The 60,156-nt window shown below is 42.1% G+C and overlaps 1 protein-coding gene across 2 annotated transcripts; it reads left to right on the forward strand.

Annotated features, from left to right (window-relative positions):
• The first annotated feature begins 12,140 nt into the window (after positions 1-12,140).
• Positions 12,141-47,570, forward strand: LOC123760404 (putative mediator of RNA polymerase II transcription subunit 15). 2 transcript variants are annotated; one of them, XM_069323452.1, is made up of 9 exons: positions 12,141-12,293; positions 13,920-14,030; positions 14,203-14,318; positions 14,984-15,172; positions 16,167-16,438; positions 18,392-18,662; positions 20,384-20,583; positions 24,052-24,294; positions 47,459-47,570. In XM_069323452.1, exons 1-9 carry the CDS (start codon positions 12,201-12,203, stop codon positions 47,464-47,466), a joined length of 1,503 nt encoding a protein of 500 aa, XP_069179553.1. In that variant the 5' UTR covers positions 12,141-12,200; the 3' UTR covers positions 47,467-47,570. The 2 variants fall into 2 exon arrangements, with proteins under 2 accessions (XP_069179553.1, XP_069179519.1); XM_069323418.1 differs by lacking the exon at positions 47,459-47,570 and adding an exon at positions 25,233-26,886.
• The last annotated feature ends 12,586 nt before the right edge of the window (positions 47,571-60,156 follow it).

Genomic DNA, 60,156 nt, shown 5'->3' on the forward strand with positions numbered 1-60,156 from the left:
AGTCACTATAAAAGGCACTTTGCATCTATAGTGAGTCACACAGTTACTAGTCTTGCTGCAAACCCACCCAACTGGGCGGCAGCTTTACAGTCATGTGCTCCACACCCACCCACACCCACCCAACTGGGCGGCAGTTTTACAGTCATGTGCATGCATTACCTACAGTAAGCAAATTTTGGATTCTTCGCTAAGATTTCGGGCAGCATATCATTATGAATGAAGTACTTACACATTTCATTATGCAACTTTAATAAAGTTGTCCTTCAGCCTTTTGTAGTGTTCAGCTACCCTTATCTTCTGTATGTTCCTCACATTACCAGTATACACAAACATTGACATGTAGGGATAGAGACTCTCAGGTAAGTTAGTAATTTAAATGCACAGTAGCAGTCCTAGGCGTTCAATCCCCGATCGCCGTCCAAGTGGTTTGGCACCATTCCTCCCCATCCCATCCCAAATCCTTATCCTGATCCCTTCCCAGTGTTAAATAGTTGTAATATATATATATATATATATATATATATATATATATATATATATATATATATATATATATATATATATATATGCGAACAAGCCTGAATGGTCCCCAGGACATATGCAACTGAAAACTCACACCCCAGAAGTGACTCGAACCCATACTCCCAGAAGCAACGCATCTGGTATGTACAAGACGCCTTAATCCACTTGACCATCACGACCGGACATAATGAGGTGATAGCCGAGGCTATTTGAACCACCCCACCGCCGGCACTCGGATAGTTATCTTGGGCATAGCATTTTACCAAATCACCTCATTCTTTGGGGCAACACGTGAGGAACACAAATGCGAACAAGCCTGAAGCCTCGGCTATCACCTCATTATGTCCGGTCGTGATGGTCAAGTGGATTAAGGCGTCTTGTACATACCAGATGCGTTGCTTCTGGGAGTATGGGTTCGAGTCACTTCTGGGGTGTGAGTTTTCAGTTATATATATATATATATATATATATATATATATATATATATATATATATATATATATTTATATATATATAATTATACCAGTATAATCTAATAATATATACTGGTCTAATAAAATAATTAGACCAGTTAATACTCTCACTCGTTCTGTTAGGATATGTTAGCTTGATAAAACTGACTGTTCATTGTTGAGAAATGTGTTAACAAACAATATATCTGACGTTATCAAGACTGTAGCTTGCTTAGCAAAAGGAACTTTTGGTGTCCAATAGCTGTTGCACACAAGAGGCAACAGCTTCTAGCTCTACAAGCGGCAATATAAAATAGAGAATAGGCGATTGTTTTCACTCATAGTGTAATAAACCCACGGACCCACCCACCCGCTGAAGCCGTAAATACCAAGACATTACTTCCGTTTAAAATTAAGCCGGAATAATCCTCAGGTATGTGGAGGATGAGGGAGGCCTTTGATCAACCGCCGACTTCCTGCCCCGTCGACGGGGCCACCAGCCCTCAGCCAAATTCTTGTGAAACACGTATGTGTGTGTATTAAATATTTTAATTTATTATTTCCAAGATTTAGCTGTTAGCTCTTGGACCCCGCCTTTCTAAGCGTCGGTTGTCTAATGTACCGACTCTCGGCCTCTTTTCCTCCATCATATCTGTAGCGAGTAGATTATCCCAATAATATACTCGCTCCAAATATAGTGTTAATATTCCTGTCAACCTTTGGAGATGAATGAGGTGAGGCGTTGCCCGGGCAACACGGTGAGGTGTTGCCCGAGCAATATAAGCAGCAAGAATAGCAAACATTAACTAGTCTACTTTCAAGTGTGGTCTAGAGCAGACACTTGCGAGAGGGGACTGGTCAAGTCGTATACTGCAATTTCGGATACCGGGCTAGAAACAACTTCGTTCACTGAGAAGTTTGTACATACAAACCATTCCGTTCGTATATGCGCTGGTTTGTGTTCGCTGTTGTTATCATCTGAATAAATACATGGCATTTGTTCATATAATTAGCGCTTCCATTATTAGAATTATTTATCCATTATTAGAACAAGGTGCAAACCATACCCCCTTACAGTTGAAATCTATTTATATACAAGAAGGTACATTGGGTTGCGAGAGTACATAACATATATTAAGAGGTACATTGTAGCAAGATTTGAGATTAAAGGATTTAAGACTAACACGTTTAGAAACAAGGCGCCCCCGAAGGAGGCTATTATTTGTTATGCACCCCATACTCAACCAGTAAGTAGTGGAGCAAAACATAGATTACATAGTCATAAAGTCTTAATCAGACCAATTCAATTCTATTTCTTTCTTTATTATGCACCCCATACCTATCCCGTGGGCGGTGGTGTAAAGGATTACAGAGGCACATAATCGGTTCAGGAACTGAACCCTCTAGTTCGTTTAGCTAAGCAAATAACAATTTGTGACGCTAGTTACAAAATTATTAATATTATATATATACATGTACACTCTCATACATACATGTACATATATATATATATATATATACGTATACATATATACATGCACATACATATCTAATCACCTACACAAATACACACATCAATAATCTTTGTGTCACAAGTGATCAATAAGAGGCTCACAACAGTCACTATACAAGGCACTTTACATCTATGGTGAGTCACACAGTTACTAGTCTTGCTGCACACCCACCCAACTGGGCGGCAGCGCTTTACAGTCATTTGCTCCACACCCATCCAACTGGGCGGCAGCTTTACAGTTATGTGCAGCATTACCTACAGTAAGCAAATTTTGGATACTTCGCTAAGATTTCGAGCAGCACATCATTATGAATGAAGTACTTACACATTTCTTGGACACTATTGATGGTGTTATCCCTAAATTCCGCGATTTTTTCACATTCCATTATATAATGGCGCAAAGTAAGCGAATAGTTCTGCTGACAGAGTTTACATTTAGTCAAATCTACATCAGCAGATGTTACAAACTCCCAGAGGTGGTAATATCTAGCCTAGCAGTGGTAATATCTAGAAGTCTGCTAACATTATTGGATGACCCATAGACGTGCGGTTCTTCCTGCATAATAGAATGATGATAGATGGAGTAACTGGTGTGAATTTCACTTTGCTTCAAGTCTCCGAAATTTAGCTGATGTTCCTGGGATATTGCTGCCCTCAGGCTGCTCAAAGGCAGTCCAAAGTACAGGCCAAGAAAGGGCCCGGGTACAGGCCCAGAAGGGGCCCGGGTACAGGCCCAGAAAGGGCCCGGGTACAGGCCCAGAAGGGGCCCGGGTACAGGCCCAGAAGGGGCCCGGGTACAGGCCCAGAAGGGGCCCGGGTACAGGCCCAGAAGGGGCCCGGGTACAGGCCCAGAAGGGGCCCGGGTACAGGCCCAGAAGGGGCCCGGGTACAGGCCCAGAAAGGGCCCGGGTACAGGCCCAGAAAGGGCCTGGGTACAGGCCCAGAATGGGCCCGGGTACAGGCCCAGAATGGGCCCGGGTACAGGCCCAGAATAGGCCCGGGTACAGACCCAGAAAGGGCCCGGGTACAGACCCAGAAAGGGCCCGGGTACAGGCCCAGAAAGGGCCCGGGTACAGGCCCAGAAAGGGCCCGGGTACAGGCCCAGGTACAGGCCCAGAAAGGGCCCGGGTACAGGCCCAGAAAGGGCCCGGGTACAGGCCCAGAAAGGGCCCGGGTACAGGCCCGGAAAGGGCCCGGGTACAGGCCCGGAAAGGGCCCGGGTACAGGCCCGGAAAGGGCCCGGGTACAGGCCCGGAAAGGGCCCGGGTACAGGCCCAGAAAGGGCCCGGGTACAGGCCCAGAAAGGGCCCGGGTACAGGCCCAGAAAGGGCCCGGGTACAGGCCCAGAAAGGGCCCGGGTACAGGCCCAGAAAGGGCCCGGGTACAGGCCAAGAAAGGGCCCGGGTACCTTTCGGGGCCTGAGGTTATCTTGAGATGATTTCGGGTCTTTAGTGTCCCTGCGGCCCGGTCCTCGACCAGGCCTCCACCCCCAGGAAGCAGCCCGTGACAGCTGACTAACACCCAGGTACCTATTTACTGCTAGGTAACAGGGACATAGGGTGAAAGAAACACTGCCCATTGTTTCTCGCCGGCGCCCGGGATCGAACCCGGGACCACAGGATCACAGTCCAGCGTGCTGTCCGCTCGGCGACCTTGTATATAAATAAATAGATTTCAACTGTAAGGGGGTGTTACGGCCCTCTCGGGATGCAACGGGGTCCTTACTCTGATGTTGTTAGAGGAAGATATAATGTATCCGTTCCCAAGCCAGTAGAGGCTATCAAGGGATGAGATCCGTGACGCAAGTAACTTAAAGGGAGTAGGGAAAGAAAGCTAAGAACTTAATATAATATAATGTCCGTCACCAATAAATAATATATAAAACGGTTACACAAGGGGGGGGGGTATTAACACTATACAAGGGGATTAATCCACAAATTAGTCTCCTTCTGAAGACTCTTGAGCCAGAAGCTAGGTGCTGAGTCCGCGGTGCTTTCTTCGTGGCCTCACGACGTGTCCTCTGAGAATGCCGAGCTTACCCGGGCCACAGGTCAGCCAAAACACAGGTCCACTGGGGGCACCGTCGTGGAGGCCGTCAACCACACGTCCAGCTGGTCTGCTGGCAGGTACTGAGCCACCAAGGCTGGTACGGCCACTCCACGAACGATATAAGGGGAACGCCCTAAACAGGAGCCTCGTGTGACAACCCAAGTCACTCTCCTGTCTTCAGTACCCCAGTGGATGATCGTCTCCAACAGTCGGTCCCGGGTAAATCCTTTCACTGCCACTCTACTGGCAGGCTAACACACCACAGTGTTCTTCCGGGGGGGACGACGTCACAACAGCTGCAGCAAACTTCACAGTATGGAGACTGGCTGCCTCGGGTAGACTGACTCAACCTTCAACACAGCGGTCCCAGGTCGACTCTGTAAACAGGCACGTCATCAATGACTGGGACACACTAAAACACCTTACTTACGGGCTCTGGCACAAACACCTGACGTATCCAGTCCATAGATGGCGCTGTCGTCGGAGCACCACCTCACCAGAGGTCAGGAGCGGCGGTGTTGAGCGCTGAACCAGACTGGAAACTGGTCCTCGAGGCCAGTACACGCTGTCCTCACCAGGTGTCGTCGTCCGTTTGGCGGGGGTTTCGGGAGCTGACCCACAGATGGCGTGTTTGTCACTGCTCCAGGCTCGGACGCTGGATCCGGGTTCGTAACACCTCCCCACCAAAAAGAATTTGGTTTGGGGTTCTATAAAAAGAAACACAAACCAAATTAGTACGACGACACAACTCCAAATGGACACACATGCATTATAATCTGGAATGGTGAGGCTGTCTCGTCCACAGAACTGTCCTACTGGGCAATTCCGGCACAACGGGAACTTGAAGATTGAAGGCGATGTCCTGTCTGGCGTAATCTTCCACGTCTTCCACGTCTCCATTGCGATGGCAAGCAGGGGCATCATCTCACATTTCTCCAGGAAGGATCGGTGTAGACACGATCTGGGGCGACTCGACACTTCCCTGCGTCGTGGCACCGATGATGGCTGATCCCAGACGGTATTTCTAGTACCGGTCCGGTGGTCCTTCAGGGAGACGGGCACCTGGAATACAGGGGTCTGATAATTCAGAGTGATAGCGACAGCGGGTAAAACAGTACTTACAGCATACTCTACTAGGTCCACACCTAGTCCCAACGGGGCTGTTCGTACGTCGCAGATGGCATTCGCTCTGCCACCGTCAGGTCGACCAACGTTCCACATAACGCTGCATTGAGGCTCAGCAGTCACGCGGGGGGTGTCAACCTGTCGGAAACAGTCACTCATATTATCATTTCGCGTACCTCCTGTATCAACCATCACCTTCCAGGTCCCTTCTTCAACTGCAACACCTGCAGTACAAATCGCTAATCCCTGGGACCTCTTCACGATGTTCATGGGAGCCATCATTCGTCGGGTCGTCCACCGGTCCTCACTGAGAGCACAAACGAGAACACATACGAGAATCAAACAAAATACCGATAGGAAACATTTGGTAAGCCGAGGGATAAGTTTCCCGAGCTTGTCATGTCCATAGCCGGCAACATCCACACGCCTGGCTTGGACCGAAGAGGGCACTAGACCTTTTGAACACACCGCACCTACCTCTGACGTCTGGGGAATCTCTGGCTGGTTCACTACACGCTGTAACTTGCCATACCGCAAGCACACATCCGCCTTCGCTCCAGACTCGTTGGTATCCGTGGGTGTCTGCACACAAGGCCTCTCTTCTAGCTCAGGTACTTCTGCCATCGTAACCTCATGTTCCTTGTCGAGAGAAGAATCAGGAGACACTGCTAGATAACTGTCGATCTGCGGGGGAGAGGACAAATTAGACATGTTCAAATCCGGGTCTGTCTTTACCTGGACATTACCATTGCCTGTTACCTCAGACCGTGCTGTTCCGGTAGACTCGTCCGCAACCTTGGGATGATTGGTGCTCCAATCGGTCACCAAGTCGTTGGCTAGTACCACGTCAATCCCAGCCACAGGGAGGGTATCGACTACTGCCAACGCACATGTGCCGCTAAAATAAGGCGAGTCGAGATGTACTGGCACTAAGGGGGCGATGTACTGCGTCCTAGGAAACCCAACCAGGACAACCTCTGGTCTCCCAACCACACTTACTCCCTCGGGTAACGAGCTCTTCACGATCAGGGACTGGGCTGCTCCACTATCTCTGAGCACTACAACTGATCTACCAGTTTGATCACTCGATACATACCCGCCTGAAGTGTGAGGGGAAAACAATCTGGGTTCTTCCTGCGTCGTCGTCGACTGGCTTCCTGCTGGTGATGTTCCACAGCTCATCATCACCACCTCCCTACGTGCACTGCCACCTCTTCTGCCTCGGCACCTAGCAGCTATATGCCCTTTCTGCCCACAAGTCCAGCACACCATGTTCCTCCTCGGACTACGGTGTTTCGGACTACTAGGACTTGTTCGTCGAGGGCTACCTGGGGGAGTCTTCTTAGCACTCTGTGGGACGGGTCTTTCTTCTTCATCATGGGGTCTGTCGAACCGGCGCTGGTAATTCCTTGGGACGTACTTAGCAGATGGCCTACGAGTCAGGATGTACTCTTCAGCCATGGTGGCTGCTGCACTCAAGGTCTCTACCTGCTGTTCCTCTAAGTACGTCTTGAGGTCTCCAGACAAACAATCCTTGAAGTCCTCAAGCAGAATCAGCTGCTCGAGGTCTTCCTTGGTCTCCACCTTCCGAGAGGCACACCATTCTTGGAAAAGTCGCTCCTTGATCGTGGCGAACTCTGTGAAAGTGTGCTCTGAGGTCTTCTTCAGGTTTCTGAACTTTTGCCTATACACCTCAGGTACCAATTGGTACGCCATGAGCACAACCTTCTTCACCTTGTCATAATCGCTGGAGTCGTCAAGGGATAACGTAGAGTAGGCGATTTGGGCCTTCCCAGTCAAGACTGACTGTATCATGATGGCCCAATTCTCCCTTGGCCACTCCAAAGAGGCAGCGACTTTCTCGAAGGCTGCAAAGAATTTTGACACTTCCTTCTCATGGAATTTGGGGACCATTTTGATGTTGCGTACCGGATCGAAGCTACTGGTGTCCGTTGTTTGCCTCCGACCACCGCCTAATCGCAAAACTTCTAGTTCATGTTGTCTCTCTCTCTCCTCTTTGTCTCGTCGTTCTTGTCTGTCTCGTTCCTCTCTTTCTCGTTCTTCCCTCTCTCGTCTCTCTTCTCTTTCTCATTTCTCTTTTTCTCGCTCTTCTCTTCTTTCTTCTCTTTCTAATTCTAAACGCCTCATCGCCAATTCTTTTTCTTTCATCTCCATTTCTTTATCTTTTAATTCTCGTTCCATTTCTAACTTCTTCCATTCAATTTCCCGATTAATTTCTAGGGCATGCATCTTGACTGTTAGGAAGCTGATATTAAGCTCACCTGCATCACTGTCAACGTCACTGCCCTTATCTTCCTTTTCCCTGGAAGCTATGTCTGCACTTTCCTTTGTACTAGGAGTCTCGCCTTCCTGTTTCTCTTCTGCCTTCAGGTGCCGGTGTACCTTGGACAAGATCTCCACACGGGAATCACTGGCACGGATCTTTATCTCCAGGTAGGCGCTCACTAGTACAAACTCTGGTTTACTCAGATATTTTAATCTGGCAAGACAATCTTCTCTGTTCAGAAAAGCCTGAACCTCGTCCAGATCATCGATGGTAGCTTTTTCTGCCATTGTCACAGATGGAACACTTAGCACTTAACACACTGCTTACAAGTTAGCACTTAACGCACCGAGCACTGTTCTACGCCAATATTGCACTTTATCGCACCAAACACTGCACTTGCCAATATTGTACGTAATCACTTCGGGTACCGCACTACCCAATATTGCACCGAGTCCAAGCGAACACTTCGCTCTACAATATTGCACTGAATCACTGAGCACCGCACTACTCAATATTGCACCGAATCACAGCGAACACTTCGCTCTACAATATTGCACTGAATCACTGAGCACCGCACAGGACGTATAACGTCACAATCGTCTCACACAGGGGGAATTATATACAGGGATTACGCCACTTCACCACCCCTGTCAAACATACTTAACAAGGGGACGGATCCCGCTGGGGATGCCAATTATGTTACGGCCCTCTCGGGACGCAACGGGGTCCTTACTCTGATGTTAGAGGAAGATATAATGTATCCGTTCCCAAGCCAGTAGAGGCTATCAAGGGATGAGATCCGTGACGCAAGTAACTTAAAGGGAGTAGGGAAAGAAAGCTAAGAACTTAATATAATATAATGTCCGTCACCAATAAATAATATATAAAACGGTTACACAAGGGGGGGGGGGTATCAACACTATACAAGGGGATTAACCCACAAATTAGTCTCCTTCTGAAGACTCTTGAGCCAGAAGCTAGGTGCTGAGTCCGCGGTGCTTTCTTCGTGGCCTCACGACGTGTCCTCTGAGAATGCCGAGCCTACCCGGGCCACAAGTCAGCCAAAACACAGGTCCACTGGGGGCACCGTCGTGGAGGCCGTCAACCACACGTCCAGCTGGTCTGCTGGCAGGTACTGAGCCACCAAGGCTGGTACGGCCACTCCACTGAACGATATAAGGGGAACGCCCTAAACAGGAGCCTCGTGTGACAACCCAAGTCACTCTCCTGTCTTCAGTACCCCAGTGGATGATCGTCTCCAACAGTCGGTCCCGGGTAAATCCTTTCACTGCCACTCTACTGGCAGGCTAACACACCACAGTGTTCTTCCGGGGGGGACGACGTCACAACAGCTGCAGCAAACTTCACAGTATGGAGACTGGCTGCCTCGGGTAGACTGACTCAACCTTCAACACAGCGGTCCCAGGTCGACTCTGTAAACAGGCACGTCATCAATGACTGGGACACACTAAAACACCTTACTTACGGGCTCTGGCACAAACACCTGACGTATCCAGTCCATAGATGGCGCTGTCGTCGGAGCACCACCTCACCAGAGGTCAGGAGCGGCGGTGTTGAGCGCTGAACCAGACTGGAAACTGGTCCTCGAGGCCAGTACACGCTGTCCTCACCAGATTCAGATTCAGATTCAGATTCAGATGTTTATTCAGGTAAGGTATATACATACAAGTGATGTTACATTAATGGATTGATATATAGATAGAGCTAGTACATACAATGCCTAAAGCCACTATTACGCAATGCGTTTCGGGCAAGAAAAACATTAATATCTAGAACTTAATACTAATTGAGCATAAAGAATAAAAGATGTTGAGAACAAATACAAATAAAGATAAAAAAAAAGGGGGAACATGACTGAAAAAGCAGCACAAATACAATAGGTTGACAAACAGTGTTTATTAAAAAAAAAGAAAAAAAAAAAAGAAAATAACAGACATGGGTTGACAATAGAGGAGTGAGGTAGATTACAGGGAATTTATTAGGTAGTGTTTAGTTTTTATCTTAAACTGGTTGAGAGAGGTACAGTCTTTAACATGGTTGGGAAGGTCATTCCACATTCTGGGCCCCTTGATTTGCAGAGCATTTCTAGTTTGATTAAGACGTACTCTAGGAATATCAAAACTGTATTTATTTCTGGTGTGGTGCTCATGGGTTCTGTTACAACCTTCTATGAAGCTTTTAAGATCAGGATTGGCATTATAGTTTAGCGTTTTATATATGTATAATACACATGAGAGAATGTGCAGTGACTTAATATCTAACATATTAAGAGATTTGAGTAGGGGTACCGAGTGATGTCTGGGGCCAGAGTTGGATATTGTTCTAATAGCGGCTTTGTGTTGGGTAATTAGAGGACGTAAGTGATTTTGGGTAGTAGAACCCCAAGCACAAATACCATAGTTGAGATAAGGATAGATAAGGGAGTAATAGAGAGTCACCAGAGCAGGGCGTGGTACATAATATCTGATCTTAGAAAGAATGCCCACAGTTTTTGAAACTTTTTTTGATATATTTAGAATGTGTCCCTGGAAATTCAGCTTGTGGTCAATGAGAATGCCAAGGAATTTGCCATCTAATTTGTTACAAATTTGGGTATTGTTTATTTTGAGATTTATAAGACTAGAGGATTTATTGCCAAACAGAATATAGAAGGTTTTGTCAATGTTAAGGGTGAGTTTGTTGGCAGTTAGCCAAAGATGGACTTTATTTAGCTCAGTATTTACTGTGGCATTTAGAGCAAGAGGGTCAGGACTGGAGTAAATGAAGGTTGTGTCGTCAGCAAATAGAATTGGTTTGAGGTGTTGGGAGGCATTTGGAAGGTCATTAATGTAGATGAGAAAGAGGAGAGGGCCAAGTATGCTGCCCTGAGGAACACCAATGTTGATGGGTAGGGTGGGAGAAATTGTATTATTCACAGAAACATATTGGAGCCTATCAGTAAGGTAGGACTCGAGGTATTGTAGGGAGTGTCCTCTGACTCCATAATGATGTAATTTAAGAAGAAGGTTTTGGTGGTTGACAGTATCAAAAGCTTTACGCAGGTCCACAAATAACCCAACAGGGAGCTCCTTTTTATCAAGAGCTGTATGAATCGAGTTAAGCATACTAATAAGTGCATCGTTAGTGCTTTTTTTTGGGTCTGAAGCCATATTGGCAAGGGCTAAGTATATTGAGTTTGGCTAGATATGAGTAAAGCTGCTTGTATATAAGTTTTTCAAAAATTTTTGACAAGTTTGGCAGGATTGATATAGGTCTGTAGTTGTTAACATCTGTGGGGTCACCACATTTGTGGACAGGCGTTACTCTCGCTTTTTTTAGAATATCTGGAAAGGTTTGGAGTTCAAGTGACTTGTTGAAGAGCAAAGCAATAGCAGGGGCTAAAGATCTGGAGGCTTTTTTGTAAATTAAAGTTGGTATCTCCTCAAGGGCACCAGACTTGGTTTTAAGGGAAAGGATTATCTCGTTGACGTCAGTGGAGTTAATAGGCTTTAGGTACAGAGACTGAGGATAGTTACCTGTAAGATAGTCCTTAATGTCAGTACTGGAAGATGGAATATCATTTGCAAGGGATGAACCAATGGAAGAGAAGAACCTATTGAACTCAATAGCAGAATCAGAGGCTGAAAGCTGACCATCGTTATTAGACAGGAGAGTCGGTTTGTTATTTAAAGATTTCTTTGATCCCAATATTTGTGAAATTGTGTTCCAAGTTTGTTTAATGTTGCTCTTTATTTGAGTAAATTTATCTTCGTAGTAATTAGTTTTGGCTCGTCTAATTATCTTAGTTAGCAATAATGAGTAATTCTTTGAGAATTCTTTGGAGACAATTCCTAACCTATACTTCTTCTCAAGGTCGTGTTTTTTGTTAATGGATTTCAGTATTCCCTTTGTAAGCCAAGGATGTCGACACCAGGTGTCGTCGTCCGTTTGGCGGGGGTTTCGGGAGCTGACCCACAGATGGCGTGTTTGTAACAGGGGGGTATGGTTTGCACCTTGTTATTCTAATAATGGATAAATAATTCTAATAATGGAAGCGCTAATTATATGAACAAGTGCCATGTATTTATTCAGACGAGATCAACAGCGAACACAAACCACCCCATATACGAACGGAATGGTTTGTATGTACAAACTTCTCAGTGAACGAAGTTGTTTCTAGCCCGGCATCCGAAATTGCAGTTTACGACTTGACCAGTCCCCTAACCATCGGCCCAGTCGCAACAAGACCACCATGGCGGACAGAAGGCGACGGAGAAAACTTGACACAGGTGAAGATTCTGACGAGTCCGAGGATGAGCAGACAGGACCACGGAAGCCCCTTACTGTAAGTACAGTGCCGGCCAGGATAGATTATTATCCATCATGAGGGCGGGGTGATAGAGAGGGCTGAGGAGGCGATGTAGGCGGGGCCGGGGCCAGCACCCCATACACTTCTAATTTAAGACTGACGCATAACATGAGAATGTGTATAATATACGATGGTTTTTAGGCGTGTGTGTGGTGTAGACACTGTGCTGGGGTGTATGTGAGTCTAGGTAAACTGTGCAGCGTCTTAATGACATGTTATACAGCTGACAAGATGTTAGGCTCACTTTCTAACTCTTGACAGGTGTACTGGACGGGGACTGGTCAAGTCGTATACTGCAATTTCGGATACCGGGCTAGAAACAACTTCGTTCACTGAGAAGTTTGTACATACAAACCATTCCGTTCGTATATGCGCTGGTTTGTGTTCGCTGTTGTTCTCGTCTGAATAAATACATGGCACTTGTTCATATAATTAGCGCTTCCATTATTAGAATTATTTATCTATTATTAGAATAACAAGGTGCAAACCATACCCCCTTACAGTTGAAATCTATTTATTTATATACAAGAAGGTACATTGGGTTGCGAGAGTACATAACATATATTAAGAGGTACATTGTAGCAAGATTTGAGATTAAAGGATTTAAGACTAACACATTTAGAAACAAGGCGCCCCCGAAGGAGGCTATTATTTGTTATGCACCCCATACTCAACCAGTAAGTAGTGGAGCAAAACATAGATTACATGGTCATAAAGTCTCAATCAGACCAATTCAATTCAATGTCTTTCTTTATTATGCACCCCATACCCATCCCGTGGGCGGTGGTGTAAAGGATTACAGAGGCACGTAATCGGTTCAGGAACTGAACCCTCTAGTTCGTTTAGCTAAGCAAATAACAATTTGTGACGCTAGTTACAAAATTATTATTATATATACATGTACACACTCATACATACATGTACATATATATATATATATATATATATATATATATATATATATATATATATATATATATATATATATATATATATATATATATATATATACGTATACATACATATCTAATCACCTACACAAATACACACATCAATAATCTTTGTCACAAGTGATCAACAAGAGGCTCACAACAGTCACTATACAAGGCACTTTACATCTATGGTGAGTCACACAGTTACTAGTCTTGCTGCACACCCACCCAACTGGGCGGCAGCTTTAGACACAGCAGATCAGCAAACCAAGTGGTAAAAGTTATGAGGGTGTAAGCACCAGTTTTACCAGGCAGCAGGTGCTCAACTGATCATTAGAAAAAAAGGTGTCCGAGTAGTAATAACTTTGCCAGCATGCATTGTATAACATGATGTACTTAAGAGGAGGCAAACACATTGCAAGTTCTGGTGGGACTTTACCTTTATATAAATAACATTTACACTTTTAATAGTAATTTTACTATGTGGATGGGGATTATTAATTAATAACTCCATATAGATTTTGAATTGTCAGGTCTATTCCAAGCCATAACATTGTTGTGATGAGATTAGATTGACTTGTTTTGTATCTTTTTATTTTGTTAATGATTATCCTGAGAAGTGCATTACAGATCATGCCTCACAATGAGGAATTTTTTCTTGTCTTTCCAGGGAAGTGATGGAGGTGAGTGTGAAACTGCTAATGAGGAAGAGCTTGGGGAAGAGGAGGAGGAGGAAGAGGATGAGCTCATTATAATGCCAGATGGTCTTGTATTAGGGAAGGTGAGAAGCATTTGTATTTCTAAATTACTATTGATCAAAATATTGAAATAATTATATTGTAAATTAGGGTTTGGTGTCAAAAGTTTCACTATCTCCATGTTTTTTAGAATTGCAGTACAGTAATTATGTAGCATGCCAAGGGTTGTGCATTTACAGTGATATGTGATTACAGGACAACAAGCCATTAGATGACGATGAGGATCGGAAAAACCCTCAGTATATCCCCAAGAAAGGAACTTTTTATGAGCATGATGACCGGACCGCTGCCGAAGACGATGTAGAGAAACCGTGAGTGCTGTTTGTGTATTAGTACTGTAGTTTGAATTTATAGTGTGTTTTCTTTGAAATATACCTAATGGTGAATAAATCTTAATGTTTTTTACAATGATGGTGTTATCATCATGCTAGTATCCAAGTTAATGCATGCTTTTGTCAATCATCACATAAGTTGTGAAAGCTTTTGGTAACAATACATTACCAAAGTAAACATTCTTTGAATTGTATGAGTTTACACACACACACACCTTTGCCGGTGGCTGTATGGATAGCACCCTGGACACGTGACCCTGTGGCCCGGGTTCGATTCCCGGTGCTGGCGAGAAACGATGGGCAGAGTTTCTTTCACCCCGATGCCCCTGTTACCTAGCAGTAAATAGTTACCTGGGAGTTAGTCAGCTGTCACGGGCTGCTTCCTGTGGGGGTGTGTGTGTGGGAAAGGAAAAAAAATATATAGTAGTTAGTAACAATTGATTGACAGTTGAGAGGCGGGCCGAAAGAGCAGAGCTCAACCCCTGCAAGCACAACTAGGTGAATACAACTAAGTGAATACACATACACACACATTGTGTGTGTGTATTCTATAATTCTTTTATAATTTTGTATATAACTTTTATTTTTGTATATAAACATGTATTTTTTATAATTTTTTGTGATATTCATAATGTTTGCTACAGGGTTGAAGAACCAGTCGTTAAAAAGGAAGTTGGTAAGAAGAAAGTTTGGAAAGAGGATGATAAGTGGAACCATGACAAATTTAATGAGTTTGACCAATCTCCCAAGTCCCGGGAAGAGATAATGGCTATATATGGTTATGATATACGTAATGAAGGTCCTCCAAAAGCTCATTGTAGAAGGCGTTATGGGTAAGGAAAAAGCATTTTTAGTAAGGGAAGTAAATATGGTGGGAACAATTCTATACCAACAGTGGTACTTCTACGACTTTTATTATTTTCTATTTCAACAAATGATTTCATAATTAAAAAGCATGTATGTTTTGTAGGTGATATACTATAATGCTTTTGTATCGTCCTCGTTCTATGATAAGGAGAAAGGTGTATAGTGTTGTACATGTATATTCATCTCTGCATCTTTCCACGTGAAATTATTTGGGGACTCTATTTTTCAATACAAATTTGACATGTGTGCAAATTAATTTATACAGTAGTTTATAATTACTATATTTAGTTTATACTGTTCTGTAATTCTAGTTTTGTAGCCAATTCAGTTAGTAAGTATTATGATAGTGACAATATTGTTTTATCTTTCTAATCCAGTACATTGGATTTTAAATCAAACCACACACCTATTGGGTTAAAGTATTGTCACTTCAAATTCTTATGGACTGCTCTGTAATTTGCTGAGACATAGATGTACTTGACCAATATTTATAGACTTTAAGAAGATCTAAAGTCCCAAGCCTGTATGTCTTGCCAAGCCTATATGACAAAACCAAGTTAGATACAAATAACATCATCACTTTTATTTTAGAAACAAAAACACCTAGGAGCGTTCATTTGAAATTACATATCTTAAGCTAAAATAAGATTATTGATCAAGGCAAAGTTCAAATTCACTGAACATTAAGATAGCTTCATGACAAGCTAAGTTAATATATAACTTTGTTACTTCATGAATACCAAAGTGATATATAACTTCTCTACAAGCCAAGATCATGTAATTTTACTTAAGGCTATTTTAGCATAGTGGGAAATAATGGTTATTACCAAGTGCTTTGTTCACACCAAAACATTCGTTAATTTAGGGGCACCAGGAAAGATGACCAAATGTAGTGAGAAACTGTTTTGAAGGTACACGATATGAAAGGAGCTTACAATGTTTTTGTAATTATATTGACAGTCGTGGACCAAACAAATATACACGCAATTGGAAGGATTTGGATGCCTACTCCAAGCCTGTTCGTGGTTCCATACGCGGAGGTCCTGGAAGAGGTGGGCCCAGGTCTTTGCATGGCAGCCGAAAAACTCTAGACAACGATGAAGAATTCCCGGTATTGAATTCTCCACAATACAAAAAACACGAAGGTGATAAATATAATGACCTCAACAAGTTTGAATCTCCTGTGACAAGATCAGAAGTGCCAGGAGCAATTGTTGACAATTTGCATACAGGTTAGTTTTGTTTATTTTTTGTTTTGGTCGACAGCATTGTTGACATCTGATTACAACAAAAAATTATACACAGTATTCATATTTTTAATGTTAGGGTTGAATTAATAATATTTTGTATGTCAATACAGTATTTAAGTGCTGGCTTGTATTAAATGTCCCCCCTTTTGGCAGAAGTATTTTGGGATAAATACTTTTTCTTTTTTCCCATAATACCTCTCTTCAGTTCTTTGTTTATATAGTACAGTAATTAGCTATTACAGTTCAAATTCTTAGTCATATCTTTCATATTTTAGTTTTTAATTATTTTTATCCTTCAAATTTTTTGTATTTTATATGGCCTGTAATACTTTATAAACCTAATGAACCATTCCTCATTTATGTATGTACGGAATATTAGTGTAAACATATAACACATTATATAGCACCACTTGTTGTGAGGGGAAACATTGTGATAAATGTTATCGTTGTGATTTAAATCAAATTGATAAAAAATTTGGAAATAGGTACCTGACAGATTTGGAATTTTTGTATTTGATAGAAAAGTATTTCAAGTCTGGAGTGCTTAACTACTTGTGATTAAAGGAAGTGAGACAGATCTATCTCATAAAGCCCTGTCTTCTTGCTATTGTAAGAGGGGTATTTATACCTCTTGATGTTCAAGTACTGTCATTATTGTACCTGTGAGTGGTGGTTGCTTCTGCCACTTCTGGCTCATGTTCATCCCACTTGTTTACCACATTACCTTCATAAGTGTGTTTTGGAGCTGTGTGTTCTGTGTACTGGTCAGAAGTATGTGATGTGTATGCAGGCGATGAGTCACAATAACGTGGCTAAAGTATGATGGTAAGACCACACACTAGAATGTGAAGGGACGATGACGTTTCGGTCCGTCCTGGACCATTCAAGTCGATTGTGACTTGATCACAATCGACTTGAGAATGGTCCAGGACGGACCGAAACGTCGTCGTCCCTTCACATTCTAGTGTGTGGTCTTGTCATCATGTGTGATGTGTAATATTTTGAAGGATTCTTCACCAAAGTTTCCAAATGCCAATTTTTGTTTTGTCTAGTTTCACATATGCTGCTGATGTTATTCTGCTCATATGCTCCTCTAGTGTTAAGGCTAGTTTTGTCAACTCCCTAGTGTTTTTCTATTTTATTTTTATTTTTTGTTATAACTGCCTCACTCATATATTGCACAATACTTTCTTGTTGGTCTTTATTTTTCTTAACCAAACCATATTTCTATTCAATTATCGGGATTAAACTCTGGTTATCATTTGTCTATACCTGCAGCTTGTCTAGTCCTCTTATAGTATTGTGCAGTCCTCTTTTATTTTATTTTATTTTATTTTATTTTTTCCTCTGTCCTTACTCTTCTCATCAGTTTAGTGTCATATGTAAACATTATTGTGTATTCCTCTTCTGGGAAGTCATTTATATACAGCTGGAACAGTGGTCCAGGTACCGAACTCTGCAGGACCCCACTTGACACTTTCCTAAACTACAGAAGTCTTTCCTGTTTGTCAGATACCAATAGAGTAGTTGGACTCTATTCCAGTCCAGTATCTTCATATTTACTACAGCTTCCTTTTCCAACTTGTGGATCAGCCTTTGTTTTTGGAGGGACAGTGTCAATAAGCTTTTGAGAATTTAGGAACATGAAATCGATGTATCCTTCTTTCTCTTCCTTATCTTGGTGATAATAAAAGTCAATCAGGTTCATAAAGCCTTTTTGCCTTTTTTTCTCCCAAAAAACCATGCAGTCTCTCGAGTACAAAGTATTTAGCATTTTACACAAGAGGCATGTAAGGGACACTGATTTGTAATTTATAGCCTCCTGTCTGTCTCCATTCATGAACATGTGAAAATGTACACCACATATTCCTGGCTGGGAATATATTTCTTGATTGCACTTTAGGCAGTTGAAACAACTAGTTGAAATTTTTGCAGGTGATAATGAAAATTATAAACCAGAACAAACGGCACCATTAGCCTCACCACAGCAGCAGTTACCACCGCAGTATCATCAGCAGCAGCAGCAGCAGCAACAACAGCAGCAGCAGCAACAACAACAGCAGCAGCTACACAAGATCTCAGGTTTTAGTCCACAACCCCAAGATGTATGTGCTGATGGCTATGGTGGACGTGGCAGAGGTTACAGAGGTTCTGGTAGAGGTTACAATCGTGGCAGAGGCTATAATCGAGAACGTGAACAACATAGGTAAGAGAAGCATTTTTGTTCAGATATACAACAAAATAGATTCAATCTTATTTTTGGTTTTCCATGTAAAGCATGAAAATAGGACATAGTAATTTATTGGCAGATGACTACTAATCCACTGGTACCTTATTGTAATGTGCTTAGAATAGGATTGGGAATAAAACAGTGTTGCTGAGAAGTTACAGAATTGAATTTATATTATTTATTTGGCTTATAGACAGTACACTATATAGGGTAGGTAAATGAATTGGACAAAGTGACAATTAGCTTTGCCTGCTGCTCTTTTTCCAGCAGAAACCTGGATGAAGTTACTACGACATGGCTTAATAACACTGTAAACAAGTAACAAATTTATTTATTTATTTATTGTCAGTGTTATTTTTTGATTGCTAATGTTCCAAAGTACGGTATTGACAAGGGCAATCATTCGCTTCAAACTTTGTTTTGATCTATGCCTAAGACAGTTTAGGGAAGATGTACAGTACTTGGAAAATAAAATATTGTCTATGCTTGATAATCAGAATCATATGGGGCTTGCCCTCATTCCAGTTACCAAAACTTTCGACTTACTGAACTTCTTACCAGGAATGTAGCAAAGTGAATGACTATTTTTCACAAAAGTTGAATCACTCGTAGCTTTAATGATTGCATAACTTGCTTCCTCTTAACACCTCCACATCAATTGCTGCTGCTACCAGACTATCTTAGCAAAAACAAGACTTGTGTTTCTTTTAAAACAAAAAATTTAGTTAAGAAAATATTTTATTGAGTAGCAAGAGGTAAAATCACATAAGGGAAAATATTTGACTGGGCAGGTTGACAAGATAAGGATCGGTCCACCCTAGGCATGATACCTCGGCCACCATAAGAAAAAAGTTAAATATTATAGCAGAGAAATACACTGTACAATACAGCCTATACATGCCGTTCTTTTTGGGTAGTCACAGAAGGGCAATTGTGGATGGCAGGTGGGTAACCAAAAGTGCATGGGGTGGCTAAGAGTTTCTGGCAGTGTAATTTGCTGCTCAGAAATGTATCAAAAGGTTTTGACAAAGTCTGACACACTGGCCTAAAATACAAGATATCAGAAAGAGGGCTTCCATAGACTGGGTGGCAGGGCTTACCTGGAGCATACCTAGAGAGGATTCGGGGAGTTCTACTCCCCGAGCCCGGCCTGAGGTTGTCTTGTGATAACGGGCTACCTATTGGCCACACCCGGTTCCTCGTCATTCTCTCCTTGCCGCCCATCATCACACCCAGTTCCTCCCTGCTCTCCTTGACCTTCTATCTACCAACACCTCCATTCCTAAGCTACTGTCAGGACTGAATAAGTAAGATATGGTCCTTGCTCCCTGCCAGCTGACACATTTTATCTTTCTTTGGAAAACATGTTTTAGGCATTGTGATCACTATGATTTCTTAGCGAGCACAGTGCCTAAATAATGTAGTATGGTTATTATTCGTTTTGGTGATATTTTATTATCATTAATATTGCAAGGTGAAAATTAATATAATTAATTTGAAATGGTATGTTTTGATAATGTCCCAACATTTCATATACACACTTCTGAACATATCATTTTGTATGTTTAAAATGTTTAACCCTTTTGAAACCATTTGTGTGTAGATGTTCAACTAAATGTTTAATTATATTTTATGCTGCTAATTAATATGGTGTTGACAGTCATGTGCAGGTAACACTGTGGGCATTTTGTCAACAGATATAATGAGGACAGTTGGGGCCAGTATTACCAAGACAATTGTCCCAGTGGCCGTGGTAATTATAGAGGCGGACACCAGCAGCGTTTACCCCAACCACATACTCCCCATACACCCAGAGATATAGAAGAAATAACAGCAATGTTAAAGAACATCAGTATCAGTTCACAAAATAGAAAAGAGCCGTTCAGGAACAAAAATCGTTAGTAATTTTTGTATTCCTTAACAATTGTATATTGGTTGTCAGCTTTTATTTTGTTTTATCAATGTTAATGTTTCACATGTTTTATAATTATTGTCATTTAGTAAATGCTATCTTATGTTAATTAGATATCCTTGATATTTTTCCTCGTAGTTCCTCTTCGATACCTTGAATGTTTTTTCTTATCGGCTAGAAACTTGACATCATTTACGTACTCTATAATGATAGAAGCAAAGTTTGTACAGTATTAAAGTTGAACTCCTTTTGGCTATTTGCAGAACAAATTTAATCTTTAATTTGGAAGAGGCATTCAGGACAGTATCTAAATATTTCATTTAAATAATATTTCATTATTTATTTTTGTTAGTAGGATCATTGTATAAAAATCATGAATATTGTTAGTATAAGAATATTAGACTTTGTTAGGTATAGTGGGCAAAGTGTCTGGCAGGATGATGTGTGTGGAAGAATATAGGAAATAGCTTAAACCACTTTAACCTGATCACCACTTTCTTGTTTGTGTCTGTGGCGAGTGAAATTTAGCTCTAAAGTTGTCAATGAATACTTCCTTAGGTTCGGACAAGTTCAGTTGTGTTCCAGCTTCCACCTGTGTCCTATCCTCTTGCTCTATTTTCTCCAAATTTATAATTGGCTGCCCCTGTTTGCCTTTTCTATTCACCTCGATGTCTTGAATGTAGTTATCATACCTCCTTTGTTCCTTTCTCTTCTGTTGAGTTCCTTGACCCAGTCATCATAGTTTAGCCATTTTAATTCAGGTACAGTACTAGCCATCTTGTAAACCAATGTACTTTTAAAAGTTCCTTTTGAATTTTTCTAATACTAGTCTAATGTAAGCTGCATAAATTTTCTTGAAAGAGTGTGTTATACTGCCAGTGTTCCAGTGTTGTATATCCTCTCTCAGGTCTATTTCTCTTTCAGATTTTTTGTCATTGCCCTTCCTTTATGATGTAGATTTCCTCTGATTTTTTCTCACCTTCATTGTCTTAAGCTTTTTAAGACATTTACAGCCATTTCTTTGCCTGCTCCTGGCATTTGTCAAGGTCTTCCTGCAGCACTATACAGTTCTCATCAGTTTTTTATTTTCCCATTAGCTTTTCATTGTTTGAAAACATTACCATGCATGAATACACTTCCTTGAGTAGGTCATTCACATGGATTAGGAAGAAAAATGAACCCAAGACAGTGCCTTGAGGGACCTTCCATAGCATCTTCCTTGATTTGGCAGTGAGACATAGGTGCTTGACCCCCAACAAGCTCTGTTTGCACCTGGAAGGGTCTTCCCTGCCAAACTGACTGCTAGGAAAGAAACAATATGAAAATTGACTGGCTTTATGACACCCATGTGTTTTCCATGCATAGTGACCCATATACTCATTTCATTTCATTTTTAAGTTAAGTTTATATATGGGCTGTGGTTCCTGGGGACCACAACCCATATATATTAGGTGAGGAGGTAAAGGTAGGATGTGCAGGTTCATAGCGACCTGGCTGAATCGATGCTTCACCCTTATTTTTGGCTAAGGTAAAGCGAGTATTGAAGAATTGGTATCCCTATTGATTCCTGGGATCTAGTTCTGGCCCTCTCATAGTTGTCAATGAGAGGGCCAGAGTTTTGTCTGTTAACACTGAGGTTGTTTTAAGCATCTGTATCTCTCCTCTTTGAACTCGGTGGTGGATTTGTACATTAACAAGTACTGTTTGTTATTTTCAAGGTTGAGATGATTGTTTACACTTGCAGTATAGATAAGTTTAATAGGAAAATGAACAAATGTTGAATGTTGCAGTAAAGGTGTTAAGAGTAAAATATTAATTAAAAAATCTTTTACCAAACTTTTTAGTAAGGCACTTGAGACAAAAACATGTTCATGAGTGGTAACCATTATTTGAAAACAAACAGTACACTTGGCTATAAAGATGCAAACCATATTGTCCTTAGCCTCTGGATGTGACTAGGTAACCCATTCTCCTGTAGATGGTAGTTTTTGTAACTGTGTACCATAGTACAAAGATTGGCATTCTAAGCAATTACATAGTAGAACTTTAGAACTTTGTACTGTTGACTTTATAGTCAGAAAAAATTAAGCTAAAAAAAACAAACTTAAATATTCCTAGGCCTAGTATAGCACACACATACTAGGCCTCATATTGTGTTAGGCCTTGGAAGGTTAGGTTAGTTAATTTGTCTTCGCAACCCAAGTCTGGTTTGTCCAACTTAATAGTGCCGATTTCTACTTTTTAATCTTGTTGTACGTTGGTATATATACTATGGTCCTCATCGTTACTATAAGAACTACCAAAACGGGAGGATGGGCTGGACTAGGTCAGGCAATGCTACTCGCTTCCCCCTGCTATGCATAAGAAAAGTTTGAACATGTAATGTTCTCAAATTGCATCTAAATACAGTACTGTACTCTATAATACCAGAAAAAATATGCAAAAATGGCTCATAATAAGATAACTGTACAGTATATATATAAACATTGGGTTTAGTATTGTGGGTTGCCACCTTATTCCTTTTGGCTCTTAATGTTTTTATTTGTAATAATTTTTTACTGAATCATTGTAATAAAACTTTCTAAGTCAATGTAGCTTTCTTGAGTGTTCACAAATTCACATTTCTGTGGACAACCAGTCTCAAATTTCCACTATCCCCACTATTATCTAGCAGCACTTCTGCATCTACCACGAAGCATGATACAATAGCTAACGTCAGATTGTGATATAACCAGTAACAGTTTTTATTTTTCTTAAGCCACCGGTATATACACTGAAGTCAGATGTTGTGGTTTTTGTTTATTGGTAACCTTTTGGCACATATCCAGGAGCATTTCACTGTGCAGTCTTTCAATGTACTGCATTATGTTGCAGCAGTGGGGATATTTTCCCTCAAGATAATGACATGACTGCCACATAATCAAGATTTTGTGAGCATAGCAAAATGGTTTTGGCATGGGAGCAAATCTTGTATAAATTTTAACTTATTATCATGACAGTGAAAAGCTTAAGGCTTCAATTGCAGGACTAAATCATTCAATGGTATGTCCAGGGTGGTCAAATAAAAAATGTTATTCTCTATAGCCATGGAGAATATACACGTCTATTTAGTTACCTTCTTTTTTAATGTCTTGTCTTGTCTTTCCATACCAGCAGCACCAGACTGGTTCTTATTCATTTCAGAGGTGATCTAGAGATTTTGCTAAGCTTCCAAACTGCATGGAGGCCAAAAACTATATTTAATGCATGCAATATACGGGCAACTACTGTACCCTGATTGTGTCTCAAGGAAGAGGCGAGTGAAGTTGATGAACTTTTGATACTGGATACTTTGCCAGTGTCTACTTTATTATGTATTTAACAGATGCTTATAATGAGATGTAAGGGGGTGACTTTTTAGGTTTGTATAATTTACTCTCTTGCATGTGCCATAAGTGTGTTTTATTTGCTTAGGTGGTGGAGGTGGAAATGTGGATAACAGACGCAACACAATGCCTCCACGACTGCAGGAATCGGCCGCTGCTGCAGCCAACATGCAAGGTCGGGGAAACAGAGGTGGTAATGCATCTCCTGACGGAGATAGCTCATCTTCTAGACCAAAAAGATACTCGTCTCAAAGACAACGCTCCATTCCTGGGCAGCAAGTTTCACCCTTCCCACCGCAACATGGTTATATGGATCCATCTGTAGATGCAGGTAAGAGTTAATAGGTCATGGAATATAACAGAATCCTTCAATTTTTTTAATTTTTAATTCAGTGAACCTCATTTTGGCAAATCTATGGTTGCAACACAGGCTTTCCTGGCTGGATTTACTCATCTGATTTATCGAACAGAGTTCAATGAAGCGGTTGATGTGCAGATTTGCTTAGGATGTTAGACCAGAGTTGAGCAAACTGGTGGAAAAAGTTGCCCATCATATGATAGGTTGAAATTAAAGTTTTGCTCAGTGGAATTGGCTCGGAGCATGGGAAATATTAAAGTATGAATGATAACACTCTTAATGTGGCTCCAATCACATTTGTAATGATTTTTCATAGATTTTCCAACATTAAAAGAGTTGGGACCTTGGAAAGCCATTGAGCATATTTAAAACCAAATTCTATGGTTTGTTTATATTTAAGATAGCTCGATTTTTGTTCACTAAAATATGAGTTCTGTTCATTAGTAAGTTAAAGATCTATCTCCCTACTTTGCCCGTAATTCCTTTTGTGCGCATTTTGTGTGCAATGACACCCTGGTCACTTTTGTTAAAGGCTTTTATGAGATATGTGTGTATTTTATCAGCATTTTGCTCGTCTTCCATGGCATCTAAGGCCATATCACAGTGGTCTAAGAATTGTGAGTGGTAAGAACGCCCTGTTCTGAACCCATGATGCCCAGAGTTATGTCGACACTGTGATTCCATGTGTTTTGTGATATTACATTTTAGAGCACTTTTTCAAAGATTTTTTATGATGTATGCTAGAGCTACAAGACTACAATTTTTTGCATTTGCTTTACTACCTCCTTTGTGAAGTGGAACGATCTGTTATTTTATGTATATCAGGAATACTGTAACACTAGTATGTAGGCTCCATCACCAAAAGATGTTAAGGGCCTGTGATAATGGTTTTTCCAATTCTTGATGAACAGGACTCCAGGAGTCCATGGTTGGTGCAGAGTGCATGGGCATGCAGTCTATTGCTGCTTCAAGAGTCCAGTGGGATTAGGGTGGCGCGTGATATATTCTTCGATGGTGGTGTTACATTCACAAAGAATTCCTTCAGATCATTGATCTTCAATGTGTTCAGGGGTTCACTGAAATCAGAATCGTACTGTTATCTAGTAGTAAATAGGTGCCTGAGAGTTGGGTAGCTGCTACGGGCTGCTTCCTGGGGGTGTGTAACAAAAAAGAGGCCTGGTCGAGGACCGGGCCGCGGGGACGCTAAGTCCCGAAATCATCTCGAGATAACCTCAAGATCTCCAGATAGCCTCAGTATAATTCTAAGCTGCAAGGAAAGTTTAAACCACCTCAAATTTAAGATGGCCCCCCTGAAGTCTAACTATCACCTTAACTCTCAAGACAAATGCCAATATTCTGTACCTATCTCCTTGTGTGCATACAAAATTATATGTTTTTTCTTATATTGTTAATTAGCATTCAGGAAGCTCTAATGTCATTAAATTATCTACATGCCATGGTTTAGTTCTGGTGGAGTCATAAAGTTGGCTAGCTTTGGTAGTTGGAGAGCAGGATATCCAATCATGGTAGCTTGGTAACGAGTGATAGGGTCAGGTGCCACGTGGAAATTTGTTATATTTTATTTCTTGCTTTAATTACATTTATGATCAGATGATATCTTGGAATATCAATAGCAGTTTTAATGTTTATAATCAATAGCAGTTTATCACAATGTTTCCCCTCACAACAAGTGGTGCTATATAATGTGTTATATGTTTACACTAATATTCCGTACATACATAAATGAGGAATGGTTCATTAGGTTTATAAAGTATTACAGGCCATATAAAATACAAAAAATTTGAAGGATAAAAATAATTAAAAACTAAAATATGAAAGATATGACTAAGAATTTGAACTGTAATAGCTAATTACTGTACTATATAAACAAAGAACTGAAGAGAGGTATTATGGGAAAAAAGAAAAAGTATTTATCCCAAAATACTTCTGCCAAAAGGGGGGACATTTAATACAAGCCAGCACTTAAATACTGTATTGACATACAAAATATTATTAATTCAACCCTAACATTAAAAATATGAATACTGTGTATAATTTTTTGTTGTAATCAGATGTCAACAATGCTGTCGACCAAAACAAAAAATAAACAAAACTAACCTGTATGCAAATTGTCAACAATTGCTCCTGGCACTTCTGATCTTGTCACAGGAGATTCAAACTTGTTGAGGTCATTATATTTATCGCCTTCGTGTTTTTTGTATTGTGGAGAATTCAATACCGGGAATTCTTCATCGTTGTCTAGAGTTTTTCGGCTGCCATGCAAAGACCTGGGCCCACCTCTTCCAGGACCTCCGCGTATGGAACCACGAACAGGCTTGGAGTAGGCATCCAAATCCTTCCAATTGCGTGTATATTTGTTTGGTCCACGACTGTCAATATAATTACAAAAACATTGTAAGCTCCTTTCATATCGTGTACCTTCAAAACAGTTTCTCACTACATTTGGTCATCTTTCCTGGTGCCCCTAAATTAACGAATGTTTTGGTGTGAACAAAGCACTTGGTAATAACCATTATTTCCCACTATGCTAAAATAGCCTTAAGTAAAATTACATGATCTTGGCTTGTAGAGAAGTTATATATCACTTTGGTATTCATGAAGTAACAAAGTTATATATTAACTTAGCTTGTCATGAAGCTATCTTAATGTTCAGTGAATTTGAACTTTGCCTTGATCAATAATCTTATTTTAGCTTAAGATATGTAATTTCAAATGAACGCTCCTAGGTGTTTTTGTTTCTAAAATAAAAGTGATGATGTTATTTGTATCTAACTTGGTTTTGTCATATAGGCTTGGCAAGACATACAGGCTTGGGACTTGAGATCTTCTTAAAGTCTATAAATATTGGTCAAGTACATCTATGTCTCAGCAAATTACAGAGCAGTCCATAAGAATTTGAAGTGACAATACTTTAACCCAATAGGTGTGTGGTTTGATTTAAAATCCAATGTACTGGATTAGAAAGATAAAACAATATTGTCACTATCATAATACTTACTAACTGAATTGGCTACAAAACTAGAATTACAGAACAGTATAAACTAAATATAGTAATTATAAACTACTGTATAAATTAATTTGCACACATTACAATATCGCTAACAAATGCCCGATAAGGGCAAGAAAATCCTACTAACAAATGAAACAGAGTTTCGAAAACAAATGAAACAATTAAATGCCTCAAAAGTAAAATTGGTAGTCCAAGGATGTAGGCATACCTGTGTGTGGTGTAGACACTGTGCTGGGGTGTATGAGAGTCTAGGTAAACTGTGCAGCGTCTTAATGACATGTTATACAGCTGACAAGATGTTAGGCTCACTTTCTAACTCTTGACAGGTGTACTGGACGGGGACTGGTCAAGTCGTATACTGCAATTTCGGATACCGGGCTAGAAACAACTTCGTTCACTGAGAAGTTTGTACATACAAACCATTCCGTTCGTATATGCGCTGGTTTGTGTTCGCTGTTGTTCTCGTCTGAATAAATACATGGCACTTGTTCATATAATTAGCTCATACTTTCAAGATGACGGAATCTTTTCCTTCACTTTGGACACTCATGAAGTTTGCCATCCGTATGTGCCAACATGTGACTCTTCATAATTCCAAGCTGCCTGAATTTTTTCCCACACTCTGGACATTCGTGAAGTTTGTCATCCTTATGCACTAACATGTGAGTCTTCATAGTTCCAAGCATCCTGAATTTTCTCCCACACTCTGGACATTCATGAGGTTTCTCATCTGTATGCACTATCATGTGCTTTATTAAGGCACTTCTTTCCTTAAATCTTCTGCCACAATCAGCACACTCAAAAGGTCTTTCATCTGAATGCACCATCGAGTGCCTCTTCATACTTCGAAGATGACGGAATTTCTTCCCACACTTTGGACACTCATGAGGTTGGTCATCCGTATGAACCAACATGTGACTCTTTAGAATTCCAAGCAGATTGAATCTTTTCCTACACTCTGGACACTCGTGAGGTTTTTCGTCCTTATGTGCCAACATGTGACTCTTCATATTTCCAGGTGTCCTGAATTTTTTCCCACACTCTGGACATTCATGAGGTTTCTCATTTGTATGCACTAACAGGTGCTTTATTAGGGCCCTACGTTCCTTAAATCTTCTGCCACACTCAGCACACTCAAAAGGTCTTTCATCTGAATGCACCACTGAGTGGCTCCTCATATTTCCAAGATGACGGAATCTCTTCCCACACTCTGGACATTCATGAGGTTTGTCATTCATATGAACCAACATGTGACTCTTCAGACGTGCAAGTAGACTGAATCTTTTCCCGCACTCTGGACACTTGTGAAGTTTGTCATCCCTATGTGCCAACATGTGACTCTTCATATATCCAGACTGCCTGAATTTTTTACCACATTCAGGACTTTCATGAAGTTTCTCATTTGTATGCATTAACATGTGCTTTATTAGGGCACCACGTTCCTTAAATCTTCTGCTACAACGAGCACACTCAAAAGGTCTTTCATCTGAATGCACCATCGAGTGCCTCCTCATACTTCCAAGATGACGGAATCTCTTCCCACACTCTGGACATTCATGAGGTTCGTCATCCGTATGAACCAACATGTGACTCTTCAGACTTCCAAGCAGAGTGAATCTTTTACCACACTCTGAACACTTGTGAGGTTTTTCATCCTTATGTGCCAACATGTGACTCTTCATATATCCAGATTGCCTGAATTTTTTCCCACACTTTGGACATTCATGAGGTTTCTCATCTGTATGCACTATCAAGTGCTTTATTAAGGCACTTCGTTCCTTAAATCTTCTGCCACAATCAGCACACTCAAAAGGTCGTTCATCTGAATGCACCATCGAGTGCCTCTTCATACTTAGAAGATGACGGAATCTCTTTCCACACTCTGGACATTCATGAGGTTTGTCTTTCGTATGAACCAACATGTGACTCTTCAGACCTGCAAGTTGACTGAATCTTTTCCCACACTCTGGACACTCGTGAAGTTTGTCATCCTTATGCAGTAACATGTGAGTCTTCACATTTCCAAGCTGCCTGAATCTTTTCCCACATTCTAGACACTCATGAGGTTTATCACCTGTATGCACTAACATGTGAGTCTTTATATTTCCAAGACGACTGAACTTCTTCCCACACTCTGGACACTGGTGCGTTTTCACCTTCATTACAGGAGCAGTTTGTATCATGGTTTTCCCTTAATACTGCTCCTGCTGCTGATTTTGGAGCCACGATGGAAGTGGTGCTGGATGTTAACTTGTGTTTCCTTGAAGTGTAAAATGAAAAGCCGTGTGACTACATTGGCGTCGCCTGTCGGCAGAAAATAATGCGCCTTGAAGTAAATAAATGCACTGGTAGGCAGATGTTTGGGGAGCCCCTAGAGTCCCTCAGGAAGGCAAGTGCCAGCCTATACCCCAATCAGAGAACACTGGGTAGCCAAAGTCAAGGCCTCTCCTCAACTCATACTGAAATGGGCAAAAAACACAAAACCCCTTCCAGATCCCTCTGGCAGATCACCACACCCAGGAGATCACCACACCCAGGAAACCACCGCGCCCTGGGGGCACACCAGGAGTGCACCAAGTCCTGAGGGGCACACCAGGAGTGCACCAAGTCCTGAGGGGCACACCAGGAGTGCACCAAGCCCTGAGGGGCACACCAGGAGTGCACCACTCCGGAGGGCACACAGGAGACGGGGACTGGTCAAGTCGTATACTGCAATTTCGGATACCGGGCTAGAAACAACTTCGTTCACTGAGAAGTTTGTACATACAAACCATTCCGTTCGTATATGCGCTGGTTTGTGTTCGCTGTTGTTATCATCTAAATAAATACATGGCATTTGTTCATATAATTAGCGCTTCCATTATTAGAATTATTTATCCATTATTAGAATAACAAGGTGCAAACCATACCCCCTTACAGTTGAAATCTATTTATATACAAGAAGGTACATTGGGTTGCGAGAGTACATAACATATATTAAGAGGTACATTGTAGCAAGATTTGAGATTAAAGGATTTAAGACTAACACGTTTAGAAACAAGGCGCCCCCGAAGGAGGCTATTATTTGTTATGCACCCCATACTCAACCAGTAAGTAGTGGAGCAAAACATAGATTACATAGTCATAAAGTCTTAATCAGACCAATTCAATTCTATTTCTTTCTTTATTATGCACCCCATACCTATCCCGTGGGCGGTGGTGTAAAGGATTACAGAGGCACATAATCGGTTCAGGAACTGAACCCTCTAGTTCGTTTAGCTAAGCAAATAACAATTTGTGACGCTAGTTACAAAATTATTAATATTATATATATACATGTACACACTCTCATACATACATGTACATATATATATATATACGTATACATATATACATGCACATACATATCTAATCACCTACACAAATACACACATCAATAATCTTTGTGTCACAAGTGATCAGTAAGAGGCTCACAACAGTCACTATACAAGGCACTTTACATCTATGGTGAGTCACACAGTTACTAGTCTTGCTGCACACCCACCCAACTGGGCGGCAGCATTACAGTCATTTGCTCCACACCCATCCAACTGGGCGGCAGCTTTACAGTTATGTGCAGCATTACCTACAGTAAGCAAATTTTGGATACTTCGCTAAGATTTCGAGCAGCACATCATTATGAATGAAGTACTTACACATTTCTTGGACACTATTGATGGTGTTATCCCTAAATTCCGCGATTTTTTCACATTCCATTATATAATGGCGCAAAGTAAGCGAATAGTTCTGCTGACAGAGTTTACATTTAGTCAAATCTACATCAGCAGATGTTACAAACTCCCAGAGGTACTTGTAGCCGAACCTAAGCCTAGCAGTGGTAACATCTAGAAGTCTGCTAACATTATTGGATGACCCATAGACGTGCGGTTCTTCCTGCATAATAGAATGATGATAGATGGAGTAACTGGTGTGAATTTCACTTTGCTTCAAGTCTCCGAAATTTAGCTGATGTTCCTGGGATATTGCTGCCCTCAGGCTGCTCAAAGGCAGTCCAAGTTTGTAATCAATTCCCTCTTTACGAGCAAAAGTCTTGGGCAACTCATCAGTTCTCAGTGGCTATTTTTACATTATCATTTACAACTAACTTAAGTTAAATAACAACCAGTAAACAGACTGCTGTTTTCTAATTCTAGTTCAGGCACTTCCTGGGATAAAACGCGAACATTCCTTGAGGAACTGTGAGGTGCTTATCTGTTTTTCCTCGTAACGGTCCCAAAGCTTCCACAAATGTTCCTGTTTCTCTTCATTGCTCTTGCGGCGACTGGACTTTAGCTTTTGATCAGAAACCAGTTGGTATTGCAAGGTTACCAGGGACGCCTCACGGTACAGTAAGGGGATTAAAATATATAAAGCCAAGTTGTCCCTCACTGCCCATTGATTCAAACGCTGGTGCCATCCTTCTACGTCATTGTTGGTCCTCACCAGTCGTCTAAATGCACACCAGTTCCCCAATTCCCACACACTGTTGCACAGCCACGTATTTTTTTTATGTAATGAGTTAATTGTGTCGTTAAGGGTGGACTGCTAGCCGACTTTTCTAATTCAGCAAACGCCTTACAATTATGTAGTACATACGTACCACATAAGTACGTGTGTGTTATACACGTACACACACACACACACACACACACCTTGTCAAGCACAGGACGAAGCTTGAAAAAGTTTAATGGTATGCCAATAGGCTAGTCCCAGGACTAAGAGGCATGAGTTACGAGGACAGGCTGCGAGAAATGCACCTCATGACACTGGAAGACAGAAGAGTAAGGGTAGACATGATCACTACCTACAAAATTCTCAGAGCAATTGATAGGGTACATAAAGATAAACTGTTTAACACGGGTGGTAGGCGAACAAGGGGACACAGGTGGAACTTAGTACCTAAATGAGCCACTGGGATGTTAGAAAGAACTTTTTCAGTGTCAGAGTAGTTAATAGATGGAATGCATTAGGCAGTGATGTGGTGGAGGCTGACTCCATACACAGTTTCAAATGCAGATATGATAGAGCCCAGTAGGCTCAGGAATCTGTACATCAGTTGATTGCCAGTTCAGAGGTGGGACCAAAGAGCCAGAGCTCAACCCCCGCAACCACAACTAGGTGAGTATACACACAAACACACACACGCGCACACACACGTACACACACACACGTACACACACACACACAGACACAAACATACACATACTAATGCCTCTATTCACCTTGCAGTAAATAGGAACCTGAAAGTCAGGAAGCTGCTATAGGCTGCATCTTGGGGATGTGTGTGTGTGTTAGATAAAAATATATGTTGTTTAGATATGTAACGGTTCTATTGTTACGTAAAGTATGGTGACAAATAAACACAGACACTAAGATACTATACTGTATATATATTTGGTCGAATATACAGAAGTACACAGGTGATACGTTGGTGTGAGTTGAGCGCACTGAGCGTTGGTACAGTATCTCGCAAGGGATACAAGACACTCCGTACATTGACAACATCGCACACTAATATTTTTACCACTTCGGACACCAGCTTTAGACGTTTCGCATATGTGTACGTGTTCCATATTAAAACGACAATATAATGCTATTAACAATTAAAATCTTCTATTTAACAGGCATATAGTTAATAAATGAAGTTTAGTGATGTAATAGACATAATCCGGAGTTGGTAAGGACGCCGCCCGCCAGCGTAAACACAACACACCCGAATGCCCACAAACACGATACAACGCACAAAACACAACACTTCTGTCAGTTTTTGGATAAACTCCTTTTATATTTATTATGTGAGAGTTATACATGTATAAAATGATAACTATTATAGGTAAGCGCCTAATATTTAATATTAATCAATAAAAAAGAAGTCAGAAGCCACACGCCTGTCTGTACATGTCTTTTGTGTAAAAGTATTTTGGGCGCTCATGTACTTGTGCGCTAGCTGGCGTTCACAACTGTTCTCGCCTACAAGCATTAGAATTAAACAAACATTTATTTTTTCATTTATATACAAGAAGAGAAGGCTACCCTTGAGTCTGTAATATTCATCTGATCACTGGTCTCCCATTTGGTCCTCATTGCTTTATCTTACTATTATTGAATGTCAATAACCGTATTATGCAATTTCAATTTCTTCTATTTCTTTCTTTATTATGCACCCCATACCCATCCCGTGGGCGGTGGTGTAAAGGATTACAGAGGCACATAATCAGTTCAGGAACTGAACCCTCTAGTTCGTTTAGCTAAGCAAATAACAATGTTTGACGCTAGTTACAAAATTATTAATGTTGTATACACATGTACACACACTCATACATATATATATATATATATATATATATATATATATATATATATATATATATATATATATATATATATATATATATATACGTATACATATATACATACACATACATATTTATTCACCTACACAAATACACACATCAATAATTTTTGTGTCACAGGTGATCAACAAGAGGCTCACAACAGTCACTATAAAAGGCACTTTGCATCTATAGTGAGTCACACAGTTACTAGTCTTGCTGCAAACCCACCCAACTGGGCGGCAGCTTTACAGTCATGTGCTCCACACCCACCCACACCCACCCAACTGGGCGGCAGTTTTACAGTCATGTGCATGCATTACCTACAGTAAGCAAATTTTGGATTCTTCGCTAAGATTTCGGGCAGCATATCATTATGAATGAAGTACTTACACATTTCATTATGCAACTTTAATAAAGTTGTCCTTCAGCCTTTTGTAGTGTTCAGCTACCCTTATCTTCTGTATGTTCCTCACATTACCAGTATACACAAACATTGACATGTAGGGATAGAGACTCTCAGGTAAGTTAGTAATTTAAATGCACAGTAGCAGTCCTAGGCGTTCAATCCCCGATCGCCGTCCAAGTGGTTTGGCACCATTCCTCCCCATCCCATCCCAAATCCTTATCCTGATCCCTTCCCAGTGTTAAATAGTTGTAATATATATATATATATATATATATATATATATATATATATATATATATATATATATATATATATATATATATATATATATATATTTATATATATATAATTATACCAGTATAATCTAATAATATATACTGGTCTAATAAAATAATTAGACCAGTTAATACTCTCACTCGTTCTGTTAGGATATGTTAGCTTGATAAAACTGACTGTTCATTGTTGAGAAATGTGTTAACAAACAATATATCTGACGTTATCAAGACTGTAGCTTGCTTAGCAAAAGGAACTTTTGGTGTCCAATAGCTGTTGCACACAAGAGGCAACAGCTTCTAGCTCTACAAGCGGCAATATAAAATAGAGAATAGGCGATTGTTTTCACTCATAGTGTAATAAACCCACGGACCCACCCACCCGCTGAAGCCGTAAATACCAAGACATTACTTCCGTTTAAAATTAAGCCGGAATAATCCTCAGGTATGTGGAGGATGAGGGAGGCCTTTGATCAACCGCCGACGGGGCCACCAGCCCTCAGCCAAATTCTTGTGAAACACGTATGTGTGTGTATTAAATATTTTAATTTATTATTTCCAAGATTTAGCTGTTAGCTCTTGGACCCCGCCTTTCTAAGCGTCGGTTGTCTAATGTACCGACTCTCGGCCTCTTTTCCTCCATCATATCTGTAGCGAGTAGATTATCCCAATAATATACTCGCTCCAAATATAGTGTTAATATTCCTGTCAACCTTTGGAGATGAATGAGGTGAGGCGTTGCCCGGGCAACACGGTGAGGTGTTGCCCGAGCAATATAAGCAGCAAGAATAGCAAACATTAACTAGTCTACTTTCAAGTGTGGTCTAGAGCAGACACTTGCGAGAGGGGACTGGTCAAGTCGTATACTGCAATTTCGGATACCGGGCTAGAAACAACTTCGTTCACTGAGAAGTTTGTACATACAAACCATTCCGTTCGTATATGCGCTGGTTTGTGTTCGCTGTTGTTATCATCTGAATAAATACATGGCATTTGTTCATATAATTAGCGCTTCCATTATTAGAATTATTTATCCATTATTAGAACAAGGTGCAAACCATACCCCCTTACAGTTGAAATCTATTTATATACAAGAAGGTACATTGGGTTGCGAGAGTACATAACATATATTAAGAGGTACATTGTAGCAAGATTTGAGATTAAAGGATTTAAGACTAACACGTTTAGAAACAAGGCGCCCCCGAAGGAGGCTATTATTTGTTATGCACCCCATACTCAACCAGTAAGTAGTGGAGCAAAACATAGATTACATAGTCATAAAGTCTTAATCAGACCAATTCAATTCTATTTCTTTCTTTATTATGCACCCCATACCTATCCCGTGGGCGGTGGTGTAAAGGATTACAGAGGCACATAATCGGTTCAGGAACTGAACCCTCTAGTTCGTTTAGCTAAGCAAATAACAATTTGTGACGCTAGTTACAAAATTATTAATATTATATATATACATGTACACTCTCATACATACATGTACATATATATATATATATATATACGTATACATATATACATGCACATACATATCTAATCACCTACACAAATACACACATCAATAATCTTTGTGTCACAAGTGATCAATAAGAGGCTCACAACAGTCACTATACAAGGCACTTTACATCTATGGTGAGTCACACAGTTACTAGTCTTGCTGCACACCCACCCAACTGGGCGGCAGCGCTTTACAGTCATTTGCTCCACACCCATCCAACTGGGCGGCAGCTTTACAGTTATGTGCAGCATTACCTACAGTAAGCAAATTTTGGATACTTCGCTAAGATTTCGAGCAGCACATCATTATGAATGAAGTACTTACACATTTCTTGGACACTATTGATGGTGTTATCCCTAAATTCCGCGATTTTTTCACATTCCATTATATAATGGCGCAAAGTAAGCGAATAGTTCTGCTGACAGAGTTTACATTTAGTCAAATCTACATCAGCAGATGTTACAAACTCCCAGAGGTGGTAATATCTAGCCTAGCAGTGGTAATATCTAGAAGTCTGCTAACATTATTGGATGACCCATAGACGTGCGGTTCTTCCTGCATAATAGAATGATGATAGATGGAGTAACTGGTGTGAATTTCACTTTGCTTCAAGTCTCCGAAATTTAGCTGATGTTCCTGGGATATTGCTGCCCTCAGGCTGCTCAAAGGCAGTCCAAAGTACAGGCCAAGAAAGGGCCCGGGTACAGGCCCAGAAGGGGCCCGGGTACAGGCCCAGAAAGGGCCCGGGTACAGGCCCAGAAGGGGCCCGGGTACAGGCCCAGAAGGGGCCCGGGTACAGGCCCAGAAGGGGCCCGGGTACAGGCCCAGAAGGGGCCCGGGTACAGGCCCAGAAGGGGCCCGGGTACAGGCCCAGAAGGGGCCCGGGTACAGGCCCAGAAGGGGCCCGGGTACAGGCCCAGAAGGGGCCCGGGTACAGGCCCAGAAGGGGCCCGGGTACAGGCCCAGAAGGGGCCCGGGTACAGGCCCAGAAAGGGCCCGGGTACAGGCCCAGAAAGGGCCTGGGTACAGGCCCAGAATGGGCCCGGGTACAGGCCCAGAATGGGCCCGGGTACAGGCCCAGAATGGGCCCGGGTACAGACCCAGAAAGGGCCCGGGTACAGGCCCAGAAAGGGCCCGGGTACAGGCCCAGAAAGGGCCCGGGTACAGGCCCAGGTACAGGCCCAGAAAGGGCCCGGGTACAGGCCCAGAAAGGGCCCGGGTACAGGCCCAGAAAGGGCCCGGGTACAGGCCCGGAAAGGGCCCGGGTACAGGCCCGGAAAGGGCCCGGGTACAGGCCCGGGTACAGGCCCAGAAAGGGCCCGGGTACAGGCCCAGAAAGGGCCCGGGTACAGGCCCAGAAAGGGCCCGGGTACAGGCCCAGAAAGGGCCCGGGTACAGGCCCAGAAAGGGCCCGGGTACAGGCCCAGAAAGGGCCCGGGTACAGGCCCAGAAAGGGCCCGGGTACAGGCCAAGAAAGGGCCCGGGTACCTTTCGGGGCCTGAGGTTATCTTGAGATGATTTCGGGTCTTTAGTGTCCCTGCGGCCCGGTCCTCGACCAGGCCTCCACCCCCAGGAAGCAGCCCGTGACAGCTGACTAACACCCAGGTACCTATTTACTGCTAGGTAACAGGGACATAGGGTGAAAGAAACACTGCCCATTGTTTCTCGCCGGCGCCCGGGATCGAACCCGGGACCACAGGATCACAGTCCAGCGTGCTGTCCGCTCGGCGACCTTGTATATAAATAAATAGATTTCAACTGTAAGGGGGTGTTACGGCCCTCTCGGGATGCAACGGGGTCCTTACTCTGATGTTGTTAGAGGAAGATATAATGTATCCGTTCCCAAGCCAGTAGAGGCTATCAAGGGATGAGATCCGTGACGCAAGTAACTTAAAGGGAGTAGGGAAAGAAAGCTAAGAACTTAATATAATATAATGTCCGTCACCAATAAATAATATATAAAACGGTTACACAAGGGGGGGGGGGTATTAACACTATACAAGGGGATTAATCCACAAATTAGTCTCCTTCTGAAGACTCTTGAGCCAGAAGCTAGGTGCTGAGTCCGCGGTGCTTTCTTCGTGGCCTCACGACGTGTCCTCTGAGAATGCCGAGCCTACCCGGGCCACAGGTCAGCCAAAACACAGGTCCACTGGGGGCACCGTCGTGGAGGCCGTCAACCACACGTCCAGCTGGTCTGCTGGCAGGTACTGAGCCACCAAGGCTGGTACGGCCACTCCACGAACGATATAAGGGGAACGCCCTAAACAGGAGCCTCGTGTGACAACCCAAGTCACTCTCCTGTCTTCAGTACCCCAGTGGATGATCGTCTCCAACAGTCGGTCCCGGGTAAATCCTTTCACTGCCACTCTACTGGCAGGCTAACACACCACAGTGTTCTTCCGGGGGGGACGACGTCACAACAGCTGCAGCAAACTTCACAGTATGGAGACTGGCTGCCTCGGGTAGACTGACTCAACCTTCAACACAGCGGTCCCAGGTCGACTCTGTAAACAGGCACGTCATCAATGACTGGGACACACTAAAACACCTTACTTACGGGCTCTGGCACAAACACCTGACGTATCCAGTCCATAGATGGCGCTGTCGTCGGAGCACCACCTCACCAGAGGTCAGGAGCGGCGGTGTTGAGCGCTGAACCAGACTGGAAACTGGTCCTCGAGGCCAGTACACGCTGTCCTCACCAGGTGTCGTCGTCCGTTTGGCGGGGGTTTCGGGAGCTGACCCACAGATGGCGTGTTTGTCACTGCTCCAGGCTCGGACGCTGGATCCGGGTTCGTAACACCTCCCCACCAAAAAGAATTTGGTTTGGGGTTCTATAAAAAGAAACACAAACCAAATTAGTACGACGACACAACTCCAAATGGACACACATGCATTATAATCTGGAATGGTGAGGCTGTCTCGTCCACAGAACTGTCCTACTGGGCAATTCCGGCACAACGGGAACTTGAAGATTGAAGGCGATGTCCTGTCTGGCGTAATCTTCCACGTCTTCCACGTCTCCATTGCGATGGCAAGCAGGGGCATCATCTCACATTTCTCCAGGAAGGATCGGTGTAGACACGATCTGGGGCGACTCGACACTTCCCTGCGTCGTGGCACCGATGATGGCTGATCCCAGACGGTATTTCTAGTACCGGTCCGGTGGTCCTTCAGGGAGACGGGCACCTGGAATACAGGGGTCTGATAATTCAGAGTGATAGCGACAGCGGGTAAAACAGTACTTACAGCATACTCTACTAGGTCCACACCTAGTCCCAACGGGGCTGTTCGTACGTCGCAGATGGCATTCGCTCTGCCACCGTCAGGTCGACCAACGTTCCACATAACGCTGCATTGAGGCTCAGCAGTCACGCGGGGGGTGTCAACCTGTCGGAAACAGTCACTCATATTATCATTTCGCGTACCTCCTGTATCAACCATCACCTTCCAGGTCCCTTCTTCAACTGCAACACCTGCAGTACAAATCGCTAATCCCTGGGACCTCTTCACGATGTTCATGGGAGCCATCATTCGTCGGGTCGTCCACCGGTCCTCACTGAGAGCACAAACGAGAACACATACGAGAATCAAACAAAATACCGATAGGAAACATTTGGTAAGCCGAGGGATAAGTTTCCCGAGCTTGTCATGTCCATAGCCGGCAACATCCACACGCCTGGCTTGGACCGAAGAGGGCACTAGACCTTTTGAACACACCGCACCTACCTCTGACGTCTGGGGAATCTCTGGCTGGTTCACTACACGCTGTAACTTGCCATACCGCAAGCACACATCCGCCTTCGCTCCAGACTCGTTGGTATCCGTGGGTGTCTGCACACAAGGCCTCTCTTCTAGCTCAGGTACTTCTGCCATCGTAACCTCATGTTCCTTGTCGAGAGAAGAATCAGGAGACACTGCTAGATAACTGTCGATCTGCGGGGGAGAGGACAAATTAGACATGTTCAAATCCGGGTCTGTCTTTACCTGGACATTACCATTGCCTGTTACCTCAGACCGTGCTGTTCCGGTAGACTCGTCCGCAACCTTGGGATGATTGGTGCTCCAATCGGTCACCAAGTCGTTGGCTAGTACCACATCAATCCCAGCCACAGGGAGGGTATCGACTACTGCCAACGCACATGTGCCGCTAAAATAAGGCGAGTCGAGATGTACTGGCACTAAGGGGGCGATGTACTGCGTCCTAGGAAACCCAACCAGGACAACCTCTGGTCTCCCAACCACACTTACTCCCTCGGGTAACGAGCTCTTCACGATCAGGGACTGGGCTGCTCCACTATCTCTGAGCACTACAACTGATCTACCAGTTTGATCACTCGATACATACCCGCCTGAAGTGTGAGGGGAAAACAATCTGGGTTCTTCCTGCGTCGTCGTCGACTGGCTTCCTGCTGGTGATGTTCCACAGCTCATCATCACCACCTCCCTACGTGCACTGCCACCTCTTCTGCCTCGGCACCTAGCAGCTATATGCCCTTTCTGCCCACAAGTCCAGCACACCATGTTCCTCCTCGGACTACGGTGTTTCGGACTACTAGGACTTGTTCGTCGAGGGCTACCTGGGGGAGTCTTCTTAGCACTCTGTGGGACGGGTCTTTCTTCTTCATCATGGGGTCTGTCGAACCGGCGCTGGTAATTCCTTGGGACGTACTTAGCAGATGGCCTACGAGTCAGGATGTACTCTTCAGCCATGGTGGCTGCTGCACTCAAGGTCTCTACCTGCTGTTCCTCTAAGTACGTCTTGAGGTCTCCAGACAAACAATCCTTGAAGTCCTCAAGCAGAATCAGCTGCTCGAGGTCTTCCTTGGTCTCCACCTTCCGAGAGGCACACCATTCTTGGAAAAGTCGCTCCTTGATCGTGGCGAACTCTGTGAAAGTGTGCTCTGAGGTCTTCTTCAGGTTTCTGAACTTTTGCCTATACACCTCAGGTACCAATTGGTACGCCATGAGCACAACCTTCTTCACCTTGTCATAATCGCTGGAGTCGTCAAGGGATAACGTAGAGTAGGCGATTTGGGCCTTCCCAGTCAAGACTGACTGTATCATGATGGCCCAATTCTCCCTTGGCCACTCCAAAGAGGCAGCGACTTTCTCGAAGGCTGCAAAGAATTTTGACACTTCCTTCTCATGGAATTTGGGGACCATTTTGATGTTGCGTACCGGATCGAAGCTACTGGTGTCCGTTGTTTGCCTCCGACCACCGCCTAATCGCAAAACTTCTAGTTCATGTTGTCTCTCTCTCTCCTCTTTGTCTCGTCGTTCTTGTCTGTCTCGTTCCTCTCTTTCTCGTTCTTCCCTCTCTCGTCTCTCTTCTCTTTCTCGCTCTTCTCTTTCTCATTTCTCTTTTTCTCGCTCTTCTCTTCTTTCTTCTCTTTCTAATTCTAAACGCCTCATCGCCAATTCTTTTTCTTTCATCTCCATTTCTTTATCTTTTAATTCTCGTTCCATTTCTAACTTCTTCCATTCAATTTCCCGATTAATTTCTAGGGCATGCATCTTGACTGTTAGGAAGCTGATATTAAGCTCACCTGCATCACTGTCAACGTCACTGCCCTTATCTTCCTTTTCCCTGGAAGCTATGTCTGCACTTTCCTTTGTACTAGGAGTCTCGCCTTCCTGTTTCTCTTCTGCCTTCAGGTGCCGGTGTACCTTGGACAAGATCTCCACACGGGAATCACTGGCACGGATCTTTATCTCCAGGTAGGCGCTCACTAGTACAAACTCTGGTTTACTCAGATATTTTAATCTGGCAAGACAATCTTCTCTGTTCAGAAAAGCCTGAACCTCGTCCAGATCATCGATGGTAGCTTTTTCTGCCATTGTCACAGATGGAACACTTAGCACTTAACACACTGCTTACAAGTTAGCACTTAACGCACCGAGCACTGTTCTACGCCAATATTGCACTTTATCGCACCAAACACTGCACTTGCCAATATTGTACGTAATCACTTCGGGTACCGCACTACCCAATATTGCACCGAGTCCAAGCGAACACTTCGCTCTACAATATTGCACTGAATCACTGAGCACCGCACTACTCAATATTGCACCGAATCACAGCGAACACTTCGCTCTACAATATTGCACTGAATCACTGAGCACCGCACAGGACGTATAACGTCACAATCGTCTCACACAGGGGGAATTATATACAGGGATTACGCCACTTCACCACCCCTGTCAAACATACTTAACAAGGGGACGGATCCCGCTGGGGATGCCAATTATGTTACGGCCCTCTCGGGACGCAACGGGGTCCTTACTCTGATGTTAGAGGAAGATATAATGTATCCGTTCCCAAGCCAGTAGAGGCTATCAAGGGATGAGATCCGTGACGCAAGTAACTTAAAGGGAGTAGGGAAAGAAAGCTAAGAACTTAATATAATATAATGTCCGTCACCAATAAATAATATATAAAACGGTTACACAAGGGGGGGGGGGTATCAACACTATACAAGGGGATTAATCCACAAATTAGTCTCCTTCTGAAGACTCTTGAGCCAGAAGCTAGGTGCTGAGTCCGCGGTGCTTTCTTCGTGGCCTCACGACGTGTCCTCTGAGAATGCCGAGCCTACCCGGGCCACAGGTCAGCCAAAACACAGGTCCACTGGGGGCACCGTCGTGGAGGCCGTCAACCACACGTCCAGCTGGTCTGCTGGCAGGTACTGAGCCACCAAGGCTGGTACGGCCACTCCACGAACGATATAAGGGGAACGCCCTAAACAGGAGCCTCGTGTGACAACCCAAGTCACTCTCCTGTCTTCAGTACCCCAGTGGATGATCGTCTCCAACAGTCGGTCCCGGGTAAATCCTTTCACTGCCACTCTACTGGCAGGCTAACACACCACAGTGTTCTTCCGGGGGGGACGACGTCACAACAGCTGCAGCAAACTTCACAGTATGGAGACTGGCTGCCTCGGGTAGACTGACTCAACCTTCAACACAGCGGTCCCAGGTCGACTCTGTAAACAGGCACGTCATCAATGACTGGGACACACTAAAACACCTTACTTACGGGCTCTGGCACAAACACCTGACGTATCCAGTCCATAGATGGCGCTGTCGTCGGAGCACCACCTCACCAGAGGTCAGGAGCGGCGGTGTTGAGCGCTGAACCAGACTGGAAACTGGTCCTCGAGGCCAGTACACGCTGTCCTCACCAGATTCAGATTCAGATTCAGATTCAGATGTTTATTCAGGTAAGGTATATACATACAAGTGATGTTACATTAATGGATTGATATATAGATAGAGCTAGTACATACAATGCCTAAAGCCACTATTACGCAATGCGTTTCGGGCAAGAAAAACATTAATATCTAGAACTTAATACTAATTGAGCATAAAGAATAAAAGATGTTGAGAACAAATACAAATAAAGATAAAAAAAAAGGGGGAACATGACTGAAAAAGCAGCACAAATACAATAGGTTGACAAACAGTGTTTATTAAAAAAAAAGAAAAAAAAAAAGAAAATAACAGACATGGGTTGACAATAGAGGAGTGAGGTAGATTACAGGGAATTTATTAGGTAGTGTTTAGTTTTTATCTTAAACTGGTTGAGAGAGGTACAGTCTTTAACATGGTTGGGAAGGTCATTCCACATTCTGGGCCCCTTGATTTGCAGAGCATTTCTAGTTTGATTAAGACGTACTCTAGGAATATCAAAACTGTATTTATTTCTGGTGTGGTGCTCATGGGTTCTGTTACAACCTTCTATGAAGCTTTTAAGATCAGGATTGGCATTATAGTTTAGCGTTTTATATATGTATAATACACATGAGAGAATGTGCAGTGACTTAATATCTAACATATTAAGAGATTTGAGTAGGGGTACCGAGTGATGTCTGGGGCCAGAGTTGGATATTGTTCTAATAGCGGCTTTGTGTTGGGTAATTAGAGGACGTAAGTGATTTTGGGTAGTAGAACCCCAAGCACAAATACCATAGTTGAGATAAGGATAGATAAGGGAGTAATAGAGAGTCACCAGAGCAGGGCGTGGTACATAATATCTGATCTTAGAAAGAATGCCCACAGTTTTTGAAACTTTTTTTGATATATTTAGAATGTGTCCCTGGAAATTCAGCTTGTGGTCAATGAGAATGCCAAGGAATTTGCCATCTAATTTGTTACAAATTTGGGTATTGTTTATTTTGAGATTTATAAGACTAGAGGATTTATTGCCAAACAGAATATAGAAGGTTTTGTCAATGTTAAGGGTGAGTTTGTTGGCAGTTAGCCAAAGATGGACTTTATTTAGCTCAGTATTTACTGTGGCATTTAGAGCAAGAGGGTCAGGACTGGAGTAAATGAAGGTTGTGTCGTCAGCAAATAGAATTGGTTTGAGGTGTTGGGAGGCATTTGGAAGGTCATTAATGTAGATGAGAAAGAGGAGAGGGCCAAGTATGCTGCCCTGAGGAACACCAATGTTGATGGGTAGGGTGGGAGAAATTGTATTATTCACAGAAACATATTGGAGCCTATCAGTAAGGTAGGACTCGAGGTATTGTAGGGAGTGTCCTCTGACTCCATAATGATGTAATTTAAGAAGAAGGTTTTGGTGGTTGACAGTATCAAAAGCTTTACGCAGGTCCACAAATAACCCAACAGGGAGCTCCTTTTTATCAAGAGCTGTATGAATCGAGTTAAGCATACTAATAAGTGCATCGTTAGTGCTTTTTTTGGGTCTGAAGCCATATTGGCAAGGGCTAAGTATATTGAGTTTGGCTAGATATGAGTAAAGCTGCTTGTATATAAGTTTTTCAAAAATTTTTGACAAGTTTGGCAGGATTGATATAGGTCTGTAGTTGTTAACATCTGTGGGGTCACCACATTTGTGGACAGGCGTTACTCTCGCTTTTTTTAGAATATCTGGAAAGGTTTGGAGTTCAAGTGACTTGTTGAAGAGCAAAGCAATAGCAGGGGCTAAAGATCTGGAGGCTTTTTTGTAAATTAAAGTTGGTATCTCCTCAAGGGCACCAGACTTGGTTTTAAGGGAAAGGATTATCTCGTTGACGTCAGTGGAGTTAATAGGCTTTAGGTACAGAGACTGAGGATAGTTACCTGTAAGATAGTCCTTAATGTCAGTACTGGAAGATGGAATATCATTTGCAAGGGATGAACCAATGGAAGAGAAGAACCTATTGAACTCAATAGCAGAATCAGAGGCTGAAAGCTGACCATCGTTATTAGACAGGAGAGTCGGTTTGTTATTTAAAGATTTCTTTGATCCCAATATTTGTGAAATTGTGTTCCAAGTTTGTTTAATGTTGCTCTTTATTTGAGTAAATTTATCTTCGTAGTAATTAGTTTTGGCTCGTCTAATTATCTTAGTTAGCAATAATGAGTAATTCTTTGAGAATTCTTTGGAGACAATTCCTAACCTATACTTCTTCTCAAGGTCGTGTTTTTTGTTAATGGATTTCAGTATTCCCTTTGTAAGCCAAGGATGTCGACACCAGGTGTCGTCGTCCGTTTGGCGGGGGTTTCGGGAGCTGACCCACAGATGGCGTGTTTGTAACAGGGGGGTATGGTTTGCACCTTGTTATTCTAATAATGGATAAATAATTCTAATAATGGAAGCGCTAATTATATGAACAAGTGCCATGTATTTATTCAGACGAGATCAACAGCGAACACAAACCACCCCATATACGAACGGAATGGTTTGTATGTACAAACTTCTCAGTGAACGAAGTTGTTTCTAGCCCGGCATCCGAAATTGCAGTTTACGACTTGACCAGTCCCCTAACCATCGGCCCAGTCGCAACAAGACCACCATGGCGGACAGAAGGCGACGGAGAAAACTTGACACAGGTGAAGATTCTGACGAGTCCGAGGATGAGCAGACAGGACCACGGAAGCCCCTTACTGTAAGTACAGTGCCGGCCAGGATAGATTATTATCCATCATGAGGGCGGGGTGATAGAGAGGGCTGAGGAGGCGATGTAGGCGGGGCCGGGGCCAGCACCCCATACACTTCTAATTTAAGACTGACGCATAACATGAGAATGTGTATAATATACGATGGTTTTTAGGCGTGTGTGTGGTGTAGACACTGTGCTGGGGTGTATGTGAGTCTAGGTAAACTGTGCAGCGTCTTAATGACATGTTATACAGCTGACAAGATGTTAGGCTCACTTTCTAACTCTTGACAGGTGTACTGGACGGGGACTGGTCAAGTCGTATACTGCAATTTCGGATACCGGGCTAGAAACAACTTCGTTCACTGAGAAGTTTGTACATACAAACCATTCCGTTCGTATATGCGCTGGTTTGTGTTCGCTGTTGTTCTCGTCTGAATAAATACATGGCACTTGTTCATATAATTAGCGCTTCCATTATTAGAATTATTTATCTATTATTAGAATAACAAGGTGCAAACCATACCCCCTTACAGTTGAAATCTATTTATTTATATACAAGAAGGTACATTGGGTTGCGAGAGTACATAACATATATTAAGAGGTACATTGTAGCAAGATTTGAGATTAAAGGATTTAAGACTAACACATTTAGAAACAAGGCGCCCCCGAAGGAGGCTATTATTTGTTATGCACCCCATACTCAACCAGTAAGTAGTGGAGCAAAACATAGATTACATGGTCATAAAGTCTCAATCAGACCAATTCAATTCAATGTCTTTCTTTATTATGCACCCCATACCCATCCCGTGGGCGGTGGTGTAAAGGATTACAGAGGCACGTAATCGGTTCAGGAACTGAACCCTCTAGTTCGTTTAGCTAAGCAAATAACAATTTGTGACGCTAGTTACAAAATTATTATTATATATACATGTACACACTCATACATACATGTACATATATATATATATATATATATATATATATATATATATATATATATATATATATATATATATATATATATATATATATATATATATATATATATATATATATATATATATATATATATATATATATACGTATACATACATATCTAATCACCTACACAAATACACACATCAATAATCTTTGTCACAAGTGATCAACAAGAGGCTCACAACAGTCACTATACAAGGCACTTTACATCTATGGTGAGTCACACAGTTACTAGTCTTGCTGCACACCCACCCAACTGGGCGGCAGCTTTAGACACAGCAGATCAGCAAACCAAGTGGTAAAAGTTATGAGGGTGTAAGCACCAGTTTTACCAGGCAGCAGGTGCTCAACTGATCATTAGAAAAAAAGGTGTCCGAGTAGTAATAACTTTGCCAGCATGCATTGTATAACATGATGTACTTAAGAGGAGGCAAACACATTGCAAGTTCTGGTGGGACTTTACCTTTATATAAATAACATTTACACTTTTAATAGTAATTTTACTATGTGGATGGGGATTATTAATTAATAACTCCATATAGATTTTGAATTGTCAGGTCTATTCCAAGCCATAACATTGTTGTGATGAGATTAGATTGACTTGTTTTGTATCTTTTTATTTTGTTAATGATTATCCTGAGAAGTGCATTACAGATCATGCCTCACAATGAGGAATTTTTTCTTGTCTTTCCAGGGAAGTGATGGAGGTGAGTGTGAAACTGCTAATGAGGAAGAGCTTGGGGAAGAGGAGGAGGAGGAAGAGGATGAGCTCATTATAATGCCAGATGGTCTTGTATTAGGGGAGGTGAGAAGCATTTGTATTTCTAAATTACTATTGATCAAAATATTGAAATAATTATATTGTAAATTAGGGTTTGGTGTCAAAAGTTTCACTATCTCCATGTTTTTTAGAATTGCAGTACAGTAATTATGTAGCATGCCAAGGGTTGTGCATTTACAGTGATATGTGATTACAGGACAACAAGCCATTAGATGACGATGAGGATCGGAAAAACCCTCAGTATATCCCCAAGAAAGGAACTTTTTATGAGCATGATGACCGGACCGCTGCCGAAGACGATGTAGAGAAACCGTGAGTGCTGTTTGTGTATTAGTACTGTAGTTTGAATTTATAGTGTGTTTTCTTTGAAATATACCTAATGGTGAATAAATCTTAATGTTTTTTACAATGATGGTGTTATCATCATGCTAGTATCCAAGTTAATGCATGCTTTTGTCAATCATCACATAAGTTGTGAAAGCTTTTGGTAACAATACATTACCAAAGTAAACATTCTTTGAATTGTATGAGTTTACACACACACACACCTTTGCCGGTGGCTGTATGGATAGCACCCTGGACACGTGACCCTGTGGCCCGGGTTCGATTCCCGGTGCTGGCGAGAAACGATGGGCAGAGTTTCTTTCACCCCGATGCCCCTGTTACCTAGCAGTAAATAGTTACCTGGGAGTTAGTCAGCTGTCACGGGCTGCTTCCTGTGGGGGTGTGTGTGTGGGAAAGGAAAAAAAATATATAGTAGTTAGTAACAATTGATTGACAGTTGAGAGGCGGGCCGAAAGAGCAGAGCTCAACCCCTGCAAGCACAACTAGGTGAATACAACTAAGTGAATACACATACACACACATTGTGTGTGTGTATTCTATAATTCTTTTATAATTTTGTATATAACTTTTATTTTTGTATATAAACATGTATTTTTTATAATTTTTTGTGATATTCATAATGTTTGCTACAGGGTTGAAGAACCAGTCGTTAAAAAGGAAGTTGGTAAGAAGAAAGTTTGGAAAGAGGATGATAAGTGGAACCATGACAAATTTAATGAGTTTGACCAATCTCCCAAGTCCCGGGAAGAGATAATGGCTATATATGGTTATGATATACGTAATGAAGGTCCTCCAAAAGCTCATTGTAGAAGGCGTTATGGGTAAGGAAAAAGCATTTTTAGTAAGGGAAGTAAATATGGTGGGAACAATTCTATACCAACAGTGGTACTTCTACGACTTTTATTATTTTCTATTTCAACAAATGATTTCATAATTAAAAAGCATGTATGTTTTGTAGGTGATATACTATAATGCTTTTGTATCGTCCTCGTTCTATGATAAGGAGAAAGGTGTATAGTGTTGTACATGTATATTCATCTCTGCATCTTTCCACGTGAAATTATTTGGGGACTCTATTTTTCAATACAAATTTCTTGTACACGGTACTCATGTAAGAGGATAAGGGCAAGAAAATCCTACTAACAAATGAAACAGAGTTTCGAAAACAAATGAAACAATTAAATGCCTCAAAAGTAAAATTGGTAGTCCAAGGATGTAGGCATACCTTGCCAAGTCTCTATAGGACATAAAGCAAGTTTTTCCTACTGAATTTAATATGATACTTACAGAATTAGCGAACTTTTGTGCTCTGAAAAGTAAGCTAATTCTCTACCGTTGTATGTATCATCATCTCTGACTGACGTGTAGGGGTGCGAGGTGTCAACTGGTGACGAGAACTGCTGCTGAGGTCCCAATTCAGCAACTAAAGTTCGAGCTAGAGGAACTATGGCCCTCTTTGTCCTCCTACAGTCAGATTGCAGAAGATTGGGTACTCTTGACCCGGGGCAGACCACAGTACCAGGGTACCAATATGATGATCTGTCAGAATGAGAAATATTCAAGGGACATAGATGGTAAATACGAGTAATAACACGGAGGGAGAGATGACCAATTAAGAGTATGACTGAGGCCTACAGTCACCACGTAATCCAAAGTTGTCTCACCTTCACCATATGTTACTCTCGTAATGCACAATACACCGCACCTTATAAAAAATGAAATTGAATATGAAAAATAGTAAAGCTACGTTAACAAAGTTAAATACGCTTACCATAAATTACCACTTGGCACCAATACCTGAGTGAAGCTCCCGGACAGGCCCCCATATAACTTGTGACGGTAACGTGTTGGTGTTCGGCTGTTTAAGCTGGCTAGGGGTATGGCCTCGTCACATAGTTATAAAAAAAAATAGAAAAACTGGAACTTCGTCTGTGGTAAGGTAAGGAGAAGACACACAAAACACAAGTAAATTTTAACAATGAAATTTTAATTACGTTAAATAAATCAAAACATGAAAAAATGGACAAACAAATTCTTATAATAAAATCAATCAATCAAAATAATAAGAATAATTAAATGACACAATGAAAAGTTACGTTAAGATAAAATAACAAGAAGTGCAACACAAAATTAAAGGGAGGTGCTGGAATATTGGCTTTAAGCTACCACCTCTCTCAGTACACGCTAACGTCTAGCCGGGAGGAGTGATAACTGCGAAAGCACAGAATATTCTGAGGTCTGAGGTCGTGGCGACCCCAGACATCAAGTAGTATGGGGGGGTGGAGTGCAGTTGCAGCCCGGCCGGCGACCAATCAGCGGAGCCGGTAGCGATCAACAGGTAGTTTGGCGGTTTCAGTCTGAACAGGTGTCTCTGGCTGCAACGTTTTGCGCTCTGGCAAACCTTGGAGATGTTGTTGTCGTTGTTGGACATTTCTTCCCTAGTAGTTTTATATAATTTCAACGACGTAATTGTGGAGGGAAGAGCAGGCTCAATCTCTTGAAGGAGATTATCGTCACAATATATATATATATATATATATATATATATATATATATATATATATATATATATATGTCGTACCTAGTAGCCAGAACGCACTTCTCAGCCTACTATGCAAGGCCAAATTTGCCTAATAAGCCAAGTTTTCATGAATTATTTGTTTTTCGACTACCTAACCTACCTAACCTAACCTAACTTTTTCGGCTACCTAACCAAACCTAACCTATAAAGATAGGTTAGGTTAGGTAGGGTTGGTTAGGTTCAGTCATATAACTACGTTAATTTTAACTCCAATAAAAAAAATTGACCTCATACATAATGAAATGGGTAGCTTTATCATTTCATAAGAAAAAAATTAGAGAAAATATATTAATTCAGGGAAACTTGGCTTATTAGGCAAATCGGGCCTTGCATTGTAGGCTGAGAAGTGAGTTCTGGCTACTAGGTACGACATATATATATATATAATATATAAAGTTTGTGTGTGTGTAATTTATATAAATAAATAATTAAATATTAATTTTGTTAATATCTTTTCAGGGAAAACTTGCAAGTACAATTCGTATACAAGAGGGGCAACAAGAGCCAGAGGATGTCTACTAAGAAAATATATAAGTCTTTATCCTCACACTCTTGATATATGGTCTTCTCTGGTCTCTTTATTTTATCTCCTCACAAATGTCCCTTTTTTTTTATTTCTTTTACGTTTCTCTCCTGTTTTTCTTGTCTTTTAATCTCTCCTTTCCTCCTCTCTTCTAACACCTCTCGTTTCCTGTCTCTTCTAGCTTCTCTCTTCCTTTACTTTTTATATTTGTGGTATTCATTTATGTCATTTTTATCTTGTATATTTTTCTTGTATCTTTTTCTTATCTTGTGTTTCTCTTCCCCTTCTCTTCAATGATTTCTCATTTCTCTCCTCTCTCTGTTGTTTCTGTTCTGTCTTCTCTCTCCTTGCCTTAATTTTGTTCTGTCTCCTCTTTTGTTGTGTGTGTGTCTTTCTGTCTCTGTCTGTCTGTCTCTCTCTCTCTTTCTCTCGCTCTCTCTCTTTCTCTCTCTCTCTTCTCTCTCTCTCTCTCTCTCTCTCTCTCTCTCTCTCTCTCTCTCTCTCTCTCTCTCTCTCTCTCTCTCTCTCTCTCTCTTTCTTTCTCTTTCTCGCTCTCTCTGGCTCTCTTGCTCTCTCTCTCTCTCTCTCTCTCTCTCTCTCTCTCTCTCTCTCTCTTTCTTTCTCTTTCTCGCTCTCTCTGGCTCTCTTGCTCTCTCTCTCTCTCTCTCTGTCTCTCTCTCTCTCTCGCTCTCTCTCTCTCTGGCTCTCTTGCTCTCTCTCTCTCTGGCTCTCTCTCTCTCTCTCTCTGGCTCTCTTGCTCTCTCTCTGGCTCTCTTGCTCTCTCTCTGGCTCTCTTGCTCTCTCTCTGGCTCTCTTGCTCTCTCTCTGGCTCTCTTGCTCTCTGGCTCTCTCTCTCTCTCTCTCTGGCTCTGACTCTCTCTCTCTCTGGCTCTGGCTCTGGCTCACGCTCTCTCTCTGGCTCTCGCTCTCTCTCTCTGGCTCTCATATTTCATTTGATTTAAAAATGTCTGAGATTTTTACTTAATCTAAGTTATATTGCATGGTGCTAATATGAATATTATACATGACTGTTTTTTCTTTTCTTTCTCTCTCTCTTTCTCCCTTTCTTTCTTTCTCTTTCTTTCCTTCTCTCTCTCTTTTTCTTTCTCTTTCTACATGAATATTATACTTGACTGTTTACATTCACTTGTAGATTTTTATTTTTAGTTAATTAGTCCTAAACTTTTGATTAATAGATTTTTATTATTAGTCATAGAAAAACTATAGTGTTATATGTATACTCGGAAAATTTTACTTGTTTTAGTTTTAAGTAACAATAACTGCTTGTAACGTCAGACTGATCTCAGCATGACATGAATCACAGGCTGCTTGATCACAAAATCTATTGTGTTCACATATTGCATATATAGATTTTTATAGATTTTTAAATTTTTACTTTTATATTCTGTTATAGATATAGTCTATATATTTCGAGCTATTACATATATTTTGTTGTATTACTCATTCTTAATTAAATAAATATAATATTTTAATTCTCTTTTTGTACCCTATTTATTTGTAATTTGCACATACATATATAGGATGTCCATTTCTTTCTCAGATATGTCTTCTTTCTTTCTCTCCCTTTCTATTTCAGATATGAATTAAAAAATTATTATACCCTAATTTACCCTAAACGTTTTAATGTAGGTAATTAAAAGATTATAAAAAAGTTTTTAGAAATGTTAATTATTTACGTTCTAAGGTTGTATATAAAAGTTCTCAAAAAACCTTTTCTAAACGTAATTATAAACGTGCTGAAAACAATGAAATGTCGTTTTTAGGATGTTTTAAAAACATGAAAATGTTTGCTGGGTTACAACTATAGAAGGAGCCGCGCCAGGTGACGAGGTAGTCACCACTGGGGGCTTGGGGCTCGACCCAACCACAGAGGAGGGAGGGGAGCCAGGGGAAGGAGTCAGAGAGGCCAAAGGAGGAGCAAGGTCGGGGCCCAATGCAGCGGAGGCTACAGAGCCCGGTCTTCCAATACGGACCGACTCGGGGGCTTGGTCGCCCACCCCACAAGCCTGAGAAGGTAAGCCAGAAGCAGCCGAAACAGGGGTTATCATCCTGACGAAAAGAAGAATTCACTCACGAATGTTCCCCCACACCCACCATGGAGCCACAATTAGAGGCAGGACACCCAACAAGAAGCTATCGCCGATCTTGTCGGGGCCTCCTAGGGGTGCGTCGTGAGTATACGCCCCACAAACGCCACCTTAAGAAACCGACAGTCCGTCGAGATCGGGTTTAGTGACGAAGTGGGGATTGACAATAAAAGGTTCCCCTCGCTCTCGACGTCGGGTACTGCAGTTCTACGGGTGCATGAGTATGCCGCCTCAAGCACCCGGGCGTCAAAATAGAAGAAGTCCATGGAAGAACCAGAACGAGCAAAAGGTCGGCAGGAAACGGCAAGCAGATAGGAGAAGAGGGGGGAGAAAAACGAAACAGAAGGAAAAGGAAAAGGTGCCCAGCAGAATTGGAAAGGACGGCAGCAGGAGCACAAGGCTAGAAAAGGACAGAGGACTGTCCGAAGGAGCATCACACTCCGGCAGCCGCCCACGAAGCCCCCACACGGCGACAACGAGCTGAGCGGGGAGGGGGGTAACGAATGTAAACAAATTACCAGGATGTAAATCATGCTGAAAGCCAAATTAGGAGGGGAAGAGGCAAGATTGCTCAAAACACCACATAAGGTACACATTATGATATATTCAAAAAGCTTGTACAGTGCATGCAACTGTATTCACACTGTTTACCAATCTAAATTAAATACTTATGACTTTTCTCGAGACTTAACAAATATCAAAAGGCAGCAGCAACCTGGGAAGACTTGGCAGCATGTGTGTTGCAGAATACTGTATTTAAAAGGATTTAGCATTAAAAGTAACAGAAAAACAAATTTTTCAGTCAAATATATTCAAGTATATTACAGGAATCTAAACAAATAAAATATAAAGCAAATATATAATAAAAAATTTACTTCAACTTTTAATTATTTAATAACTAGTCAATTATGTAAAGTGACAGTGTCGGAAATGACATTAGCTAAAAATAAAATAATTGTCTTTACAAATTAATGATGAGTTTTCTATTCTCCCACACCACCCATTACAAAAAAACCTTTGTATAAATGCACTCCAATCTGACCTTGATAAACAGATTCAGATTCAGATTCAGATGTTTATTCAGGTAAGGTATATACATACAAGTGATGTTACATTAATGGATTGATATATAGATAGAGCTAGTACATACAATGCCTAAAGCCACTATTACGCAATGCGTTTCGGGCAAGAAAAACATTAATATCTAGAACTTAATACTAATTGAGCATAAAGAATAAAAAGTGTTGAGAACAAATACAAATAAAGATAAAAAAAAGGGGGAACATGACTGAAAAAGCAGCACAAATACAATAGGTTGACAAACAGAGTTGATTAAAAAAAAAGAAAATAACGGACATGGGTTGACAATAGAGGCGTGAGGTAGGTTACAGGGAATTTATTAGGTAGTGTTTAGTTTTTATCTTAAACTGGTTGAGAGAGGTACAGTCTTTAACAAGGTTGGGAAGGTCATTCCACATTCTGGGCCCCTTGATTTGTAGAGCATTTCTAGTTTGATTAAGTCGTACTCTAGGAATATCAAAACTGTATTTATTTCTGGTGTGGTGCTCATGGGTTCTGTTACAACCTTCTATGAAGCTTTTGAGATCAGGATTGGCATTACAATTTAGCGTTTTGTATATGTATAGTACACATGAGAGAATGTGCAGTGACTTAATGTCTAACATATTCAGAGATTTGAGTAGGGGTACCGAGTGATGTCTGGGGCCAGAATTGGATATTGTCCTAATAGCAGCTTTGTGTTGAGTAATTAGAGGACGTAAATGATTTTGGGTAGTAGAGCCCCAAGCACAAATACCATAGTTGAGATATGGATAGATAAGGGAGTAATAGAGAGTCACCAGGGCAGGGCGTGGTACATAATATCTGATCTTAGAAAGAATGCCCACAGTTTTTGAAACTTTTTTAGATATGTTTAGAATGTGTCCCTGGAAATTCAGCTTGTGGTCAATGAGAATGCCAAGGAATTTGCCATCTAATTTGTTACAAATTTGGGTATTGTTTATTTTGAGATTTATTTGATTAGAGGATTTATTGCCAAACAGAATATAGAAAGTTTTGTCAATGTTAAGGGTGAGTTTGTTGGCAGTTGGCCACAGATGGACTTTATTTAGCTCAGTATTTACTGTGGCATTTAGAGCAAGGGGATCAGGACTGGAGTAAATGAAGGTTGTGTCGTCAGCAAATAGGATTGGTTTGAGGTGTTGGAGGCATTTGGAAGGTCATTAATGTAGATGAGAAAGAGGAGAGGGCCAAGTATGCTGCCCTGGGGAACACCAATGTTGATGGGTAGGGTGGGAGAAATTGTATTATTCACAGAAACACATTGGAGCCTGTCAGTAAGGTAGGATTTGAGGTATTGTAGGGAGTGTCCTCTGACACCATATAATGATGTAATTTAAGAAGAAGGTTTTGGTGGTTGACAGTATCGAAAGCTTTACGCAGGTCCACAAATAACCCAACAGGGAACTCATTTTTATCAAGAGCTGTATGAATCGAGTTAAGCATACTAATAAGTGCATCGTTAGTGCTTTTTTTGGGCCTGAAGCCATATTGGCAAGGGCTAAGTATATTGAGTTTGGCTAGATATGAGTAAAGCTGCTTATAGATTAGTTTTTCAAAAATTTGACAAGTTTGGCAGGATTGATATAGGTCTGTAGTTGTTAACATCTGTAAGATCACCACATTTGTGGACAGGCGTTACTCTCGCTTTTTTTAGAATATCTGGAAAGGTTTGGAGTTCAAGTGACTTGTTGAAGAGCAAAGCAATAGCAGGGGCTAAAGATCTGGAGGCTTTTTTGTAGATTAAAGTTGGTATCTCCTCAAGGGCACCAGACTTGGTTTTAAGGGAAAGGATTATCTCATTGACGTCAATGGAATTAATAGGCTTTAGGTACAGAGACTGGGGATAGTTCCCTGTCAGATAGTCCTTAATGTCAGTACTGGAAGATGGAATATCATTAGCAAGGGATGAACCAATGGAAGAGAAGAACCTATTGAACTCAATAGCAGAATCAGAGGCTGAAAGCTGACCATCGTTATTAGACAGGAGAGTCGGTTTGTTATTTAAAGAATTCTTTGATCCCAATATTTGTGAAATTGTTCTCCATGTTTGTTTAATGTTGCTCTTTATTTGGGTAAATTTATCAATATAAACAAACAATATAAACAAACAAACAATACAAACAATATAAACAAACAAACAATACAAACAATATAAACTAGTCAATTATGTAAAGTGACAGTGTCGGAAATGACATTAGCTAAAAATAAAATAATTGTCTTTACAAATTAATGATGAGTTTTCTATTCTCCCACACCACCCATTACAAAAAAACCTTTGTATAAATGCACTCCAATCTGACCTTGATAAACAATATAAATTATTCCCAAACAAGCTAACTGCTATTCAAATTTAAACACACTATTGAAAACATTCAGCCATGAAGATTTTAATTATATGTAAAACAAATTAGCTGCAAGATAATTTGAAGCTTAAGTAATAATAGCTTGAAGATTCATGAGTACATTTAATTATGTTTACCCTAGCTCAGAGAAGTCCTGTCAGTCATAATTTTAATGCACACAACATCAAAAAGAGGTGTTTCTTCCAGCAAACGTAGTCCAGTCTACTAACATAATAATAAGAACCATATTACAATCTGTAAAATGAAAAAGATGCACAAAGGTAATATTTAAAACATACCTAACAATTTGAATATTTTTGTAAATAAGTGAGACCCAGATACCAGAGCATGCGAGGATCTACCTTTACTAATGCAGATTATGCAGCTAACATTATGCATACAGCAATTTCAAATGATCAAATTAAACTAAATCATTCAAGAAGCTATGTAATATGAAATTCAGTGTAAGAAGCAAGTTACATAAAATTTGAGAAGATAGAAATATTTACGTTTTATAATGACTGGAGAGAGAGAGAGAGAGAGAGAGAGAGAGATCCTTCCACTTAAGTAAGTAAGTAATTATCAAAAGAAGGCACCAAACCGGGAAGGCTATGTAGCACCATCAAATACGCAAAATAATCAGAGGGCGCTAAATATCACCAAGGATGCCAATACGAGAACAAAAACGCATAAGGCGAACGATATCAAAAGTATCCGAGTCACCAAGAATTCTATCGAGGGACAGGTGACCGCGAGGGGCGGTCGGAAAGCAAGACACACGCTCGTCCTGGAAGTCAGGACATTCAAGAAGGACATGCACGACCGTAAGAGGGACAATGCAACTAGGACAATAAGGAGCAGGGCGGCGCTCCATCAAGTGACCATGGGTTAAGCGAGTATGGCCAATACGCAACCTCGCTAGAGCTGTTTCCCACCGCCGGTTACGGTGGAAGGAGGACGGCCACGAGGAAACACAACATTTAAGAGTACGTAGCTTGTTACCAGTAACAGACAACCAAGAAGCCTGCCAACGGGTAAGGACTGAGGAATGGATAACCGGGTAAAAGTCGGAATACGGAATGCCTTTACGAGAGATGGGACAAGAGCGGACAGCTTCCTTAGCGGCAGCATCCGCACGCTCATTTAAAGACACGCCAATATGGCTGGGAACCCAACAAAACTCAACCGACTTAAATTTACTGTGAACGAGAAACAGCCAATGCTGGATCTCGACAACTACCGGATGAACTGGATTAAAGCACCCGAGAGCCATGAGGGCACTACGAGAGTCAACAACAACCACAAAGGAAGACTGACAACGAGAAAGCAGGAGACGAAGAGCATAGAGAATAGCATAAAGTTCCGCTGTAAAGATGCTAGTCTCCGGAGGCAAGCGACACATATAAGTGCGATCAGGAAAAACAACAGAGTAGCCAACACCGTCCGCTGACTTAGACCCATCGGTGAAGACAGAAACGGAGCGGGAGTGAGAAGAAAAGTGCTCGAGGAAAAGGCGTTTTAGAACTGTAGGAGGGGTAAAAGCTTTAGTGATACGAGTCAAGGATGTACAAAACCGCGGAAGAGGGACCCTCCACGGGGGCAAAGAAGGAACAACACGAGGAGAAACATCAGAAATACGAACGGAAAGAGAATCCTGCAGGCGAGATAACCGGACAGAAAGAGGGAGGTGGTGAAGAGGAACAGGAACCGCAGGAGGGGTAAAAGTTAAAGCACGACAGAGACGAGAGGAAGGATGTTGCAAGGACCGCGCAAGATAGCGAAGACAGTAGCGATCACGGCGGTCCTGGAGAGACAGGAAGCCAGTGTCAACATACAAGCTAAGGACGGGAGTCGAACGAAAGGCACCAGAACTGAGGCGCAACCCAGTATGGTGCAAAGCATCAAGACGGCGAAGAGTAGAAGGAGAAGCAGACGAGTAAGCAGGGCAGCCATAATCGAGCTTAGACAGGACGAGAGAGGAATGTAAAGCAAGGAGAGTGCGCCTATCTGCCCCCCAAGAAGTATGGGACAAGACCCGAAGGAGGGTAAGGGACTTAGAGCACTCAACACGGAGGTAAGAGATATGGGGAGACCAAGACAAACGAGTGTCAAGGAATAACCCCAAAAGCTTCGCGGAATCTTTGTATTCAAGGGGATGACCATAAAGTGACAAAGAGGGACGAAGAACAACCCGTTTCCGCGTAAAAGTCATGGCACAAGTCTTAGAAGTAGAGAACTTGAAGCCATGACCTGTGGCCCAAGACGACACGGCATCAATCGCAAGTTGAAGCCGGCGTTGAAGGAGAGGCGAATCATCACCCTGACAACAAAGGGTAAGATCATCGACATAGAGAGCGGAGAAGACACCAGAAGGAAGAGAGGAAAGAAGACCATTGAGGGCAACCAGAAAAAGAGTAGTGCTCAGAACACTACCCTGGGGCACACCTTCGTATTGCTGAAAAGAGGGAGAGAGAGCGGTACCAAGGCGCACCCGAAAGGAACGACGAGAGAGGAAGCTGCGGAGAAAGAGAGGGAGATGACCACGAAGGCCAAAAGAATGAAGTTGAGATAGGATATGATAACGCCAAGTGGTGTCGTAAGCCTTTTCTAGGTCAAAAAGGACGGCAACAACGGAGGTCTTCGCAGCAAAAGCAGTACGTATATAGACCTCCAAGTTCACCAGGACATCTGTCGTGCTGCGGCACTTGCGGAAACCAAATTGAGAAGGGGAGAGGAGGTGATGGTGTTCCAGGAACCACATCAGACGAACGTTAACCATACGTTCAAAGAGTTTGCAGACACAACTTGTGAGAGCAATAGGGCGAAAGTCCTTAGGGGAAGTACCCAGAGACCCCGGTTTGCGAACAGGGAGGACAACGGCATCGAGCCAGTCCTCAGGGACTGACGACGACTCCCAGATCCGATTATACAGACTCAGTAAATACTGAGACGTGCTCGGAGGGAGATGGCGAAGCATCTCATAATGAATACCATCGGAGCCCGCCGCCGTAGAACCGCAGAGGGCCAGGGCAGAACGAAGTTCAGAGAGAGAGAAGGGATCATTATAGGGAAGCTGAAGATGAGTGCAGAAATCTAAAGGACGAGACTCAAGGACAGGTTTACGAAGAAGGAAAGATTGGGGAAGATGAAGACCAGAGCTAACAGAAGAAAAGTGGGAACCCAGTTCGGAAGCGACCTGCAACGGGTCCGCCACAAGAGTATCATGGAGGTGAAGGACCGGTGAAACATCGGGAACGAACTTACCCCCTATCTTGCGGATACGCTTCCAGATCTGGGCCAGAGGGGTTTCGGACGTAATTGTCGAGACATAAGATGCCCAACATTCACGTTTAGCCGTACGGATGGCCCTACGGGCCACCGCACTCGCTTTCCGAAAGAAAGAAAGAATCGGTCTGCCTACGGCGGTGCTTCTTCCAGGCTGCACGCTTACAGCGGACAGCCCGAGCACAGTCCGCATTCCACCAGGGAACGCACTTCCGTGGACCCCGAGAGGAAGAGCGAGGAATAGAGCGGAGGGCAGCGTCGAAGACAGTGTCATGAAAAAGGAGGAGAGCGCGAGAGAGGGGCAGAAGGGAGAGGTCAGAGAGAGTAGCACTGAGGGAAAATAG

Source organism: Procambarus clarkii, chromosome 1, assembly GCF_040958095.1.
Source record: "Procambarus clarkii isolate CNS0578487 chromosome 1, FALCON_Pclarkii_2.0, whole genome shotgun sequence".
NCBI lineage: Eukaryota > Metazoa > Arthropoda > Malacostraca > Decapoda > Cambaridae > Procambarus > Procambarus clarkii.

Bases quoted from the DNA above. Each gene is read 5' to 3' on its own strand.
- LOC123760404 (XM_069323418.1), top strand. From the start codon at position 12,201: ATGGCGGACAGAAGGCGACGGAGAAAACTTGACACAGGTGAAGATTCT. The intron at 12,294-13,919 runs GTAAGTACAGTG...TTGTCTTTCCAG, and splicing joins GACCACGGAAGCCCCTTACT to GGAAGTGATGGAGGTGAGTG. The intron at 18,663-20,383 runs GTAAGAGAAGCA...TTTTGTCAACAG, and splicing joins CGAGAACGTGAACAACATAG to ATATAATGAGGACAGTTGGG.